The sequence below is a fragment of the Apteryx mantelli genome, chromosome 3, assembly GCF_036417845.1.
Source record: "Apteryx mantelli isolate bAptMan1 chromosome 3, bAptMan1.hap1, whole genome shotgun sequence".
NCBI classification, from domain to species: domain Eukaryota; kingdom Metazoa; phylum Chordata; class Aves; order Apterygiformes; family Apterygidae; genus Apteryx; species Apteryx mantelli.
In genome coordinates this window covers 30,275,325-30,347,413 of record NC_089980.1, presented here as the reverse complement: position 1 = coordinate 30,347,413, position 72,089 = coordinate 30,275,325, and the positions used below count along the sequence as shown (strand labels likewise).

At 43.1% G+C, this 72,089-nt stretch overlaps 1 protein-coding gene across 3 annotated transcripts; it reads right to left on the bottom strand.

Annotated features, from left to right (window-relative positions):
• Positions 1–35,799: 35,799 nt before the first annotated feature.
• Positions 35,800–65,143, bottom strand: DUSP10 (dual specificity phosphatase 10). Of its 3 annotated transcripts, none has more exons than XM_067293032.1 (4): positions 65,061–65,143; positions 62,574–63,419; positions 40,658–41,059; positions 35,800–37,073 (listed from the first exon to the last, which is right to left on the bottom strand). In XM_067293032.1, exons 2-4 carry the CDS (start codon positions 63,373–63,375, stop codon positions 36,808–36,810), a joined length of 1,470 nt encoding a protein of 489 aa, XP_067149133.1. In that variant the 5' UTR covers positions 63,376–63,419; positions 65,061–65,143; the 3' UTR covers positions 35,800–36,807. The 3 variants fall into 3 exon arrangements, with proteins under 3 accessions (XP_067149133.1, XP_067149135.1, XP_067149134.1); XM_067293034.1 differs by having other exon boundaries at positions 40,658–41,032; XM_067293033.1 differs by having other exon boundaries at positions 62,574–63,415; positions 65,061–65,124.
• Between the last annotated feature and the right edge of the window lie 6,946 nt (positions 65,144–72,089).

The window sequence follows — 72,089 nt, the reverse complement described above, 5'->3', positions numbered from 1 at the left end:
GGCTCAGCCCTGTTTCAGGTCCCGAGGAGGCTGTTCTCCAGTGCTCATGTCCTTCTGCACTACTCCCTGCCAGCCTCTTCCTCTACCAGCTCTCTTCACCCTCTTGCCGAGTCCTTGCCTATCCAGCCCCAGGGCTCAGATCTTTCTCCAGTCCCAGTTTTTCTCCAATGTGCTCAGTTCCCCCCCCCCAACCCCTCCATTTCCAAGGTGCCCACTCCCATGTCCTGGCTCAGGCAGTATCACCCCCCCATCTCCCTCCCATTACAGCCCAATCTCAGCAACTTCCTCCCAAGTTCCTTGCCCAAACTATCCCTTTTCTCAACCTTCACCATTCTTCCTGGAAGTCTTTGCCCTGTCCGAATTCACACTCAGGTTTGGCTTATATAAAGAGAAGTCAAAAGGTGTTGTTTGGGGGGTATTTTTTGAAGGACCCTTTCTCTGTTAATATGGCAGGCATGGACAGCTGCAGCTGTCCTTCAGCCAGCCCTGGATGAAACAGCCTTCCTTTTAACCTCCAAGTTTCACATGGGGGATATCCTGTAAACTGGCATCTCTTCAATTTACTACCAATAATAGGTGCAATATATTCTAGTTCCCAGAGCATTACACATGGCCAGGTCTGTTGGAGTCTACCATCAACAAATGAGAGGTGGATCGGAGTTCAGCTATTCCCCAAACCAGGGGGAGTTCTCATTTTAGCAACATTAGTGAGAGCTTCCACGGACTGTAACAGCTGCAGAATTAGCCTGCAGGAGCTGAACAGAGCTCTGACTGTTATAATTAGGATCATTTAGAGCATAATGCTCTGAACTGCATATCCCAACAATCACAAGGTGCGTGCTGGATGAATTCTTAGTATTTGGGGAATCAACCTCAACACAAGATTTGTTTTTTTTCTAATCTGTTTATATGGCATATTTCATCCAAGAACCGTATGAAATATTAGCCTTCCAACTCATCAGTTTAACCATCTCCATTGCTAGGAAGCAGCTGTGAAGGAGTATGGCTGAACTGTACAAGAACACACCTCAGGTGCTTGTTAAGCTCTGAATCCAGAGACACAATACAAAAGCAGCAGCTGAGGATTAAAAGGAACATTTCATTGCAGACATCAGAAAATTTGCCTCAGGTGGATGGATCACATGCTTTTCTTTCTCTGTTCACTCAGTCTCCTCAGTGCCAGTAGAAACAACAGATCTCATTTTCTTCAAGAAGCAGTTTCACCTGTTTAGATATTTTGCAGAAAATACAAGCAAAAACCTGTTGGGTCTCCAAAGTCCATAGGATACTCTCTGGGGGGCCACAACATCTTGAAGAAAACATTATTTGGAGAAACTCTTGTAAGCATCTGCAAAGCTACTTCATTATCTTCTATCCAAACCTCCCTCATGGCTCTGTCTTGCCTTGTTACCCACAGAAATCCTGACAGCTTGTAGATTGCCGATTGCTCTGTGCCCTCTGTTCATGACACTAACTGTCACTGTGTCATTATTTCTTTGTCTTCTCCAGCATATCTTGAACCACTTTGTTTTAAACTGTGGAGTTTCTTGGTGGAGGAGGTTCTCCTTGCCTGGCTCTGTACAGCACCAAGTACTGCTGTGTTCTGGTTCGGGAGCAGACAGACACATTACAGCCCCTCTCTGGGTTTGGCATGAGAAAATTGTAACAGAACATTGCAACTGTTCTTTTCTGAAAAAAAGTGACACCTCTCCATCAATATATTTCCTGTGTACAACTCCATCTGAGAGCTAATTGACATGGAGCGCATAACACAAACCACTGTTCTTTGAATATCAGATCATCCGGCAGAACCAGTAAGCTCACAGGAGGGAGGATTATGCAAGGCAGCTACAATCTTACCTGTGTTTTGTTATCAAAGCCCTCTGCTGACACTGCATCTGCCATTACATTTCTAGAAAGTGGCAGAGGAAACTTGATAATATACCCAGCCATTACATTACAACTCATGTGGCACGTAGCAAAGAACTGCATAAAGCCCCCAGTGACACATTGCTGAGTTATAAATAGGTGCAGGACCTACATAACTGGAGTGACTTGTAGCTGCAGAGCAGGCCTCCAAATTAATGACACTTATGAAATTTCTTGCTGCAACTGACTTTCAGGCTCCTGAATAACTGGCTCTGTGGACTGGGCAGCAGCAGCTTCCCTCCAAGATGCCAGGAGACATCCAGTCAAGGAAATTTAGTGGAGCCATGTGCAAGCAGAACAGAAGGCATACACATGCACGGTGTTTTTATGTAAAATTCTCCACTTACAATACGTTTTATGTACACAGCACAGCCTGCATGCAGTGCCAAATCTTGTATTATTTAACCACATAGAGTTAGGGAATGAAATATTGCCAAGAGTATGAGAACAAAAAATTGAGCAGTTTGATCTGTTTATCCAATCCAACTCTCATCTGCCTGCTTTCAGGATTTTGGCTTCATCCTCCTCCTAAGTGATCTAGTTATTAAAAAAAAACAAGTAATTTCTCTATGGTATTTTAACATTGTTTATACCAGAAATACCCACAACGGCTTCAGTCAGACCCCCTGTTCAGGGGGCACATTCCCTGAGTTGCTGATCTGGGCTGCAGCTTGCTACCTCCCTTTGAATATGCCCTGGCAAAGTGTGCCTGTCACTGCCTGCAGGTCAGCTGGACTTCTACAGGAAGCCCAATCCCACTGCTTGGCAGGTGCATTTGCTGGGAGACTAGATACTCTAATTGGTTCGTTTTTGCATAAAGAGTCATTAGAGATTGTGCAACAGTTGCATCCATTGGATTTTTTTTTTTTTTGACACCATAATAGACACAAAACATTGGTTTAGATTTCAGTATTGTCACATTTTAGAGTTGAAAATCTGCTAAAACAAGGATTATCCTCTGCCTGATGAGTTGCTTTCAGCAGCCCGCAGGCTACAATATACACATTGCAGCACGCCAACTGATTGGTGGCAACTTTCCTTGTGCACATTCTCACCTCAGTAAAAATACAGTAATTGAACTAGTTTAATCCTCAGTAAAAAAAAAAAAAAAAAAAAAAAAAAAAGAGAGAGAGAGAGAGCGCGAGCGAGAGAGAGCGTGCTAAACTAACTTGAATCAGTTTTCATTTGCTGTGAGAAAACAGCAAGCCAGCAGATGGCTATGACAGATTAACTGAGGAGAGGAAATTTACACACATCCAAACCGTATGTAATATGATTTTATATTTTGTTTAAGGGTTTAATACCTTCATAATCCTAAGAGCAAGAAACAGTGCTTTGCTTTCCTATCATGAGATGCTTTCCTTGGGAAGTTCTCCTGAAGCAGAGTCTCTGTCCACGGGCAGAACAAAGGCCCAGATACTACATGCCTTCACATGGAGCTGATGTACTTTATAGCACAGACGGCTCTGGCCAGTGCCCACAGTGAGGGGGTTATATCAGAAAGAAGCTCAGAGAAAAGATGTCACCCACAACACTTACAAATGAGGAAATAGGACTGTGGGACTTTCAATTTTAACAGTGGGTTGGATGTAGCATCCACTATTTCGGAACTGTGAGATGAGACTAACTCAGGAAAACATCTTTTTCCAGCAAAGATATTGAGTATGTGTTCATCAGCCAATGGAGGCTGAGGACAAAGGAGGACTTAAGCGTATACTTAAAGTTAATATGTGCATATATATTTTTTTGAACACGGATCAAAACGAGGAGACTTTGAAAGAAGTCCCTGCATTTATGGGCTTGTCAAACACTCTGCTTTGCTTTCAGATAGTTAAGCATCTCTGGAAGTTTGTTAGAGCTGACTGAAGATTTTCAAATGTTTTGGAACAACAGTAGAAAATTGGGAAAGGGAAATTTCCAGAAAATTTTGCTTACATTTTTACCAGCTTTGGAGATGACCAGGTGCCATCTCAAGAAAAATTCTCTCTCCTGTTCAAACAAACAAACAATCTTTGTCCAAAGCACACTGGGTTGATAGCAAAGATACAAAGATGATGACAGCCTCTTAAAAAGCTTATTAGAAAACCACGGCCAAGCAAAGGTCAAAAAAATCTCATCACAGAGAAGAGCCACTGAAAGCAAGATTGATGGGCCACATCTTTCTGGCAAAGACACTACAGGAAATTGTCAAAACCTAACGCCTCCAGAAGAATCCCACAAAGGGCTGCAGCTCATCACTGCAGCGAGTCCATCAAATGTCCAGATGACCACAGGCTCCTTTGCTCCCCAAGGTCAGAAGGGCAATCTGATCAGAGGAAACAGCAGGAATACATTATTGGAAGTGCAGGATATTAAAGCTTAGCCACTCTTATGTTTTTGGATAATTTCACAGAAAATATACAATCAACATTTCCAGGCTATAGGTGCTTTTCCAAAAAAATGTGTATAAGCAGAATATTTTGCAGTATTTACCAAAACAAGAGGAAACCAGACTCTTTTATTAGCAGCATTAGATACTTGTATTGAAATAGTTATCAAAAGCCTCAGACGGGATTTGGTCTCATTGTGCTGAGTCCATATATCTTCATATTCCTGGCAATAGTCCATATCTTTATATTCTTGCCCTGAAACACTGATTGTCTAAATAACATGCCAAATAATACTCTGGTTTCTGAGAAAACCTTTCTTAGGCATATTTCTCCGAGTGTTGTGTGGAGACTACAGCTAGCTGATCCATGCACAAAGATTGCCCATACTGGTGTGGATTTAGGCACTTCAAAATGAAAGTAAGGGTACTTAAGCATCTTTAAAATCAGGGGCCTTACTGACCAGGGAATGACCTATTGCAGAAACCTTTATGCTCCCGCATATTTGCATTGTATCTTGTATGACCATGGATACTATATCATACACATGCAACCAGATCCCCACCTCCTCCCCCCCCCCCTTTTTTTTTTTTTTAATTCCCCCAAACTCTTGGTTGCAAGTCCCTCCTTAGGAGGAAGTGCCCTGCAGTAGGTAGTGTCTAAAAATAAAAATAAAAATAAAACAAATTCTTAGTTTCACAAGCAGTCAGTTAGTGAGGAGGCTGCAGACCAACTCATTCTTACATCTCTGGGCTAGTGGAGAGACTGTGCTTCTTTTCCTTTAAGAAGTGTTTTCTCTTTTTCTTGCTTTTAGTCTCCTTTTTAATGGAAAATCACTTCCTACACCCTCCTAACCCTCAGTCATTTCCTTTATCATTCTCTGGATCCTCCCAGCACCACCCCATCCCATTTCTTTTTCTATTTCAGATTCAGATACCTGACCCTGTCTTTCTCTCTCCCCTTTTCCCTTCCCTTGTGGCTCCCCCAGAAGTGTTTTTCCTCTCTATAAGTGGTCCCACAGCTTTCAACTTTTACTAGCTGTCCTCGGAACCCACTGCCAGCCACAGTGAGCATTTTCTCCCGCTCACCTTCCCGAGTGCAGGGGCCACATAGGGACCCGGGGCCAGCCAGGCTGCCACTTCCCAGGAGCTCCAGCTGGGCCCCTTCTCTCCTGCCCTGGCACCACCAGCCCCCAGCCCTTGGCAGCACTGCCGGCTCTCTAGCAAAGGCCACAACATTTTTAATTGAGTATTTTGGGTTGTGCTCCATCTTTGGCTGTGTCCCACAGGTTACATTAAAGGAGAATCAGAGGCACTTGGCATTGCAATCAGTGAGGAGACATGGAGGAGTCACACCGCAGGGACATTTGGCCGACTGGCCCAGGAATGGGGCACATCAAGCCAAATACGTTACCGGGCTTCTGAAGCCAACGCGCAACCCATTTTCAGAAGAGCTTAAGAGGGATGTGAGGCTAAGCTTCCAGCGTTAATGGCAGGCCTAAAAATACGCCGCCAGGAATTTAGAGTGCATGGCATAATCATTAGGGCTTTTGATTTCCAGTAAAGTCGGAAGGCATTTTCATGAAAGCTTTCAAAGAAACCTTTAGGTGGTTCTGGCTGTTACTGAAGCAGTTTAGATAGAGTTTCATTCAGAAGACAAGAAGAGAAACACACAAAACAACCCCCACCCCTTTCCACGTGAAAAATCTGCAGTGTTTAGTCATAGATATTGTCCTTCAGCAGTTTTAACTCCTCATCAATGTAAGGCATCAAACAGCATTCCAGTTCTGCCAGGATTAGAAGCCTTGGTTCTGTCCCCAGTTCTGCCCATTGCCTGCCATATGAGGTTGGCCACTCTGTGGCTCAGCTTCCCCGTTGGTGACATTTCCCTCTTCTTGCCCAGTACTGGAGTACTTAAGAGAGAGGAGTATGCAGTGTGAGGTAGTGAGCTGCTAACTGGAACTATTTCCAGAAAAAAGTAGTAAATATTTCTTTCATTACTATTTGCCCAGATGCTTTTGAGACAATCTAATCTCATGCACTTTGACAGAGATGCAAAACAAACAAACAAACAAAAAAAGCTGAAGTAAAATCGTCTTATTCAACAGCTGAAATATTTAGCAGCTAAAAGCAGTTTCTTCAGCAGTGATTTTAGCTAACGTATCAGTGGAACCTTCCGTAGATAGATTCCAGTAAGTAGACCAGATCAAGTATAGAGATTTATCGTCATTTGGGCCTCAGGCAATGCAGGTTTGAAATTTGGTGGCAAGAGCTGACAGAAAATGTCATGCTGCTCCATGTAGGGAGGACAACTAAAAATAAAGTAATATCAAAGCTGAGATGACTGCATCATGCTCCTTGGACATATTTTGATGTCTTGGTGCACTGGAAGCAAGGCTTATAAATTTTAGATGTTATTGGGAGCTGCATGTAAACAGTACAAGACAGAAACAGATCATTAGAGAGAAAGAAAGAAAAAAGGAAAAAAAATGAAAGTGTGGGGAAAATAGTAAAATCTGTTCTTGGCTACCGCTGTGTGTAGAGAGAGATTTTAAATGGAAGAAGTAGGTTTTTTTATGTTAAATACAGTGCTATTTTGGCACTGACATCAAAGCAACAAATATAAATGTATGAGTCGATGTTTTAAAAAATATAGGACAGATTAATGAGTCAGTATCTCCTACAGACCTCCAAAACATACAAGTGAACAAGACGATGAGCTCCTCAAGCATCCATCTCTAATACAGCTTTGACCAAAATTTCAGTGTGAGGAACTTATTTTGGAGGTGTTCTCCTGCCAGAACTAAAACATGTCCAGATTTTTTAAGTTATAGATAACAATTTCAACAATTTCCTGACTAAAAGAGTGCTGAATCTTGACTTTATCTGCAGATAACAAGCAAACAGCCACAAAACCAAAACTGAATGGTTACTTACTCAGGCACAAGAGACCATGCTTTGGCTGTTCAGTTTGAACATCACAAATGCAAATCCCAAACCACTCATCTAACTACACTTTTTGCAGTTTCACAAAGCTAAAAATAATTGACAGTAAGATGAGAAAACAAAAATATGTATCATCATTATTTAAGAGCATTTTACTAGACAGCCCAGAAATGAAGATTCCACATTCCAAAAAAAGGTGTTCAATAATTTTAAAAGCACTGGGCTTTTAAAGAGGAAAAGTAAGAACTGTACATGTAAAACTCATCAAAAACCCAAGCTATAACACATAGCAAAGCAGGGAAGTTGTTAACTGATAATATAAACTAAAGTCTAAAATAATAGATGATTGAAATAAGCAACTGAATTAAGCACTATAAAGAAGGTTTGGAGGGGTGAGAACATTAAGAACAAAAATGAATACAGAAATAGCGGAGTTATCAGTTGTAATACAGAAAATGCAGAAGTAGCTAATCGATATTTCTGTGCTACATAAATAGGTAAAAGAGCATGTGCTCATATCATATGGTGGTGAAATACTCCAAGTTATAAAAATAACATGAGAATGTTTGACAGAATCTAATATGGATTCAAGTTTTGAAAGATGTGTCCAAAGAGCTATTTAGAACACTAATGCTGAATCTCTTTAAGTCTTGGAATGCTGGGGAAGTTCCAGAAGAGTAAGAGGTTGGATTTTGGTTGCAACAAAAGGATTGCTGATATGGGACATGGTAGCAGTTTTGATAAAGTATTTTTACCCTTCTGCAATAATCTAGTTTCCTGGATCGAAGGACTGCAACAATACAAACCTATGTGGTACATGCTAAGTGACTCGCAACCTGGTTAACTGACAGATCTTTGGCTGTAATTCTAAATAAGGGATCATTTTCAAACAAGTATGATTTTAGTGGGATTCTACAAGAATTAATCCCCAGCCTTTATTATTTACTACTTTTTTCAGTAACCTGGAAGCACCAATAGAAACACTCTTGATCAAGGATTACAAGTGACACAGAGATTTGAAGACTAGTAAATAACAAGGACAGTCATCGACACTTGGTTATCTGAATTGCTGATTAACTGAGAACAAGGAAATATCACACGCTCCAGGAGAACAAGCCATAAAGTTCTATATCACTGAATAAAGAAGTCAGGCCATGGTCACCTGGGAACCAGGAACTTTTAAAAAAGGCTTATGGTTATGGCAATCATCAACCCATTGTGAATATATTGGCCACAGCGTGTCAAAGTATATAAAAAGAGGACTATCAAGTAGCCAAACATCATCTTATTTGGCTGTGTTGCAAGTATTACTGTACTCCCTTTGGTACCACATATCTAGAAAGCAGATGAAAAATTGTAAAGGGATCAGAGAAAAATGAGAAAAAGTATAAAATGATGTACAAAATTCAGTCAATTTAATTTATGAAAAAGAGTATTACAGATGTTTTCATCACAGTTTATCAGCTTCACCAGTTTTATTAACTAATGGCTCTTACATTCAGCAACCAACAATATAACAGGAGTCAACTGATGGAAGGTGAAGCCAGACAAATTCATTCTAAAAATGAAAGACAAAGCAAGAGTGGAATAACTAATCATTGGGATTACAAAGCCCATAGCTTGTGATGGATTTGTCATCACCAGAAATCTTAAATCAAGAAAAAAAGCATCATCTGAAAGCTATGCTCCCGAACAACCGTGGTGTAGACTTGGAATAATAGTTACTTCTGGAGAATTGTTATAACCCTTGCAACACAAGGGCTGATCACATAAGATCCTATGAGTTCTCCAGATGATTCTGTTCATAAACCCGCAATTTAAAAATAGAACCTGATATAGTTTCTGAAAATGTATATATTTTGTTCATTTTGAGACTTCTGTGCTATCCCATGATCTCGCATTAACACTACATGGATATATCTTTGTGTCTGTTACACCAGCTGCTAAAAGAGTGTTTTCTTGGAACCAGATGACAGCATTAGAATTCAATATTTGGCTCAATTCCACCTCAACAACAACATCTGAAACAGCCAGGGAAAAGGAAAAAGATGAACTGACAAGTATAGAAAAATGGCCCTTTTACCAGACTTTTATATGTTTTGAGAACACATGGGAGATTTTTGAAAGCATGATGGGCTGCTTCCTCTGAACACGACAACTGCGTGCCTAAGCCTCCTCATAACAAGTGACACCGTGGTCCACAGCAGGCAATGGGAATATTGTGCCATCACCTCCACTTGGGTTAATCACAGTACTCTTTTAAATGCCATGTCCTGCCACGGCCAGGTGTGAGTCCTGGCAACATCCTGCCGTGAAACTCAGCATTTGTGACAGTATTTCTACTCCTTCACCCACGCTCTCAGATTTCACTGCCAAAACAGCCACTGTTTGTAGTCCCATTGCTCTCTAAAAAAGTTTAATAGAGCATCCATTTTGAATACCAAAATTCTCCCTCACTGCTCTGTGAGCATGGATGAACCACAGAGAGACGTCCCACTTCTTTGTTTCTGGACTTTCCCAGGAAAGCAATTTTTAAAGGACAAAGATCTTCCAGTGATTGGGGAGGGCGGAAATAGCAAGCTATGCCCCTGAACGAAGCCTTAATGCCAGGCTATATATTAATCTGTTTGTTGTAGCCTGATCACACTAAACTTACAACCCAGCAGAAGGGGTAACATTAGGGGAATTTTGGCAGCAAAATTTCCTTCCTTCTGTCCCACAACCATGCTATGGTTTGTGCTGGATCAACTCCTTTCCTCCAAAAGAAATCCAGTTGCCAGAGCCAAAACTGTCTTTATTGTGCCAGTCTTCCAAACTCAGATTCTGCTCCCTCAATAATACTCTAAAATGAGATGCTTTCTTTACTTGGGTAAGTGAAGGACAGACCTAAAACATATTTTAAAGCTAGACCAGGGTATTTCTGATAGTTAAAGGCAGGCCAAGGGTAGCCAGGATTGATGCCTCTGCCACTATTTCATCTGATCGGCCAGACATTTAACTCTCCTGCCAGCTCAGCTCACCTTGTTCCACAACACTCATTCTTTTATGAGGTGGACAGAATGGGAAATATCGGCTGCCTTTCAGTGGAAAATAGCACACCTGCAGTTAGGATAAAGGATCTGTGGGAGAACTCCCCAAATCTCTTCCCATTAATATCACTCACTCTTTGTGCCTCCCCAGACAAGCTGTTAACACTTTGTGTCTCACTTTAGCCCTCTCTGAAACATAAGTAAACAGTGCTCTGAGGTATAATGAGAACTGATTATCAAAATCCCCAAGGCTGTCTGATGCATGAGAGTCATGTAAGCATAAAATGTCCTTAGCTTGCCCCTAAATGTTTATAAAATGCTATGTACAACTCTTGGATTGTCACTGAGAAGTTATTGCAAAACTCTTCTACTGCTGACTTCCTCAATGACTGTAGAGTCAATATCGAAGAGTCATTCAAAGCTAAGCATGAAATGTTCAAATGGAAATATCTTTGAAACAATGGTCTCATTCAGCCTCTCTGGAGCCATTCCATCACAGTGTCTTTAAAACATCAAGAGCAAAGTAGGTCATGATAAAGACCACAGAAAGAGAAATTTTCTTAGGAAGGCTGTGCTATTTAAATGCCAGACTAGCAAAAGTCTTATGCGAGAGGCCAGGCAGAGAGAGAAAAAGAGAGACCATATTGTCAGAAGGACAAGCATAAAATGCAGAAAAAAAGCCCTGGGACAGCTCATAAGACCGCATTCTGACTTCTGAGGAGACTTAGGGTGGCAAATACATTTATTATTGTCTCTAATCTGTTATATTCCTCAGGGTGATGATGAAAAGAGTCATTTGATTTTGGAGCATGAGAAAATGCTGTGCATTGAAACATCAAACCTTACCCACAGTTGCTACTGTCATAACAGTGGTCATCCTAGGGAGACGGTGAATAAGCCACTATGCAGGCGGAAGAAAGCCCATCACTCATCCTTCACAGACGGACCATGGGGCTCAGCTCTGAAAAAGAGACCTTAAAGGGAGGTCACACCCAGCAATTCCAGCCAGGCAACACCTGGATTCTGGTTAGAGTCAGGAGCCTGAAAACACTTGGAAAGAAAATGACTGGGTGAATATTCACCCTTGCAAAGTGCTACAATGGCAGTGGCAAGATAATGCTGATATTCAAAAAGCCATACAAATATGAAGGAAAGATTCCACTAATTTATTCAAGCAGCTCCACTGTAATGGACTGAAGGGTTTCACCTCTTTGCCTATAGCTGTCCTTCTTCCCAGCCAATATGCAACTCTTCGGGCCCAACTCTCTGCTGAAATAACTCAGCCGAGCATTTTTCTTTGGGTTGCTGCTGAAAACAAGAGACTAAAGCTACTGTATAATTGTAACCAATCAAAACATTTGCTAGCATTGTTACTTGCTTCTAATCAGGTTGTTGGAGAACTTGAAACAATGGCTTGGTTGCTAGGAAAAGTAATTTAGGAAATAAGATTTCAACTGCTCTACCTTCTACTACATTGATGGGATAGCAGTGTCTTTAAAGATAGCCTCTTTATGAGGGGTAGATCCACTTATATGTACATGACTCACTGCTATTGGAGGAACTGTATGTATCGTCTAAACCCCAAAGATAGAAGTTTCATGTACACACATAGCCTATTAAATAAAAGGCTCCTAGCACAGTGCAAACAAATGGGAAGGGACAAAGTGTATAAGTGACTGCTGATCTCTTCTTGACCTATCAGTTCAAGATCACCCATCATGCCTTATTTTCCTTAGTAAAGCTGTTGACTGCTCTGTGCCTGTGTGTGCGTGTGTGCATGTGTGCGTGTGTGTGCATATACATGTATATTTTATATGCGTATCTATTTGTGTATTTTTTTTCCTCTTGGCAACTTTTTCTTTCTTTCTTCTTAGCATGTTGAATGCCTGCCACTCAATCACTGTGAGTGATTTGCCATGAAAGACCCAGCATATATTTCTGTAACCTGAAAAGGGAGAATCTTCAGTTCCTGAAGGATATATGTACCTTTCTTTTAATGTCACTCAAGATTTAACCCAAGACAACAGTCTAGTGCATGGCCATCACTGACTGACATGTCAGTAGGCTCTGACCTCCATGCTATAAGGCCACAGTGTCCACAGGAGGAGGCACATCACCAGCCAGATAACACTCATCAGAAGTTGGACACATTTCCTATTTAAAGTCAGGGGAAAGGAAGGAATCTCATAGCAAGACACTTGGGATTCCAGTCTTTTTATAGTAGTGCTTCTGTTGTGTTTTTAAAGAGAATGAAGAATTACATCCTCTTCTAATTGGCTTTGAGTTCCAATATTACAAAACATGACCAGGAGCAGAAAAGTTCCGAGTTCTCTTGGACTCTTCCTCCCTGTTCTTGCTGTTGCTTTGCAAAAGCAAAACAGAAGCTGTCATATTTTATATCCTCTGTATATCCTCTGATATTTTGAGTGAATTAAGTGCCATTTTGGCAAACAGCAAATATAGCAATCAGCAAAAAATGAGGTTTGCATCTTTATATAAAGCTTCATTTACTGTCCTTTGAAATCAGTGTAAAGCCTTGCATTGACGTCAGTGAGCTTTCAGTCGGACTTGTACCGCTGTAAATATAAATTCAAGCTTTCCAATAGTAGAACTCATGTAATAAGCCACATTTTTGATGTATTGAACAGTGCAAACAAATTTTCCTTTGATCATCCATAGCAGTCTTCTTCCATGGGTTTCAAAGTATATTACAAAGGGAGATAAGCATCATCAGCCTCAATTTACAAGTGAGAAAGAAGAGGTAGGAGGACATAAAATGATTAGTAAGGTTGTATAATACGTCAGTACAGAGATGAGAATATAACACACTTTCTGACACCAAACCAGGGTCTTAACCAGTATGTCACACTGATAGAGGATCTGGTTTACTACTCAGATATCAAAACAATCCTTTCTTTATCTTCCCAGACAAAGCTTTCAGAGGAACGAGCTCCAAAAGCTTCAGACAGAAATTCTGATCAATATGGAGGTAAAAGGGGGAGGGGAAAAAAAATAAAGGCATAAGAAAAAAGGAAATGGTATAAAGTCCCTGTACCATAATCATATGTGACCTCTGCATTACTTGAAAGCAAGCTCAGTTCCACAGTGAGATTTCACACATGGGCTTTACCTTTAAATGGGCAAATGTTCAGGGGCATTATAGCCTGGGTGTTTCAAGGCTCAGTTCTCCTCCCTGGAGTGGGCTCCCTAACTGGACTTCATCTTCTATTGCATACCACTATTTCCCTTCTTGCTGAAGGGATCACGTCAGTGTCTCATATTACATTCTCCCTAGAGGAGACAGCCTGAATTCCAGCCACTCGGCACCATAGGGCAGGCTAGACTGTAATTTCCACCCAGAGGTTACCTAGAAGTAGGAGCAGGCAGTTGATCTGTGCGCAGCCTTCTCCTTGCTCAAATCACATCCCACCTGTAAGGTTAGCCATCACAGCGTTCAGCTCCCTGGCGGTCAGTGGCTGCTCTGGGGAACTCACCTGCTGGATGGGCTACCCTTTGGGCACCTAAAATGTGCCAGCCAGTTTCTGCACTGTCCTGTGCTCCACCCCACCTCTGGAGCTCCCTGGAGTACTGGTGGGGCCCCTGCATGCCCTCAAAGTGGGAAAAATAATATAAAAGGTAAATTTAAATAAATAAATAAATAAATAAAAATCAAGCTTCATGGCTGAGATTCTTCATATTGCTATGGTCATGTATAACACCATACGCTGACCTTACAGCAGACAGCTAGGAAGAGGAGGAAAGTCTGATCAATTCATATTTCCTAGACTAGGTCAAGCAATCTTATAATTATTCAATAAAGAGTCATTCAAATTAACTCAAATAAAGTATCTAATTAATGTTTTATACATCATTTCCCCAGCTCAAAAACTGCGGCACTGCCTTGCACCAGCGTAAGTCATTTGCAAGCAGTTTAATTTTCCTAAATTTCAGTGGACAGCACAAAGATAGCAATATCAGATTGCTTGCCAGAAATCCTTATTATTTATGCTGAGAAAAGCCTGATTAAATAATTAGAGGGAATAAGAATTCAAGCACAGAAGTGGAAGGGAAAGCACAGATACAGAGCCGCTCCAAAAGGGACTCTGTAAGGAAATGTTATTTTTAATACAAAAGATTGGCTAACAGTGCAGCGTTCAGAGTCAGAGGGACTTAAAAACTGTTTTCTATTTCTGTTAGCCCTGCAGAGCAGTCACAGTTAGGAAAGTTGGAGCCCATTGCTTCCGGTGCACCAGCAACAAGCCTATTTATGTAAGCTTCCAAGTACTAATATATACAAAATTTCAGTACACTCAGTTTGTAAATGGGCAGACAATGTCAGATAACCAGTAGTACAAATGCACACACACTTCATCTCCTTTCTGGGAGAAATAAGAAATGTAGTGCCTTGAACCTACTGAACTTTGCATTCAAAAGTGCCCTCGCAAGTCAAATCTTAAGCTGCCAGAAAAATGTTCTTTAGGATGTGTTCGTGTACATTGGTGTGACATCCCGTGGCAGGTTTAGTTAGTCTCAAGTGCTTGCTCTTACCTATGTTTCTCCCACACAATACTACAAGTTTTCTCTTTCCACCCCCTCTTTCATTCCTAGGAGAAACGTGGACGCAGCTGGCTGCTTCTCCACAGCACGCTGTGCTTGAGGCCAGAATGAATGAGAGGGTTTTGTTTTAATCAACTCCTGAGTTACTACCTTTCCATCTTTTCTCGCTTGGTGGTCACCGTTACATCTCTTTTATCATCTCCTTTGCTGTGGGATGGAAGCAGTGTCCCTGAGCTCTCCCATTATTTTCTCCTGTTTGCTTGTGAGAACACAGGCTCTGCTGATGGATTTGGGGCACTGCTATGCTATTCACTGCACATCACATCTCCTTTTAATATTTCATGCACAGACCCGGAAAAAACAGTGCATTTTTCTATGTCACAAGACATATACCACATGGCCAACCTACCATTACAGTCCCTGTTCTCCAGGAAACTGTGTTTTCCTAGGGGTCTGTTATGTTTAATCTTAAAATCCCATTCTTAGATATTTCCCATTCATCTAGAGGACCACAAGTAACAGTTTTCCCCTGTGTCGGAAGAAGGGCTTGGCCTATATTCTCTCTCTCTCTACTCTTTTTTTAAAGAACAAAAAAACAAGGTTTCTCAGTGGGGGTAAAAAAACACTTCACATCCTTCTGTCATCTCTTCTTATATCCTGCTAACTCATGGCATTCTTGCTGCAGGTTTCTCCAGCCACTGCCAGGGCTCCTGGCATCTTCCTTCCCTGGCCCGACCCACAGCTGCACCCGCACCTGTATGGGGCACCCTCTCTAACTCCTCAGCTACTCCACCAGCAGGGAACAGGAGACAACACAAAACCTCTCCTACTGGCAGGATATTCCTATTTGCATGTTCATTTCCTGAATGCGGACATGAACATTTGTTTGCCCTCCATTCTAGATTTTTGAGACCTGCCTTGCCCCAGAGGAGGTGACAGTCAGTTTGGAGACCAGGCTGGCAACTTCACTGGCATGAAATACATTAAGACCCTTTAGGCATTTGGCATCTAGGATAACTAAGGCTGACAAGGTCTTTCCTAAGGAGATCAAAACCTTAAATTATTTGAGAGTCTATTAAGACATAGCTAGTTAACTAACAAAGTCTGGGGAGCAGGCCTGTGCCCTTTCCTTTCCAGGTGGTGGTGGTGATGCAGCCTGTTCACACTTCACATGTGAACAGCTTTTACATTTAAAAAAAATAAAAATAAAATAAAAAATACATTTATTTGCAGCAGTACTTTTATAAGAACTGCCTGAAGAAATATAAAGACTATGTCTCCATGGAATTTACTAATCATACATAAAATATATACGTTCTTCTTTTGAGATTTGTTAACAGGGTCGGGAACAGACAGGGGCTGAGACTACACTTCTTTATGGTTAGATGGGAAAGGGAACTTTGCCTACCAGAAAAGCTTGAAAATCACTGGCATGAGGAACCACGATTTAATGCTAGGAAAAACTGCATCCCTTTTAGTAAGTGTACTTGGACTAGATTTTATGTAAGTAAACACAGAAAAAACTTGCTCATACTTGTGTCACTGATCCATACACCTCATAATTTGTTTGGTGGTGGGGAGGAAAGGAAAGGAAAAAATCAACACACTGCTACTTCCCAGACCAAATGTAATACTGAGGTTTCTCGCTATTAAAATTTCATTTAATTTTATACAACAACAGAATATTCACTACTATACACAAAGCCACACACAGACCCCTCTCTTTACTCTTCAAGTAATCCTATATAGATGTCTAAACATAGACAAACTTAGAGGCAAAGCCCTTCTTGGCATGCTACATTTCAGTAGTAATGTTGTAAAGAAAGTATGTCAGTCACTGTTATTTGGATGCATCATCCGTCTTTTGCTGTATGATTGAAGCTCAAATATTTTACAGCTCAATGTGCAGTGTCTCAATGTATTTTGAAAGTAAAGCCTTTCTTTGCATCCTTGTACATTTTCTGCTCTCGGAAAGACAGTATTGTCATAAACTCCTATGTTTTCCCATCTTTCTCTCTATCCACAAACACTTTTCCATGTTTAGATGCGTCAGGTAATTCAGTTACTGCTTTCTCACAGCTGTCTCCTTACCCTGCCAGTTGCACTGTGAAAGTGTGCTTTTAAATAAGAACAAGTAATGAAAAAGAGTATTTGAGGAGGTGATTCTGAATGCATGAAGTTTAGGGTCTCTTGATCAATAAGAATACACACACAATCTCACATACCCATGCATGCTTCATCTGAGTCATATGCAGGGATTTGGTAAAATTCCATTTCATGAAGCAATGGATGTGTTTTAATCACCCATTGGCAGTACCCAAAAGAGTGTCTGCATAAGCAGAAAAAGAAAATTAATTAGTTGCTAAACCTTTCCCAGGAACCACATTAGCCTCAGACTTAATGATCTCATCTGCTGGTTACTGGCTTTGGGTTCTTAACTACTCTTGATTGTCTTAGTCCTCCTTCCCTGGGAATGTTCCTTTTTTTTTTTTTTTTTTTTTTAATAGAGGAACAATTCAAGGCCAAATGTTAACATCTACTAAGTTCAAAGTTATTGCCCCACAAACACACTATCTTGTTATGAAAGAACCCCAGCATGCACAAATCTGTCCCCTTTCTCCTGAATTATACCTTATAAGAATTGAGCTCTTTCTTGCTATCTGCAGTCCTAAACAACCATGCCTATTAAACTAGAACAGAAATATTTACCAACAGGTTTCCAGATGTTCTTGCCCTTGGAAATTTTTCCATCTAGTGTCTTGGATGGGGGGAGGCGACATACTGCCCTGAACTTACTGTTCCATCACTTTTTCTTTTTATTTGATAGGAGAGTCCCCCTGTTTATTCAAGGTCTCCTATCTGTGCCTCTTTTTGAGTCTGGGCATCCACCTTTCAGCATCAGCCCAGGCTGGATACAGTTCAGCTGCCCCAAAAAGCAGTCGGTCACCAAAAATCTCTCTCTAGCAATCTCCAGCACAAGGAGCTTCCTCCCACCAACGTCTGTCTCGCCCTACCCACGCTCCTGCCACAGCAACAACTGGGAATGGTTCACAGTGTCAGTACTCACAGGTTCTGTTCAGAGCAGCACTTTCTCACATGATATAGACACTGGTGTACTCATGCAGTCAAGCCAGAGGCAACCATGGCATTTAAGTTGGCAACAGCACTATACTGCTACCATGGACAAAGAAAAAGATCTCTTCCCTCTAAAGAAAGGGGAAGAGTAAGACGAGGGCTCCTCGTATTGCTGTGGCCATTGTATCTCTCTAGCAATGAGCAGCATAAGCTTAGTGAACCTTCAGTCTGAACATTTACCCATTTGGTCTCCACAAAGCTGAGAAAAACACGGATGCAGAACTAGAAGAACTTACAGAAACACAACCTATGCTCACAGCTCTGCCTATCCCAAGCCAAAAATACATGTTTTGGAAAAGAGATAGTTATTTTGTAGACCCTCCTGAGGGTGCCTGCTCAGTATTTTCTGAAAACAGGGCATTTTTTATTGGTGTAAAATCAAGGTATCCAAAAACCAGACACTTCTGAGTAATCAACACCTTTCTGTAAGTTAGAGCTAAGACATCTGTGTTCACCACAGCTGTTGCTTTAGCTACGTCTAGCATGCATGCATGAAAACTGACACCAGGTTTCATGAATTCTAGCCATGCTATAATTCACACACTGTTGTGATTATTTTCATTATATAATTTAATTGCAGTATTTTGATACAATTACATCTAATTAGATAAAACATGATTTTATGATGAAACTACTTTAAAACAGCACATCAGTCACTGGCTATTTACTTTTATGTGACATCCAGCATTTTATGAATTTTAATTCCCATTTATTTTCAGTTTTATTCCAAGTTCATGCCGCATTTATAATGAATGGCTGGATTCCAACATGTGCTTGGGACTCTCAGCACTATGAGCTAGGGAATCTGAGGTATTGCAGAGGAGTTCCCCTACAGTCATTTAACCAAACCCATGTCCTTCCCTGGCTAATTGCAATGGGGAAGAGGGGACTGTGGCTCCCATTACCTGTAACTGCCCTCTAGTGAAACTACGTGCGAGTAAGGTCTGGCAGCGGCACCACTCTAGGAGAGCATACAGTGTAGTCCTGAGCTGTATAGGACTGAACATGTGTAAAGATCCAATTGCTTATAAAACCATATTACTACTGTTCTTATCATGAGTGTGTTTCCACAGTCCACATTTCGGTGACGATGATGAGGCAAGGGAACGAGAATGGCTTGCGGTGTGGGCAGCACCACGCTGGTGTGCCTACCCAGCACTGTGTGGGGATCAGGCTAATGAACCCGGCATCCAAGAGGCACCTGGCTCTCCTGTGGGAGGGCTGGCAGCTTGGGTGTCCCTGCAGCACTCACTGTGGTATGGGGAACATGCACTCCTGGAGCGGTCCGTGTGTACTGGCCTCGGCAGAGGCAACGGCAGCAGCTTTGCCCACCCGCTTGGGGAATACAGCACTTGGAGCGAACAACACAAAAAACACGTTTCGTTGTCCTTGTAACACTACGTATCACATCAAGAGCGTCCACAAATTTGCCGCAGGGATAAGAGGCTGAGCATATAGTGATGCAGACTTTCGTAACTCTCAGCATTGGCACTTCCTATTCGTGTGAAACAATACCTCACAAGCACTGAACAGCTTCCTTTCCAAGGGAAAGTATCACGAATATTTGGATCTCTTGGGGAAAACTCCCTGTTACTTCAGGATGAACTAGAACAGTTCACACAGTATTTAGCAGAGGCATTTTCTCCATGCAGGCAAGGTGCAGACACTCCAGACTCGAGATCATTTCCAAGTCATATTTAAGCACTGCATAACAATTACATCATCACATCATTTTCTTTGATAGAAATTCTTATTCCCAACTGCCTATTCCCATGCTTTTCAATCAGTTAGAAAATGTTCTTGTGCAAGCCCAATTCTAACCTATGGCCTCTTAACCAAGTCCCCCCCCCCCCCCGATTAACCAGGGACAGATGTGGAGAGAATAGAGGATTGTTATTCCACTTACTATCCAAATAGGTACTACTACTTAAAATTTCTTAAATTTGCTTCATTGAAGATACTTACTTCAACACTTGGTCACCCCAAATTTTATGTCAGTGAAAAGCACTATTTGGCTCTGCTGAGGTGACAATTACTATGGTGTGAGTTTGCTTCAGGATTTATGAGAAGTATTCTATAGATTCCGGCAGCAGATTTGTTTCTAATTTTTATATAACATTGATCAACTATAAACTACCACTGAAGGTGAGAGTGTTACTGCCAAAGAATTTTCTCCAGGTTGGCAATAGCACTGTATTACTTTAAAATAAAAGGAGAGGTAGCTCAGTTTCCGTGCCCATGCAACATAGACTACCAACAGCAATGACTTTAAATGATAACTAACTGATCCTCCACTCATTTAACTTCTTACATTTTTTTTTAAAAAGGCAGTTTTTTCTTAACAGAGGACTGCAGGATCCAATCTTCAGTTGGGTTTTACCGATGTTGAAATCGATTTACCAGTAAGTGATGCATTTCACATATGCCACTGATATATATTGGCAGCCAACAGCTTTTGGAAACTATCTGTCTGGATGGAATTGGAGCAAGTGACCTGACAATACAGTTGGACTTGTTCATTACCCTTCTGCTGAGCCATCTGATCACCAGAAGTTACAGACTTAACATAAATGCAAATCTAAATCAGTTTCTCAAGTAGAAATTTAAAGATCATGTGGCCCATTGTGAAGTGAGGAGATCACAGGAACATCTTGCTTCAGGAATTCAACATGTCAGGTCAGAGTAGCTCAAAAGTCAGGAATGAAATTTACTTGTTTTTGATAATAGAAGTTAACTGAAGTTACTCATTGAAATTTCAAAACTCAAGTGTTGCTATCAGGAATTTAATGTAGTCGGGAATATAAATACCTAGAGACAACTAAGGAAATACATCATGTAAGCATATTAATGATTACATTAAATAATTATCCCCTTATTTTGATTTAAAAAAATATCCTTTAACGGATTACTGAATAAGCTTGAAATAAAATTAGTCAATCAGCCAGCTAGTATGTAGTAGGATAACAGAAAGCAGACCAACTAATTGGTTTGTGGAAGGTTAATGCTGTGGCATTCAACCTCAGGGTGAGTTAAGGAGAAGATGATGAAGGGATAAAGCTAAGCAAGAGTAAAATAAACAGCATGAACTATCAGTAGTGGGAAAAACATGCTGTAGATGTTTTGAGGTGTCCAATTGCAAGCATGGCCAATAATCACCACCATCCACGGAGTCAGGGACTAAGTAAGCAAGTGATAAAGAGCTGGTGCTAACCATGATAAAACTTAACAACCAGGTTTAAAAGTAGCAAGTTTTAAATAGGTGCAAAAATTTTGGATTTGGATTGCCAAAATAAGTAATTTTGAAAGCATGGGTGCAGAGAGGCAGACTTATTTTGTAATCGTTCCAACATTGTCAGTTTGATAACTGCACTGGAATTTGAACTTTCATTGATTTATGTTCTGGGTTAGAGTGGGGCTGACAGTGAAGAAGGAAAGGACCATCTTTTCTGAGAAATATTGGATTTTGCCTGGAATTGTGTGATTGAGCAATTGAGCATTTAAAACTTAACAGGAAAGGGGAAAAAAAATGGGGGGGGAAGGGGGAGAGAAATTTTTCTTTGCAAGTTATCTCTAAGTTTCCTTTCTCAGAACAAAACCAGAACCTGGGGACTGGAGCAGGAGGAACCACATGTGTGGAAAGAGTCTCAAAGGCTATTGCTCTAACTCTACAGCTAGGAACCCAGACACCCTGAGAGCTTCTGCTTCAGGCACAGTTCACAGGGCTTTCAAGATTAGTAGTTTGAGAGGTTTTTACTTTGTAAGAGCCTAGAAGCTTTGAGGAATTGAGTCCCAAGGCATTAAAAATAAAGGAAAGGAAAATAAGTTATTTAAAATAAAAAGAGGCTTGCAAATCAGCTCACAGAGTCAGCTGGACTTTGGTAAAGGACGTGGAGCTGCAAATACAAGAGCACCACTTTCTGTCTCTGTAAGTACGCTGCTCTCCACTGCTGTATCTTAAGTTCAGAGAGACACTGTGCAAAGGCCTCTTTGTTAGTGATACAATTTCTTTTTTCCAAGATGATTGGTCTTGGAGGCTTGCAGATGACAGTGCTCCCTTTACTGGGTCACCAGCCTGACAGGTGGCATATCTCAGCTATATCCTCTATTTTCCTTGTTTCTGTATTTTTGTTTGCTCAACTATGCAATATCTGGAAAAGTTATAAATGGGATCTTCCAGAAAACCGTATACACCTTTGAGACCAATGTTTAAAAACATGTAGAAAATACCATGTCACAAAGACTGTTTGTCTTTCACTTTCTTAAAAATGTATTCAAAATGATAAACACAGGCACTTTTGAGGAAACTAGACTACTACTACCATGACCACAGTTCTGTAAAAATTATGCTATAAACCTCTATAAAATAATTCAGAGGAGAAAACCCTAGTGAACTCTACTTTCATCCATGCAAATCCAAAACAGGACAAGTATACTTCCAGCAAACTTAAGTCAGCTTCTCAAATTCACATTTTAATACAGAAATGTTACTGGAAAGCTATTTTAAATTATACCTTTTATCTCATCAGTGAAATTATCTGTACCAAATGAATCCAATACTCCTGGTAGCAAACAACATGCAGATGCTTTTTAAAGAAGGAATTAGGTAAATTACCAACTGAAGAAGATATATCTGAATTATCAAGATATTAAAATCCATTTTGGCATACTCTGTTTGCTTCTAACTTGACCTCACATGGCAGCTTCTCCACAGGACTGGTTTCATCGAAGTTATGAATTGTTTTGTTCTTTGCAGCACATTTTCAACTAATTTTTATATATTGTGTTGCAGGTCTTCGTACCAGCTCTTACTGCCTGTTCTCTTTTATCACAGAGAAACCAACTTCAAGGTATTGTCTTCTTCATAATTTTCTCGCCTATGCCAAACATCAGGCCTCCTTTTATTTAGCTCTAATCATCTCTAGCGAATACCCAAACCCTTTTGCTGCATTTCTGAATTACGCAGGATAATTATGCACAAAGGCATGAGGGTCATATAGTAGAAAAGAAAACAGAAAGCATTTTTTTCCCCACAAGACAAATGAAATGCTCTCAATTATAAAAGCCATGTGTTACACCTTTATCACTAGCCTGATAACCAGGCATACCTTGATTTCTTACTAGTATCTTGCAATAGGAAAAACACTCTTTCATCCAAGTTCAGAAAGAGCAAGGCACTTGGGGCACAAGGTTCTCAGTATAACTGAGTGCTAAGGAAACCTAAGCTTAACAAGTCAATAGTGGGCAATATCGGGCTCTTGGCTTTCAAACGTACAAACTTTTATATTCCCTACCACTTAAATTGCTCTTTGGCAATCCAAAGCACTATATTGACTTTAGTTGCATAATATTTTTTCCACAAATTTATTAATGTACCTTTTCTTTCTAAGAAGCCTTCCTATTCCTTAAGCATACACAGCATTAAGAGCTCTTCAAGCACTTCCAGGGCAATTCCAGAGAACTGCACCAGCATTTGCTCTTTAGCCCATACTCCCTCTTTAAGGATCCCAACCTAACTTCTTCCATCCACACTTTCTAGTAGGAACCCTGAACCATGAAGACATAAGCAATTCCCTCCCCTCATTTTATAGGTGAGGACACTGAGTATGAGAATTAAGATCACACCCGAGCACATAAACGCCTGCCTGGAAAGGGGATATGGACCAAGGAAACCTCCTCTGACACATCTGTTGCATCACATACAAGACCAGGGACAGCAACCACTGCTGTAACACCTGCACTGGTCACCAGCCTTGAAGCAGGGACACACTCCAGGAGAAAGTCCAAAGTAGGTTGCATCCCTCAGAGGGGGAATGTGGCATTGCTACAGCCACAGCATTGCACTCAGAGGCACAGTTGGTTTGAGTTGACACTGAATGCCTAGGTCAAAGACATACCAAGAGTCAATAGCAAAGGCAGAAAGAAAGCAGGAGTCACACTTCCCAAAGTCACAAACTTAAAACTGCTATTAGGCTTTCTCCTACTTCTAGGGTATTACGTGAAGGTCTTTGCCACTAGGCCTACTTGAATACCTCTTCCAGCCTGAGTGCTCCAAACAGGATGAGGCAAATGAGGATTAGGAGAGAAAGAAGGATGAAAGGAAGGAAAGAAAAGAAGAGAAATAATAGCATAGAGCATTTTTGTTGAAACTGTAATCTAGAAGGATGGTTTTGGCTACACTTCCCTCTAAGTTCTGCAAGCTGAAGAGATTGAAGTAGTAGTCTGGGTAAGTTTGAAACTTTGGGGAGCTTATACAAGCCAACATTTTTGAAGATCTCTCAAATATAAGAATATATCACTATTTTCTATAAACAGAATCTCATCTTCATATTAAGACCCCATTCAGGGAGGCATGCCTTTATGCCCACACAGGTTTAATAGAACAAATATATAATTGACATCTATCCACTAGCCACACTGGCAGTTTTGCAAGTGCTATCAGTCATTGTGCATGTACGCTTCTCCCTTTTACAACAAGAGCACAAGCTTTTATTCCCTCTTAAAACCTGGTTTAGTAGTAGTATGACTAGGAGTACCTGCCTAGGAACCTCAGAACATATTGCACAAAGGTATGCTGTACAGACAGAAAACACAAGTCCATTTCTTTTCTTTCTCTCTCTCACTAGTGGGACTTGTACAAGGCCAGGCTGGGCTAGAACCTTTTCTTACCTAGCTCCAAATGTGAATGAACTCACCGATTCACTTGGGAGAGCAGCAGACATGTTCCAGTTCAGTGAGGGTACTTTTCATTTACTTGTTAGGGGTAATGAATTCTTGCCATAATTCTCAGCACTTTGTTAAATAATGTATCATTTCCCTCAAAACCACAACAGACTACTTCTCTTGAATATTTGATATGGCCAGCTCTTGCACTTCTGACGGGTTTAATGTGTCCCTTCTCAACCCTAAGGGCTCCCCATCAGGAACATTTTGTGACAGGTTTTGGTACCACCCAGTGAGATGTCAGCACAACACTTTCTGACATTAACAGATCAGGGTGGTGACCACTACCTATGCAGCTCAGGCAGCAGAGGTATACACTGCAAATGTGGTGCTTCCACAGATGACCCATATTCAGTCCAATATCAGAACACATGGAGGGACCTGCACAGTTTCAGTGTACTTTAAAAAAAGTCAGTAAAACAAGTGACATAATTAGACATGGCTCCTTTCTCCATTCATATTTACAGTTTGGAATGGTTAGTATTTGAGATTATCGTTCCCTGGGAAACATTGACATTCCATATTAGAAGAAACTCCATCATTTCAAAAAATTGCCTGCACCAAGATATTTCAAAGGTGGTTCATTTACAGATGACCGAAGAGTTTTGACGAAAGTTGAAGTGCTTATTTCCAACAGCAACTTTATTTCATTTTAGAGAAACATTCAGAAGATGAAGTCCTTTTTTGGAATGGAGAATTGAAGGGTTTCATTGTTAAAAAGGTCAAAGTGAAACATTTTGACCTTATCAAAAGGCTTTCTTTCCAATTATTTTCTAAACAAAATTTTATCAGAATTGTGCATTGTGTGCAATGCCTTGTTGTTAATGAAATGGCACTTCCTGGTGAAAAAAAACAAAATATTTCAAATTTTCTAATTAGTTCTAGTTAAAAAAGAATTATCTAAGAACACAATGAAAATAGAAGAAACCAGCTGCAGTTCAGAGCAAAGCCTAGACATCCACCCAGCATGGAAAATTTTAGCCCAAAATAGCTCAAGTTCAGCAAAGTTTAAGGAACTGAAACCTGAGCCTTCTCATGATAAGTGTAAGGAAACAGCAACGAGACTGACAGTCAGCAGGATAATGACAAAGTGCCCATAGTCTCCTCCTTGAGGCAACAGAATTTAACCTCCAAGGCAAAAGGTTTGCAGGGAAGCCAGTATGCCTTCCAGGTACAGAAAGCTGCTGAAGCAGCTAGAAGTTTAGCCTTGTCTCATAGTATTAGGATACATATTGGACTCGACTGTCTTTCAATCATTAGTGATGCAGCTACATTCTGGCCCTCACTGGGAAACTGAAGACTCCAGGAGGATCACAAACCCTTAGACAGGCACGAAATGGCTCCAGTGCCTTGTGCAGTTACCATATCTCAAACAGGACTTCGAAAAATTCATTTCTTTTCACAGCTCTACTGTGAGGCTGATGAGAGGCAGCCTGTGTTTCAGAGTGCCAAATTTTTCTAGCTGAACACCAGCACACCACCATATTTTGGTTTCTGAATTGCTCTTGGGAGTCATCACCTGCTCTCTCACTGCCCAGAGAGAGGGACTAAGGTGGAATTTTGGCCATGCAGAAACTCATGTCCTATCTGGATCACTGTTTCCCTCTCTCTAAAACAGGTTAATGATATCATAAAGAAATGTGTGAAGCAAGACTGCTGTTTTCCTCCAAACCAGCTTCCAAAACCCTTTTCTTTCCCTAGGCAGCAGCTCATCTCAAATCGTCCAGCTATCAGTTGCCAGAGGCAGAATTCCTGATTCCCCACCACTCAGCAGAGATTGTGCATTATCCCTCAAACCTATGTGAGCAGAGACTCTCACTTGTGCATCCAGCTTTTCTGCTGTGCCATCCCCTGCTTCTAAGAATCTCCCACAAGTAGTATTTTTCAGCAAGACAGTTACACCTTTTCCACCCTCCAATCATTAAAAGCCTTGAAGAAGTATGTATGTGTATGTGTGTGTATGTGTACATGCACAAATGCTTGGGGGCGGGCAGGGGGGAAATCTTATACTGCTTTACTCCACATATGCCTCCTTCTGACCCATATAGCGTCTGAAAAATGGCTCGGAAGCAATTAAGCAACTGATTTCTTCCACTAAGTGTAGCTAAACTCCACACAGCAGAATCATCAGCAGGTGAAGCAGGAAGCAAAGAGAAATATAAGCTCCAGCTGAAATGGAAAGAAGAATTTTTAAGCAGGCAGAACATCATTAATCTGTGGATGTAGGCTGTGTGCCTAGAATACTACTGAAAGCATCTGGCAGCTGTAGAAGTAGAATAGGAGAGGTTAAAAGAAGAAAAACACTATAGAATATTCTCTTGGGGACTTTATAACGATCCAGAAATCCTTTTGCCCACTTTCCCAGCACATGACCTTTGCTGTGATAGATTGCAGTAAGTCATGGTTCCTCTGCTTCCTCATGTACAATATGTGGTCATCAAAACAAAAGAAAGGCAAAAGTATCAGGAGTAAATAGCTTAATTCCCCAGTAATTTATCAAGCAGGCACTCTGGTTAGGAAGACTGTAGCCATATCCAGCCCAAGTCATCCCAGGAATTCAGCCGGGGGAGACATTAGATCCAGTGTAGCCTGGACAGTTCACAAGAAGCAGTGCTTTCCAAGGTGGTGAGTGAGAAAAGGCCCAGCTCTACAAAAGACCGTGTTGAACTGCATTGGTGCATACCAAATAGTTGCAGCAGGCTGTGAATATTTAGCTGACGCTTTTCCGTCGAGTAGGGGTGTCCTATAAGACGTGGATGTCTAGCCATTCAGTGTTGAAAGCCAATAGGATGTGTACATTTAAAATGAAGAAAATAGACTAGGAAAACATTCCTAGCCTTCAACAGCCATTAACCTGCTAAAAAAATGAAACCTTCTGCCTACACAATTCCTTGTGATTTGGATGCTATACCAGTGCCGATGTCTAAATTCCGATTTAGCTGAAAAAAAGCAGTACAATTGCACCTGAACTTGTCCTCTCAATAAGGTATTTATCTTTGCAGAAGAACAGAAAGCATAGAGGTGCTGTGGGCATGGGTCTCGAAAGGGGCTGCCAAAGAAAGGTGGTTGCTGCCAAGAGACCTGTCCTGCGAGCACTTTCTCATTGGGGCCAGAGACCAAGGCTCTTCATTCCAGCAGTGGCCAGAAAAAAAACTTGTGCCTTTAGGGGTAGAGTTAGGGTTGAGAGAAGGAGAAAGTGTAGAGGCACCGTGGGCATGGGTCTCAAAATGGGCTGCCAAAGCAAGATGTTTGCTGCCAAGACACCCGTTCTGCAAGCACTTTCTTGTCGGGGACAGAAATCAAGGCACTTAATCCCAGCAGTGACTCGAAAGAACCTTGTAATCTTAGGGTGAGGGTTAGGGTTGAGAGAAGGAGAAAGCATAGAGGCACCGTGGGCACGGGTTTTGAAAGGGGCTGCCAAAGGAAGGTGTTTGCTGCCAACACACCCGTCCTGCGAGCACTATCTCCTCATGGCCACAAATCAAGGCTCTTAATCCCAGAATTGGCCAGAAAAACACTTGTCCTCTTAGGAGGTGAAAAGGTGCAGAGGAACACACTGACACTTTCCCCAGGTTTCCTCTGTCATGTAACACCATGTATGCAGTTCCTTGATGTCTCCTCTGAGAGTTTAGAATAGCACAATACAAAGTACAGCTTCCACCCCAAGCAAGAGCATTTCTAGAAATTGCCTGACCCTCATCTCCATTTTCTCTTCTGTGTAATACTTGACTCCAAACCCCTATCACGAGCATTTCAAGATGATTTTAACAGTACTACTGAGTGTTATTAAGATGTGAGGTTCAGTTTTCAGGAATAGCTCAAACGGTCACTTAAGAGAAAATTTCTGCAGACACAGCTTAGACCAAGAATGTTAAGAAAACACAGATTTTGCTTGTTAACAGTGCCAGTTATAGCCTCTGGAAAAGCTTTGAGCAGGTGCCCAGGAAAATGAAAAGAAAAAAAAAAGAAAAGAAAAAGGAAAAAAAAAAAAAAAAGGAAAAGCACCATAGGATGGGCCCTGTACATAACAGTTTTCTCTGAATTATGTCCTCTTGCTTTAGAACTGAGGCTTTAGCCTGTGTAAAGCCATGCCAGCTGATCCTAGGGAGGGAGGTTCCCATCAGAGAGGTGTTCACACTGCCACAGCTGACAGTCTCTGGCAGAGAGGCAGCCCAGCCAACCTCTGACCACATAGAGATACTGGCTTGACCATACACCCGTAACCAGCAGGGAACACATGAGCTTGACTACACTCCGCTTGCCTACACTAGGTCCTGCTGCGCGACTTGCCAAAGAAACACTCTTGCTCAGTCATGCTGCCTCAAGTTGGGAGTTGTGCAGATTGCTGCATGCAGGCCACCTCCTGAAATGATGCAAAGCCTGATAAGCTCTGAGTCATCTCCACCATATAAAGTCAGCTCGGCCAAGTGGAAGTCCCTTCAGGCCGGTGCTGGAAGCCTGTCTTTTCCAAATACGTCGAAAAGAGAACCCCAAGGCTGAATGCAGGTTTGCTGAGATCAGGGCTATTCTCGTGCAGACAAGCTATGTGCTGCTGATAGGGAGGATTAATGAGCCAGGCTGCTCATCCGTTGCAATTAGAAACAACAGTACGACTATTTTGGTGCCATTTCTCTGCAGAGAACTTGAACTGCTTATCAGCCCCTTCTCCTTGTAGATCTCCATGTAATCATGGCCACGTTAAATATAGGATCATAAACTGGCAGCAACATTATATGCACTGCTCTTCATTTAGAACTAAGATGCAAAGGACTATTTGCTAATGTTCATACAGCAGTAAAAAAGTGGTTTAGTGAAAGGTATTAATAAGACTTTAGCGTCACTTAGTTGAAGTTAAAATTGCTTTAGCATTTTCAGTGCATATATGACAGCCAGATACAATCAGGACCTAATCTGCCTTGCCTTCAGGGCCTCCTTACGAAATTTTAGCCAACCATTACACTTATCAGCCACTAACTGCAGTTTTAAAAAATAGTTTTGTGACATTAATAAGGCAAAAGCAATTCTAGTTCCTGGCATCTGTTCTTCACCCTGTGCTGTGACCTTAGACATCTCACTCATCTACCTCAGCTGTAAAATGAGAGGAACAACATCTGCCTAAAGGATGAAGTCTTGCTTCTTAAGTGTTATTTACTTATATGAGTGATAGTTAAGGGCAGATTATGACTCCCAAAGGAACCTAAGTCCATCCTATACCAATGATGTTATGTTTTATACAGGACCTACAGAGCTGTAAACATTTATCTGCCTCAAATCCCTGACAAAAGTTATATATCCATGAGTGTGCACCAAATCCATCCTCAATAGGCACCAAAATTTCAGAGTAGCAATTGAACTTGGTCACTTCAAGCTTTCAGAAATTTTTACTGGTGTTACAGGAGCAGGAGTTCAGCTGAGTCAGCTGACAGCAACAACCTGTCTAGTACACTTGAGTTTCCATTTCAGCCAGTGTCAAGGACTCAAGCCCAGAGTGGTTTCTCTGTAAAGGTGGCGCTCTAAGGGGATCAGCACCCGAACTGCAGCTGGACTCCATACCATGCTCTGACCCTCCATACTGCAACCCTCATTACTGAAGGAGCATAGCTGAAAACCAAGGAGGGTCTGGGGAACAAGGCACAAACTGGGGAAGGTATCAGCGTGTTCCTCTGCACCTTTTCACCTCCAAATGGAAGCAAATTGCTAAAAGTGACTATCAGTAACAGAAAAAAATTGGCCTCGAGAGTTGGAGTATTACAAGACAGAGCAAAGTCAAGCCATTTGAGATAGATGCATTATTGCTGCACCCTAAACTGATGCATTTTAAAGAGTTTTCAAATGGTTGCCACCAGGGGCAAAACTTTATTTAGGACTGTTGGACAAACCCTTGAAAACATCAAACAAACAGCTCCAGGTAAGTTTCTCAACTCAGCTGTCAATATATCATGATTCTTCATTCCAACATTGTTTTCCAACACCCCAATGGACTTTAACAAATGACCAGAATATTTTCCCTCAGAAAAGCTACTGTCTATGTCTCTGGCTAGAATATTTTATACCTGCATGTGTCTTGGACCAAAGAGAGATCTTACAAATACAATAGATCTCTGTTCAGAGTCTTTGCAGCATAGGCAAACTGCTATCCATCCTTATAGCAATTTATTACTATGCTCTACAATGTGATACTTATTTAAATGCTCCACTTGTGTGTTCCAAGAGTGCAACATGATACGAAACTCCCAAGTGCCAGATTCCTCCTTCATCTCTCCGTTACAAATAAATCTTCATGATAAATCCATCCTCTATGTCACATCTTATATATAGACAATCAAAGAAGCTAAGGTACAGCAAGTAGAGGTGTGAAATCAAGGCATACGAGTCAAATTATATTTGACCTCTTGTATAGTGCTTTCCTTGAGCAGGAATAGCTCATACGAAAGCTGTAAGGCACTTTCATTTACATGCATTAACTTTATTCCCCGATTCATGTTAGTTTTCTTAAGTATTTCTATACTGGGAGGAAGGGGAGGAACCCTTCCCATCAAATATACTGAAACTCATATCCCCAGGAATAAAAATTTAGCTTATTTTTCTTGATGCTGAAATGAAATCAGCCCTGAAGCAGAAGCTTATCTGTGTGCTCACTCTAACAAATTCACCTCAGAGCCTAGGAACACGACAAACACAAGGGCATCTCATGATGAAGAACTTAAACCAGATTGTAAACAACCAAACTGGGCAGCAGCTCAGTTAATATTTGAGGCAAGAGACAGTATCTCTATGTACTCTAGAATATTGACTCCATAAAGACTCAAAGAGAAAATCACCCAGTGAATCACCAGCAGGATTTCTGACTACACACGAGATAAGTCCTGCTACATCTCATTTCAGACCTGACAAGCCTCTCCAATCTAGACAGCATGGACCAGAGAGACAGGCATGCTATTCAGCAGATGATTGCAATATGTAATTCTTCATCCCAACAATGTCCTTCGCTTCTAGTAACAAGGCAGTTCCAAGCTTGCAAGCAGAAGCTGCTGCAGAAGGTGGTCTTTGGCACTGCCTTCTCTGAGAGTGGTGCTCCCTGAAGAACACTCAAGTCAAACCAGGAGCCCTTCAGTGTGGCTGAAAACATTCAGGACTCGTCAAGAATCCCTCTGAAGTACACCCCCAAAATGACTGGCTTTAAATCTTTTTCCTCTAGTCTGAGAAACAACAGGATGGAATAAGAGGCAGGAGACAGCAGAATCAAGACAGGGAAGGAGCCTTGTTTTTCCAGCTTGTGCTCCACTGGGACAAGAGCCTAACAGAGGCAGAAGAGACAAAGAAAGCAAGCAACTCCTCAGGAAAAGGAGCAGCCTATTGAGCAGACAGATTAAAATTGCACCCAGCAGTGACAGGATGCCAGGGCTGGCAGAACCTGGGATCCCTCCTGTGAACACAGCACAGTTTGAACCATCTCTCACCGCAGCCAACAGCATGCTCTTGGGTACACTCAGGGAAAAAAACAAGGGCTCTAATTATCACCTACTGATGTCAGGCTGCGCTCAAACCATTTGAAACCTGCTCATCAGTAACTTCCTCTGTGATACCTACAAGAGCAGCAGGCAAACATACCACAGGAAAGCAGATACCTGCTAATGAGACAGCCATCAACTATGTCTTATCCCTCCCTTTGATTACCTCCTTAACTCAGTCAAGACATACCATGCTTTATTTTTGTCTTCCCTACTGAATCAGCATCTTGAGCTCCTGGGAGAATTTCCTGCTGCTTGTAGGATACATGCTGAAAGTCAATTCTACAATAGCTGATCAAGACTTAAGGCCAAAATGCTTTTCCAGTCTGTTTGACACTTTCCCATACCCCTTGTAGCTGGTGTCTTGGTCTCATCAGCTCCTGCATGACAGTCCAAGATTAAATATGGGATAGCTAGCAAGATAAATGAGTTGAGCAGTTTCAACTTTAATGAAGGTTTACACCAGCTCTTAAAACTCACACACTGATAGTTTACAATTCAGTAGAGTTCCCAGGTTTCTATATAGAAAATGTATTCACATTTAGAAGTGATATTTTCTCCTAAAATCCTTCCTTTCTTTGCAAGCTAGATCTAGGGACCCACTTCCATGACCTGGGTCTTGAGGGCAGTGCTCTCAGATGCAAGCACTTAAGAGTCTACCCCAAGCTCCCTGAAAGGGGAAAATCAAAATAAGTTATTAGGTAATCAATTTGCAAGAAAGTAACTAATTTAGCATATCTTGTATACAAGTATGAAGTGCTGAAACTGAGCAGGGAAAAGAAGGTTCTGTTCTGCCTGATTCCCACACACACCAAAGGCTATCGAATGATTTTCCCAATTGGTGTTTTTGTTTTAACCAAGCTCAACCCAGCGGAGGCTGGGAGTGTTACAGTCAGCTGCAAGAGCCAGAGGATCAGTGATCAAGTCTCATTTTTGCCAGGAACATGCCAGAACTTTAAAGTCAGAAATAAGCATTCTGGAAGTCTCTGTACCAGAGTTATGCCAATGTCTGCTTAAATTCCTTGGCAAGTACGGCCTCTACCCCTTCAGCATTGCTTCCTTTTGGAATTGAGAATAAATCCATTTTTTTTTCTCTGGGTAAGGGTGTATGTGATGCTCAGACAGGGACTTTCTACTGATACATAGATATCAGCAGTGTATCATATCACGTACCAGAAATAGAGGCATCTACCTCCAGCACAAACAGGCAAGGCTCCCAGACGGTCCAACACACATACAAATCCTGAAATTAATTTCTCCTGCCCTCGGTCATAAAGATGTCAAATGATCATTCACTGGCTTCAGTAAATTCTGCCAGAATAATCAGCATTTCTTGCCTACTAGTCCCTTGCTAAAGTGATTCCTAGGCTGCCATTTCCAACCATTGCCATTAGTAGGACATATCTTCCTGAACTCCCATCCTTCAGCCCAGCTCCAGGCCCCACAAAAGGACTCCCAAACAGCAGAGGAATGGGCCCACACAAAGCAAGGGCTGGATACAGCCTGTCCCTGCAACCAACATGCCTGCACCAAACTCTGTGCATGTATAACCTCACATTATTTTGTGCCATCATCTCCAAATTCATCATGTCAGACAGCAAAACCAGGCAAGTTTTATCCTTATGTTCACTACTGATCACTTACAGTACTGCAAGCATGAAGGCTGAAGCATTTCTACATTTAGCAGCAGGCACTCCAGTGCAAGGCAGCCCAACCTCCACATTACTGCACACAGTAGCAGCACTGCTGAGCCTCACCTAGGCAAACGCACCTGATTCCCTACTGCCAGTTATTTATCCTGGGCTGCAAAGGCTATTATTTGACTCAAATAAAAGTAAAACACAAGAACTTACATGGCTGAAAACTTGATTCTGATCCAAAGCAGCACATGCTGGTTGAGGTTTAACCACAGAGGATGCCATGAGTCACATCAGTGTGGCAGGCCCTTCCTCCTCTTGGAGACGTTTGCATCAAGCCATTTAGCACAGGAACAAGAAACAAGTAACAAAAGGAAAGACTGATTTTGAATTTAGTCTTTTTCCCCTCATGCTTCAGCAGCCATATTCCATGTAACCAGCTTGCAGGCTCACATGCTCCTCTTGTTGAGCAACTGATTTTCCTCATTAGACATTATTACACTGATCTTACAGTCACTAACATGTAACAGAGGCTGATAGGACCAAATCTTGAGCCAGCCATCAACCTTACTGCTACTTTTGCAAAAGGCCTCAACTTCTCTGATTCAAAGAGGTGCCACTAACAAACAGCTTTTCTAACTTCCTGCTCTGCTATCAAATGACAAGCACTCAGGTGCAGTTGTTTACACCTGGAGCTCATGGAAAACAGCTGAAAAAGGAGGGCCCAAATGCAATGAAAGGTGGGAGGGAGACCATATATGCTAAGGGACTTCCCTCCCTCTCCCCCACCCCGGAGCACAAAGACCTCCTCCCACTAACGAGCAAATCATGCTTTCTCTGTTAAGCTGCTCTTTCCTTAACCCCAGGAGCAGTTAGAATTCAAGTGTTTTTTCTGCCTGGGCAACGTTCACTGTCAAGGGTGTCACAGTAAAAAGACCAATACTGATCATAGAAAAGAAAAAAAAAAAACAATTCCAGTAGAAAAATAATTTAATAAAGGGATAAGTTTCAAGAAAATATCTTTATAGTAACAACATTTTAAGTAAAATGTCCACAAAAATATACATGTCTAATGTGATTATACATAAGTTTTCTGACAGGTCCTGTTTTAAACTTGAATCAGTCCACGCAGGTTTTGATTTAGGAGAAACCTTCACTGCTATCAGGCTTCCTGGGATATATCAGTTTGCACAACAGAACCATAGAGAAATGTTTTCTAACTCATTTTAGGCTCACACAAATAAATTTTGAGTTGATAACAGTTCAGAGGAGATCAGGTTTTACCATATCATTAAAAAAAAAATTAAACGCAAACAAGCAAAACAAAAGAGGTCAGCCACCTAAGGGACACTATCAGCCAGAAACATCAACCCTATGCTACACACCACACTTAACACTGACGCAACCAGAAAAAGAGAGCAATGAAGGAAAGATGCGCAAAAGAGAAGGAAAGAAACCAGCACAGGCAGGAATTGTGAAACTTGCTACAGCAGCGGGCTATAGGGAAGCTAGGTAAAGCACACAAGAGACCAATGTATTCCTAGAAACCAGACAGCTTTGAAACAGGAGATAAGCTAATTGCATGGAGATGGAAAGGAATCAGTAGAAAAAAGTTTATTTCTTATTTTTCCAAATGGCTATTGAGCTGCAGAAATACCAGGTCTATCCCAAAAAGTCCTCACCAAGAGTACGAATTCAGCTGAACAGCTCCAAGTTTGATGCACTTCCAGAAGGAGAGAAAATTATGGTTACAGAAATTAAAGGATGTAAGAGTACAGTAGAAAATAAGGAAAACACATTCCACCAGCAGAGGACAGAAAGGAAACACTGAAGAGGAGGAGATGTCAAACAAGGGGTATCAGTTTTGTCAAAGGGAAATGCACACTGAAAAAAAAAAAAAAAGAAAAAAAACCTAAAACCCATCCCATAGAAAGCAAATGGAAAACTGCTAAAGAAATAAAGGACACACATTTTCCAAAAGGTTTTTTGTTTTTATAATCAAAATTTTTTTTACATAGACAACTGAAACACACCAATATTTTGTGTGAAAAATATTCTTAAATAAACTTTGCTCGTTCTGGATTTTTGTACATTCTGATATACATATGTAACAAGGTTTATGGCACTGTAACCAGGATCAAAATCATAAAAAGGAACAAAATAATTGCTTTCATTTATCCTTTCTGAACCAAGCTGGCTGCCATTGCACTATTAAACTTTAAAAATTATTATCTTATTATTAGTGGGCAGCCAACCTAATCGGTCTGAACACTCAAAACAAATCCCAAATTATTATTGCACAAGAAGCCAGTGAAGGCATATGGCATAGAATGATCAAAGTCCCTTACTGTTAAAACCTTACACCCCAAAATAGAAAAATAGAACTGGAACATGAAACACACCAAATAAACTTTTTTTTTCTTCTTTAGTTTGACTCAGGAGTATGAAAAGTGCCTTGCAGACTTTTTAAGCTGCTCTGATCTCCTTTGCATCAGTGAGCATTTTGCTAAGTTATCTCTAGCAAAGCCTTTGCAGAATGAAGGCCCTTATGTTTCGGGGAGTTTTCTCTGCTTTGTTTTGGCTGTTTGTGTTTTGTCTTCAACTTAGATTTCTTCAGTCTATGAACCTGCACAGACTACTTAGCCATAAACTCTACAAGTAGCTGGAGAGGAGAAAAAAAGCCCAATATTTCTTCTTCTTGTTTTGATTTTTAAAAGTACTGCTTTTGTTTCCAAAGCCTCCCTCCTTTGTCAGTTCCTGGGAAGGAAATCACAACAGCATTCCAAACACTGCAAAGTGCTTGGATCTCTTTTAAAAACCTTTCCTTACAAAAAAAAGGTTTTTATTCACAAAAGTTTTGCCACAACTCCCCCCCCCCAAAACCTAAAAAGAAAAACCCACAACCCACCCATCACTGCCCTAAATCAGGTGAAGAATATGTTAATCCCTTCATTAACCACCTCCTTGTAGCTTCACGGTCACACTACAGTTTCTACGCCAATCAACTTTGGTGTGAGAATTCGTGGTGTAACGCCATTATTTAGATCTTCTTCGAACTCCAGTAACTGCCCCATAAAGTTAAGATTAGGAGAAATGATTGGTCGTTTGCCTTTTACAAATTTATAGGCATCCGTCATGGTCATGCGTGTGTGCTTCATTAAGTATGCTATAACTATGGTGGCAGATCGGGATACACCAGCCTGGCAGTGAATTAGAAGACCTTTTCCACACTGGTGAGCTTCCTCTGGAAACGAGAAAGAAAGAAGAAAGTAACATTTTTGCCAGTCTGCAAATCAGAAAATCTCAATGCAATTAAGAGTAAAGAAAAAAATTTAAGACGGTGAAAAATCCCTTTTATCTGTTTTTTTTTTTCTTTTTTTTTAAATAAGCACAGTAGCCTCTCCTCCCCTTCCACTCCAGCTGATCTTCCCTAAGGATTTCAGAGTTGTTCAACGTGAAACACACAGGACAGTCTAACACTGAAGATCTTCATATTTGCTTATGTCTCTTTATTAGATCAACTATACATTCAGAGACACTGCTGCACTGCTTGTGTGCACTGCCAGGAAGTATTTATTTAGGAGGTCAAAGCCTATGACAAAGAAGTAGGCAGCCTGGACTCTATTTCCACATCTGTCACAACCTGGCTGTGTTACCTTGGCATCTTAACTTCCCCATCTTTCAAAGAGAGCCATCCCCTTTCCAAAAACAGGTATTTTCAGATTCAATTCATAACAAAAATATATTTATTTCAAAACCTTATTATTTGAGCTTTTTACTAAGTTACTCTTGAAATGAGCTTCCACCGGGCACTCTTCTATAGCATCTCTGCAAAAGTAGCAGTTTTATCTTTTTATAACTTAGCAAGACTCCAGCAGTGCTGGCAGGAGACTTCAAATAACTCCTCACTTCTTACTGCGTATCAAGTTCTGTGCGTTTCTACTTATTCTCAGCCCCTCAGCCCAATTTTTTTTCAACTTCAGCAGTGTGAAAAGGGTATTTGCCATCACTGTTCCTAACTGATTTGCACAGAGCAACAAACACAGCTGAACGCTGCCTCTCCAGAAGTTCTCAGGGACTGGTGAGGAAGGGGCAGGGGAGGCACAACACAGCCATGGACACATACATGCACACACATGCGTGCGTGCGCACACACACACTCTCCCCCTACAAAAAGATGCATCACCTACACAGAGGGATATAACACGGGCTAAATGTAGGGAGGACACAGCTCCTGGAATAGCATGGTGGTAGGACACGAGAAATAAAACACAGTCACTACCATGCTACCTTCATCTCCCACATCTTGTTTTTAAAATGGGAGATAAAACTTTTAAGATGCAAAACTCTGATAGATTTCTTTTGTTCTACTCTGCAGGAGAAGCATGAATTTAGTTTGCAAGATTTTGTGTGAAATCCAGCCAGACCGAAAGTAAGGTGCATCTTTTCCAGGTGCAGTGATGTTTCAATCAGCTGAGGGTACCAAAAAGAATGGACAAAGAAGTTTAGCTTGTATTATGAAAGCATAAATAAAGCCAACTTTCCTCCAGATATTTTTGCCAGTTAGATTTAAGAAAGCTGAAGCTCTGTAAGTATATTTTTTCCTTGACACACCTTCTCAGAGAGTTTTTGATGATTTTACTTCCTATGGCTTTAGTCTGATCTAAACCTGGGTTTGGTTTTGTTATTTTATTTTTAATTTTAATAAATATATTTAAATAGATGTAGGCTGATGATCGGCTGTTTAAACATTTCTACACCTCCTCAAATGCAATTTGAAGCTTATACTAAGGAAGAGAAGGCTTTGACTAATTACTTTCCTAGCTGGCTAAATGTGCTGTGGTAAAAAAAACCCATGGAGAAATATTTATTAAAAACAAAGACAGACCCTCAAGCTGCAATTATTAAAAGGAAAGTAAAATGGTTTTGAGACGCTTTCTAAACCCTTTCAGAGCAAGGCTATTTCCTCTGCCCTTGGCTAGGTATAAGCCTCATACTATCTTTGCATGGTTTCAAGAGCTCTAACCTTGTAGATCTCATGGATGCGGAACTTTCCCTCCTCTCCCACCCCAAAAGATGTTAATGGAGTTTTGCAATTTCTTTATGTAGGCTTTGCCTGCTGCATCTCCCTGTTTTACTGAATTAGAAATCTAAGGTTTTACTGGATTTCCTGACCCAGCTTTTCTTCCCAAGAGATCGATGCAAGACTCCCTTTCCCCTGTCTTCAGAGGGCTCTATCCCTTCACTTTCCCTATGGAGAAGGCCTTTGCCTTCCCATGCATACAGTAATAATTTGGAGGGACTCACTGGGTAAGCAAGGGGGAGGGGAGGGGGGTGACAAGGGCAGATCTGCTTTCATATGATGATTTCCTGAACACTACAAAGCAGATAAATGAACACCAGGACAGCTTTCTCTCAGCAACCTCGCAACACTACTGGTAGAGTTGAGGTTGGGTTAGGAACCATAGGAAAAGTTTGGTCCTGGGTAGAGATCCTTCAGTACCCTGCACTGTAGAGGCAGGATGACAGTCCCAAGGGCTCCTCCTAGAAGACCTCTTAACAGTAAGAGTCAAGTTTTAATGTTGCACCCTTTCAGCTGAACTCCACTGTAAGGAGTACTCTGCTTGTTCATCCTCACTAAAATGCAGTAACTACAGCTTGTTATGTCAGTGAATTGACCCTCCATCTCCCACCTCGCCAGTCAAGATACAGCAGGACCTGTCTGCCTTGGAGCAGAGGCTCCCACAGTGTCCAGCAGAAGGCAACACCAGATGGGCTCAGCACACCCTGCACCTGGATTTCCCAAGACCAGAGCGCAGTGCTTGCTGACCCTGACAGTGCTTCCAACATGAGCAGGTCTGAATGTACCCACACTCCAAAGCAAGTGCCATAAACTGTGGATATTTGCAAGCAGGGAAAGGAACAGCTCCCTCCCCACAGCCCCAGCATGTTTTAGAAAACTAAGGCCATGCATGCTGATTCAGGGCACTGCAAGAGGCTGAGCTCCACCCATGCACTGCAGGAAGCTGTGCTCATGAAGGTACAGCCAGGCACAAGGGAAGGCCCTCAGAAGTTTTCAGTGTTATTAACTGATGCCCTCATTGAAGGAGCAGCAGGTTACCAGACCCGCTGAAAGAGGTAGCCTGGCTTTAGAACAGATGAGCACACCACAAAACTTGGGTGAGGAGCTGTTGTGTGGATCATACCAAGGTTAGGAGCAACATGTGGGTAACACTGACGGATTAGTTCTTCAGCAATATCCCCAACTTCAGATGGAGCTGCATTTCTGTGGTGAACTCCCTCATGAGGCATACAGTGTTTTGTAGACTATTAACACAATAGTTTCCATCACTGCCCACTCACCCACACATACACACCAAAGTTACCACCTCCATTTATTTTACCATAAAACTTCTGAAAGTTTATCAGTTTTCTCTTGAAATTAAGTTAGGAGAGACTCAGTCTTCATTAAAGATAGCAACTAAGAAAAATCGACTAGAAGTCACTGTCAGATTAGAAGTTAAGTCAGGCCTAAGAAACATAAAGCAATTAGGAAGAGGAGATAAAAATCTCAGTTTTGTCGGGGTTCCTGAATCTGGAGCTGAAGTTAGGCATCACTATCAATGGATAAAATCATACCCCTAAGCTACTTAAATAGGAGATGCCGAAAAGTGAAAGTCAGCAGAAACTAGGTACTCAGCATTTCTGACAATACAAGCAAAAGTAAGTATGGCCTTACACAGCCTTTGGAGTAGTTAGTGAAGCACAAAATTCATTCAAGATTATTATAACAGGTAAAAACAAGCATTTCCAATCAAGGATAATTACCAATGAATTCAAAAGCCTCTTCAAAATACTGCCTGAGATTTTGCTTGTTGCTGTCAGTGGCCGGGAGCCGCTTGTAGTTGAATATGCCTTTCTCGTAATGATACAAGGGCAGGTGGGTGGTCACATTGATTACATAGCCTATGTTCAACCTCTGCATTTTCTCCAAGTCCTGAGCATCGTGCTCGTTTCCGAGGAAGAGGAAGGGCAGGATGGGGGTGAGCTCGGCATTCTCGATGTCCGGCGTGGTGGGGATGGACTGAGGTAGCGTGGGGGGCACCGCAGACGCGCCGCCGCCTCCCCCTTCAGGGCACTCTTGCAGCTGGAGGGAGTTGTCGCAGAGGTTTTCGTGGTTCTGCTTGAAACTGCTGAGGCCGCCTGGGAAAAGAGACCAAGCAGATAGTGCTATTAGATACCTCGAGGTAGGCATGGCTCTCAGCTCGCCGCTCTGGACCTGCCTTCCCTCAGCCGTACACAGAACAGGTATCGTCAGGACAGGACCCAGCCTCTGTTGTCCCCCCCACCATTGTCACGGTGGCTAATGCTGACAACAGAAGTGAATCAGCAGCAGGCATTGCCCTGGCGCCGCCGAGGCTGACGGTGCCAGAGAAACACGCTCGCAGACAAACACATCTCTGTGCAACATCGGTACGCTGGGGCTGCCTCACCTACAGGTCTGTGGGAGGAGGTGAAAGGAAAAAAGGCACTTATCCAAGACAGAAAACATTCTCGAGCCACAAGCAAAACAGCTAGAAGTACCAAAGCAGAACAGCAAGTCAGCTGGAATAGGTCTTTTAACTTCACCTGTTCACAGCCACTGTCTATTTATTTGCCAGAGGGCAGTCCTGCAGGGCACCTACAGAGCATAATACTTCTGAGAAGCGAAGGTCAGAACACGGAGGGTGTAGCTCATTCAGACTTCACTCTGGAGAACAGTACGTGTTTGTGCAGTTGAACAAAAGAGCACCACTCCTCATAACATAATAGTGACTGAGGTGCTTGCTTAACATGTGGCAAACAGCTCTCCTTTTTCTGCCCCGGCTGCCTGAAAATATCTGGCAAGAGTTATTTTTAGGGCATTAATATGGATTGGGAAATGGATCGGAGGGGGAAAGGAAAAAGAAATTTTTGGCTCAGCTTTTCCCTGGCTCTATTATAAGTTATGTTGTTGGATTTTCTTTTTTAAAGCAGCATTTTTCCTTTTTTCAGGAGGGTGGCTCCACAGAACTAGAAAGAAAAGGAGACGTTCTTTCTACACCTCATTCAGCGATTACATCAGCCCCAGGCTCCCCACCTGCCTGGTTTCCATAGTGATTATACAAAGCATACAATGACATCAGCTGGCATGACATCAGCTCTTTGAGTGCAAACAATACAAGAAGAACTACTTTGTTTAAGGCCTTTGGTACAACTGCGTTCCTGGGAGCCAATGATGTAATGCTAACAGGTGGCTTGGGTTTGCCTTTGCCTCCTTCAAAAGAAAAAGGCAGAAAGAAGAAATGCAATGATGTCCTCCTGCCTGCGTGTAAAAGTATGTTTGTGTTTTACCAGGATACTCGGAGTAATGCACCACATTGAGGCAGTCCAAGTGTTCAGATTCAATCGCACTTAGTTAAATGTAAGCCAAAAATGCAGGAGGAGTGGAAGGGGAGGGGGGAAAAGAACTACACTGAAGTTACTAGAAGGAGCTACGCTAGACAAAATAAGTGCTGAATGTCACCATCCTGCTTTTTTAAAAAGGTTATTTATTTTTCATGGGTTTTTTTTCCACAATGATCTACCAAAGGAAGATTTTAAAACAGAGATCAAAACATGTTGTCACATGGGCTTTGGACCAGATACAACAAAGGACTTCAATGCCTAAGTCTCAAGTATCACAAGACCAAGTGTCTAAGTGCCTGTCCTGCAGCATGGAACCCACCCAGGCCATCTCAGCACCCTACACAGTACATGCTGGGCATGAGACACCCCTCACCAGGTCACAACCACTCAGGGCTTTGAGAAGGTAGATGCTTAACTAAAGCCTGCAAACACACAGACTGTCTATATACCCAGAATCAGCCAATAGGGAGGAAACGAGGCAGGTTTGGATCCCACACTGATGACAGAGGCAACCCCAGCCCTTCATCCTGGCTCCAGGCACTCATAGTTCACAGTCCCGGATCCTTCTTCTAAGGGCAGGTTTTCACACCTTTCCTTTCAAGGCTCAACTTACAAGCAAAGGAGGATTACTGCTTCCTTTTCTGTATTTTCAGCTCCTTGAGCACTCACCCTGGCTCAATTCCCTCCCCCCCACTGAGGGTATTCAAGTCCTCATCTCCCAGACAGCATTAAAACCACCAGCCACTGCTGTGGGGTGGAAGTGCATGCCAGGAGAACGGACACAGGAGCAGCAGCTAAACACATCTCACTCAGCCTTGTCAAGAACAGAGCACTTCCAGATGTACACAAGGATGCATATATTATAGAGCTACAAAATCTTCACAAACAGTGGTGGCACCTATGGAGCTCTAATACTTTAAGGAAAAGTTAAACCGGGTCTGCCATTTTAGCCCTAAGCACCTGAAGTCCTGACCTCCTCTTCTAATACTTGTGCCTGCCCTGCCCTCCCCACCTTTAAGTCTAGACTTCTGTCCTTCATATGCTATTAACTCACTTTTTCAAAAATCCAAGAATTATTCAATTCACAACATGCAGAATATTTCCCCTGCCTCAAAACCATGCTTATCTTCAGCTGGTTCTGCAGTTTACAGGACAAGGAGCAAACATCTACCTTAAAGATCTCTACTCACAAAGTTAATATAACAGGAGAGCAAGAGGAGAGGAAGAGGAAGGACAAAAAGTCTTGAGTTCATCTGACAACTATATCATCTGGCCTTGACAGGATCTTCTCAGGAAGCTCAAGAAAACAAGTGTGACCATGGCCCCCAAACTGAAAATGTCTGAAGTCTCATCCAAACCAATAGCCCCAGCCTTGAGTTTGGGCTAGAGGCTAAACCCTAAACCACATTCTAGTATTCTCAGGCCTGATCCAACATTTATCCTGCTTTTACACAGGCAAGCAATCCATTCCCCTTAAATATTTCTGTTTAAACAATAACCAGAGCGTGTTAGGATTCCCAAGAACACCCCTGAAGAATAAGCAGCTTGGCCATAGTCACTACAGCCTCAGTGCTTGTTCTTCACCACTTCCCCAGTCCTCTGGCCATAGGCAGAGAGGATCCTATTGCTTCATCCCTCAGGTACCGATACACTTGTTGTGTGGCAGACACCATCCTGCTTCTCCAGCAGCCTTGTAAGATAAGGCAGAGCTGGAAGGTCTGGAGAAAGCTCTTTCCTCATCATCTATGCATCTTTCTTCTGGAGCCTCCACCTGCCCTGTCAACTAGAAGACGCTGTTGCTCCTATTGCCAATTCTTCCTCAGTGCTGTGTGAGAGCTTGGATCCAGCAGGTGAAAACAGGGAGGAGAGGACAAGAGATCATTATATCGTGCAGAATTCCTCTATCACCACACCCAGAGGAGAGCAAGAGGAGGTGCCACACAACCCTTACCACTCCAGCAGGGTTGCCAGGCCGAAGGATGGGAAGGGGATCCGAAATACAGCACGTGGAAGATGCCCAAATACCATTACTGTGCAGCAGCTAAAAAAAACATACAATAGCCTCATCAATTTCTTTCCTGACATCCCTCAGTAAAGAGGTCACCCTTTCCTAATGTCAGTCCAAGAGATTCTCAGAGCACTCATTCCAGAAACTATGCAGTACTGGGTAGAGGATTAAGCTGAACTAGCTCAGACACATGAACAAGGAAGCAGTGGGCAGGAACACAGGTGCCTGGGAAGGATGCAGCCAGATGTGGTCACAGAGGGAAGATTAATTCTGAAACCAACAGCTAAGAGCTTAGCGTGGTTCTGTAATGTAATAGTGGTCTTACATGCCTCAAAACAAGATCTAGCCAGCCCACAAGCACTGTTTCCTTACTCCACTCACCCTGCAGTTAGCACACAGGATCCTAGTTGATTTATGTGGCACTAATGTAAATTAAATGGAGCTCATGTATGCATAGTGCTCAGGTTTGTCACACGTTTAAAAGAATACTTTCCAAAAAAGGCCCAAATGAAGTCCTTTATGACCAGTGAGAAAAGGGCACAGAGTCAAGAAGGGATGAATATTCCACCAGCATGTTATATAAATATAACGCACAGAGTAATTCAGGGGTGTCTGCATTTCTTTGACAGGTGGCTGCTATTTCATTGTTCAAAGTCTTCACCTTTAAACAGTGGGGGAAAGGAGGTGGGAAAGAAGAGGCAATACCCAGAGAAAAGGCTGGTATTTAGCTATAGCAAGTCCGATCTAAGAGTTCATTCATGAAACTCAGTGAGGACAAGAACCTGTCTATATCCCCGCTACTCACAGAAACTTCAGAGCACAAGGAAGCTGGAGGTATGGATTTAAAAACACATCAGTTGTGGCCATAACAGAATCTGTTGTGTGACCAAAGCTGTTCAAGCCTCCCAAAACCTGGGACAAAAAGGAGGCGTTACAGTCAGCAGTAACAGGGAGAGAGCATGGGTGAAAAGCAGAATCTGAAAGAAGTCTCTCACTAATAAAAAAAAGTAAGCTGCAATTTAGAAGCAGCTTTTCAGCTACTATTTGCAATACACACAAAGACCCATCATATACAGGTAGCCTAAGCAGGCAGGCAATATATCTATCAGAAAAGACCATTAGCATGAATGGCAGTGCAGTTTGAGCTACAGCTGTGAAGCCTAAACTCAGATGGGTAGTTACCTTTAATGAGACCACTCAGATTTCAAGGTGCAACACGTCAACAGAAAACAATATGCCAGCAGCTAGATTACTTACTAAGTGTTCACTTTTACAGAATGTAGTGTTTGTAACCAGTATCTTCTAGCTTTAAACATACCCTTTAGCTTTAATTACCTATGCATAGTAAAACAACTTCACCCAGTTTGATGCATCCCATGCACTGATGCTGAGAACACGCTAACTGCTTTTGTGCATGCTCTGCTCCAAAATGGATGCTAGGCAGGTTTTCAAAGGGGCTGAATCTCCCCAGATCCCAGCAAAGTCAAGGAGAGGCAAGGATACCCACTATGCCTGGAAATCCAAGGTATTTTTCCATAGGAACGTGGAATCAAGGAAGCAGGATGCTTCAAGACAGACAGCCTGGCCTGCTATCTAGTGAAACACATCAGAAGCCAGAGCACTCCTGTTAGTCACTGATGTGAAGAGCCAGAGATTTTTACAATTATCACTACAGAAGCTGCATGACATATTCCACCGTGCTATCCTGCCAGAACAGTTAGTAAGTGACAACAGACTTCCGATTGCCTGAGATGTCAAAACTTTTAGCAAGTTTCAAGTCAGCACCATATAGTCCAGCTATTCAGACTTGTTTGTTCAAGCTCTTTGCAACCATCTGCCCATAAACATCTTGCTTAATGCTTCTCAAAACCCCCCACCGAGCAGCGCCGAGGCAGCAGCTGCACACAGATTTCTGACCTCCAAAGTCACCCAGGAACTCCGGCCTTGCACTACTACTAGGAGGCCAGGTGAGCAGCTGCACAGGAGCCAGAGCAGCTCTGGTGTTTGCATAAAAGTTATGCCAAACATGGTGTCTGTCATTTACCATCAGAAAAAGGTTAACATGATGCAAGACAGACACAAAAGACATGGCAGGAAAAAGACAATCAGCTTTTACACGGGACCATGACCACACAACTGGAACAAGCATCTTTAAAGAAAAGAAAAAACACATCTTTTTTTATTTTTAAGAGAAGGCAAAAAATAAAAAGGCAGAGTACGGTGACATCTGCCCTCCTTTGCCATGCCTTCTGTGATACGTCTTTCAATCATCACTGCTGCTCTACAGCAGGGTGACCATACGCCATAAATTCCTATTCTAGCTTATGTTTTGGTAGATTTGCAATGTTTCCTACCTGAAAACAGGTACTTACCCCACTATAAAGGGAGTAGGTTACCTAGGCTGGTTTTTTTTTTTGTTTGGTCTCTGTGCTTTTTTTCTTACAGAAAAAAAAAAAAGGTTCCCTCCCTCCCCCCCCACAATAGGAAGAGAGTTTATGCAGAGGCAGTTACCAAAATACCCTTACCATCAAGCAATATCTATCCTACCTTTGCATTACCTCATTCATGTGGCCATATACACTTTGTTCTGAGAGTGGCAGGTACTGGGTGTTCCTGTAACAACTACAAACAGGAACATTTTTATACATGACAGACTGCAGATGTGGAATCCACATTTAGACAGAACATGTGATCCCTAGAGACAAACAAACCTTTTATATAGCTTTCAGAGCTATTCAGATGGACTTCTGGATCCACTCATCCTTGATTATAATACTACAAAGCCATTTCAAAAAATAAAGGCAACAGAAAAGTAGAAATCCCACAATGCTGTGAAGTAGCAGCAGAAGACATATTCTGTCTGCAACTTTCACCAGGGAGCCCCAGAGACTTCAGCGACACATGGGTTGTGTTAATAAAGCTGTTAACGTTTAAGAAACAAACTCAAGTTCTTGAACACCCACTCAGCACGCTTCCTCTCAGTACCTGCACAACAAATCCAGCTCCTATAGCTAAGTTTGACTATGCTTAAAGTTGAAGTGTTATAGCTTAAGCTTTTCAGGCATAAGAGGAACAGGAAAGAGAAGATATTTGAACAATCGGTGCGTATCTGTTTAAGATGACGCTTTGCATTTGTGCAAGTACAGCCTGTTCCTTTAAACGTGTGACCTCATTTATTTACATTACTGCAGAAAAGCACTGCCAGAAGCAACAGCTGATGACAGTCTCATGTATTTTTCCACTAAGACAACAATTAAACTGCTTCTGTGTTATTAATGAACAGATGACTTTGTGTCAAGTTGATTCGAAGTGCAGGATGCCTCAAGGTTAAGCAAGCGCAACTTCAACGTGTAAAAATAGCAGCACGCTGCAGGCCAGGTACTGCCCTGCTCTGTGCCAACTGCCCACTGAGGCCGCCCCTTCCTACCACGCAGCAGGGCCTGGACCCACAGGGCCCCAGCACTGTGCCGGCCAGGACAGGCTTGTTCCGTGGGGAGGATGCACCCCACTTTTAGCGGCGACCCAAGGTCTCGCTGCAGGGTGGCACCTCGATGCTGAGCCACCACAGCAAGACCGCAGGTGCGGGGGAATGTTCTTACTACCCCGGGGAGGGCACGCTGCAGACCGCAGTGCCAGCTAGGGTATATGAACCAATCTGGGTCATGCTGTTACGTATCTTACTCAAGCACTGACAGAAGACATGCTTATCTTCATGAGGGCTTCCTTATCTTTACCCCTTTGGCTCAGACTACAGCCCCACACCACACACCCACCGACTTCATCAGGCAGCACTACCTTCCCTGTGCTGACCTTCATTGAGCTGGCTTACACATGGCCAAGGCTGGCTGAGCTGATCTGGACATAATTGTTTGTGTCACCCAGGTCACAGGTATGCTGGGAGCACTTCCCCAAGCAAGGGGGAACCAGAGCACTCTGGTGCCGCGGCGCTCTGAGGGATGCGGTTCCTGCACCAACACGGGAACACTTTTAGCAGCAAATCCATCACAGCTTCCTTGCTTCCCCCAGAGGAAATGAGCTTTACAGGGCAAAGCAGAATTTTACCAGTGTAGGCCAAATCCACCCTCAGGATGTTGTCTGATCCCACAACAACCACCCAGATCATGCGTCTTCATACCTCTAACCAACAAAGCCATGCCTGCAGAAGTTTATAGCACAGATACAGCCTTAACTCTACTTGAGAGTATCTATGGAAAGTCCTGTCTTCCTTCTGCAGAGGGATCAGTTATGGTTTTTGGTCTCATATAGTCATCTCTCAGGCTTTTCCTCTGCTGAGCAATTCCCAGCTCCTCTCCCTATCTCTTTGTTAAGATGACAGGCACTGAAATCAGTAACTTTGCCATTGAAGGCATTAAGTCTTACAGTTGAATCACCCTCCAGAAAATGGCTACTAGATAAATTCTTGCTCTTCTAACTCACTATTTACAAAGATATGAGCAATGCTCATGGAAGATCCATTCTTGAAAGAAGCACAATCCTCAGAGCCCCATGGGTTGGGCATTCAGAGAAAGTTTTTCTAAATGAGTGCTGATGCATTCTGTGGCTTGCAAGACAGACTCCGCTCCAGCTTGCCAGGTAGAGCCCCCCCAGAGCCCAAGCATTTGATACACAAACCCAGAGAAAGCAGCAAAACCAAGCTGTTAAGCGAAGCCACAGATCCCTTTTCCAGCACACTAACAACCAATGGTGGAGTCTGCAACCTTTAAGGGAGGGGAAAAGAAAAAAAAAAAAATCACCCAGAAGAGGGGATTTAAAGAGAACAGGAGCCAGACACAGGGCAAAACTATTCGCACTCAGTTGATACAAGATCTTTTAATGCATGGCCATAACCAAACCAGAGGTCCATCCATCCTACCATCTTGTCTCCAACAACACCAGTAAGCAGAAGTCAAGGAAAGTAAAAGCAGATGGGAAGCACCTTTCACTCTGCATTTCTCCTCCAGCCCTCCCTTAGCCTCCCATTACTTCCAGCTCGAGCAGGGGTAGTTCTACAAGATATCAAAAGCACTATTAGGGCCTGGAGGCACTGGTGGGGTGCCTGGAGGGTGAGAGCAAAAATAATCTTGTAGCTGAAGATCTAGCCACCATGCTTCATCACAGCTGACGCCATTTCAGCCATAGCAAAGAGCATTCACAGTACATATTGGGGATCATTCTCTGCTCATTCTGAAGCACTGAAGAGACACTGAAATTCCCTACGCACCATGGACAGACACTTTCCTTGCTGTATACCAATACCTTCCTTGCCCAAGCAGTACTCCCTCTCTCTGCAGCAGGCTGGAAAGGACCTTGCTTCCGTAACTCTTCCAAAGCAACGGAGCTAATTCAAGTACATCAGTTCAGAAGTGTTTATAGTCTCAAAGACAAATTTTTTTCTCCTTACCACAGCTGTTCCCAAGTGGTCAGTGTCCAGACTGTTCATGACTTGCCCTCACTGCTGCAGAAAGCTTGAGTGCTGCCCCATGGTTGAAAATAGTGTACTTGGCCCACATAGCAGGAAGCAAGAGATGAGAAGGGCAACTCCCCTCTGCCAAAGGAAGTGGGGACCATTCAGACCACGCTCGCCCAGACAGAATTACAAGCAACTCCTTTGATTTCAGGGGAATTGTACTTTTTTTTTTTTTTTTTTTTTAAACATAGGAGGGAGACTGAAATGAGGTCAGGCTCACAACAGGGGGAAACCCATCCTTCTGCAGTACAAGGAGAACACAGTGATACTGAGAGTGTTTTTATACGTTACAATTTCTGCTGTAACAGAAGGGAAAATTCATAACTGCAGCTTCATTCAGTTCCTCGGAGCAGAAACTTTTACCTCATTCACCATCCTTTCACAATGTAAGTATCTTTTCCTGGATTACACTTGCCTCAAGAACCTACACAGATTTTGGAATGGGGCAGCGGGAAGGGCACAAGTGACTGAAGACTTTACTTCTGTTGCTACTAACAAGTGAAACAGGTCTTGCTTTCTGATCTTGCAAGCATATTTCTCACCTGCCAAAGTTTGCCTGCAGCAGGTTCAAACAACCCATTGCAGGGTTTCTTTCCGCTATCACCCACACAGCATTCAGTATCAGCCTTGCCACAAAAGATTAAGCTTTAAACAAACAAAAAAAGTAGAAGTAAACATAGTTCACAAAGAACAGCTTCCACCTTGATACACTCAATCTAATCTAGTCTCCCCCTCTAATCAAGCTGTCAACAGCACTTCAAAAAAAGCAAAACTGTGCATTCCACAGAACTTGCAAGGTCAGTTTTTTTCCGTGTGGGAACTATCCAGAGAGGTTGGTTTATAGGCAAATTCTGGCCTAAAGGAGTTACAAGAACACCCTTGACATTATTGCTTTGAGATCCCTTGAAAAGTCAAGAGAGTGACACAGGATAAAAAGGATAAGTTTCCCTCCACATCAACACACACACATTTGCATGTTATTTCTAAATTCATCTCAATGCTGCTCACACCTCTTGCCACAGCATATCCTCTCCTACCGGCCTCTTGCAATCTCTGATCTTATCTACTTTTATTTTGCACTTTGACACCAGTAACAGTGCAGCCTTCTTTCCTGAAGGACATCACTGGCAGAACTAGGCCCTCTTCCCCCCTACTCTGAGGCAGGAGAGAGGTCACCAAAAGCACCTGCGCCAAGTGACACTGGCTCTGCCCAGCTCCCCTCCCTGCTCTCATTTCCTCCACAGACACTTCTCTGTGCTGCCCCTTCTCCTACCATTTTTCCTACCACCCTCTTAATCACATTTTCACCCATTGTGCCTCCCACTTCTAAACGCATGACTTGGTGCATTACAGCGCTATCTCACATTGCTTTGGTTTTCACCTTCCAAGGACCACAATACCACACAAATTAGTTCTGATTAGGAACAAGCAGAATAGTAGGCTTTTACCTGTCACTGGGGGAATATTTTGGGGTGGTTTTCTTTTTTTTCTTTTGGTCTTAAACTTGGTTTTGCCTCCGACCCTAAGTTTTGTGCCCAGACTGCCTATGCAAGTCTGTTCACATTCCAATACACACCTCCCTCCCCTGCCTTATTCACCAGCTTTTCCAAAAGATGCTCTTAATGCTTCTGGACTACTCACCAGCTCTTCCAGGAGATGCTGGTGATATTTCTGAACTACATTTCTCAAACCAAATTTGAGAACAATGATTGCAGTTTTGTAACTGGAAATCCCCCATAAGCTGGGTGAGCACAGTCTGCCCCTTTGAGAGAAAAAGAGCATTCACAGGAACAAACTACATGACAGCATCCTTCAAAGCACCGAGTTATTCTTAGGGAACAGTCAGGAAGGTGAAAGAAGAGAAGGAATGTTCTTACTTTTGGTTAAAGGATTAAGTTGTATATAATATGTAATTGGGAACAAGAAAAGAAATCCCATGTCCCAAACACACTACTGTGTGATTTTACAGCAACAGATGACGATTGCACTTACACTCTCTGGAGAGCAAGCATTTAAAGCAGAAACTGAAAATTACACATTACAACTTTTCATAGCAGAAGTATGCTTTCCTATGGGGATTTAAGCTAACATGAAGTCCAATTAAATAATCACTGGAAATGTCAGTGTAAACCCTGAAGGAACACATACTTCTACTGTGAAATGCTCCCACTGGAAATCATATTAACAAAAAGGTCATCAAGAAATGTTAAAGCTATGTATAAAGGAGGCAGGTGAAGTGAGGGGGGAGGGGGAGGGAAGAGAAACTATTTTAATGCAATAAAGATACCACAAAAGGTTTTACATTGACAAAGAGCTACAAGTCTGCTTTCACAGACAGAGGGGTAGGGCAGACCAGACCAGATTTGCCTGAAATGCCAGGGTTTTTTTGTTTTTTTGTTTTTTAAACCTATTATCAATTCTTTCCTCTGATCACCCATCACTGCACGCATCCATAAAGCAACTTGCGCATTTGCCCTTCAATGCAGCTTCACCTGGAGACAACCAGCAACTGGTGTGATCATGCACTGGCATGCGAGAGCATGAAGGCAGTGCAGAGGGCACTGGCTCAGCACATTTGAAGAGGGATCCAGGGACCATTTCAGAGGGATCCAGGGACCATTTCAGAAGTCTGCAGTCCTGGATGTGTAAGAGTGGACATTTTGTTTAATTTGCAAGTTTTAGAGAACATTGACATTTTCATGGTTCAGCCTTTTTTTTTTTATTATTATTCAATTTACCCTTCCAAGGACAACTTCAAGACAGTTTCATTCTCGTGATAGAGCAATCCAACTTGTTTCTTCTGAGAATGAAGGCTCTTTTCCAGTTCAAACAGTTGCTGCTCTGCATCAGAAACACCATCAACATATAGCATTGACATGAAAAGGAAACAGGGTGCTGCTATACCACACCAGCATTAGTGTGAATTCCATTCATGCCTACTGGATCTAAATCCTTGCTTAAAATGAAGAGTTTCTATCCTTTTGGCTAGAAGGTAATAATACCTGGCTCTCATTTATCACTTTCCAGCAAAATATCTCAAAGCACGTGGGGAAAAAAAAATCCAAAAATAAAGGACACTTTCTTGGTATAATCTAATATCACTTTTTGTGGCCAAAAATAAAAGCAGCAAACTACTGGTACTAGCCAAGCACAAGCCATCCCCCACCCTGCCATGTAAAAATCAGGGCCAGCCATTCACTGCCACTTGAATCACATATACTTCAGAGTTGTTGACAGATGCAGGCTGAGGACCACCACAGTGCTGAGCATCTCATGCATCTTTCCCACCTCACAGCAATGCTTCAGCAGCTGAGCACCCAGCAAATCACTCCTTCGTCCCAGCCCTCAGAGGAAATACTGTGCTCTCTTCGTAGGGCATGCAAACAGGAGAACTCAATGGAGGAAACCCAAGTCAAAGAAGGGATATGTATTTACCGTAGAGGAGGCAGCTCAGGAGGTGCTGATTTCTCTTTTGTGGGAACGAGCTCCTGACTCCCATTTCAGCCTCGCCTCACCCAGAAGCGTCCCCTGTGCAGGCAGGGCAACCGAGCAGGGAAGCAGGACTGAGCTGCTGGAGGGAGTTTTCAGGCAGGGGCACAGCCTGCATGCAAGGACCCTCTCCCGGAGGGCTTCAACATCTATTAAAGGGAGTAGCCTGTTTTCAAGCTGGCTGACTGCAGTTCGTCTGTGCAGGAGGAGTACTCCCTGCCACTGTGGCAGGCCCCCCTGCCCGGAGAAGAGGCAGCCCGCAGCTTCCTACCCACAGGCCCCTGCTGCCACCCGGGTCAGGTCACAGCATCGCGCTGGCCAGCAGCAGCCCTGCCACGTGACTCCACAGCGGTGTCACTCCACCAGGGCCACCATTCGCCTTTACCGCCTGCCCCAAAGCCAGCCCAGAATGAGACCACAGGTGAGATGCTTGAAGCCACAGCACAGCAGCATACCCAGGGCTGCAAGTTTCCCACCTCGGACTTTTTCCAGGCATTCCTAGATAGAATAAGTAGCAAGCCCTGAGCCAAGCAGTTGAGCTGCCTGAATCACACACACGCCTGCAGCTGGCACAACAGCAACAGCTGCACACACAAAGGTGCATTTGGCCACATTTGTCACCAGGAAGCTCAGAGAGACCATGGCTGCAAACCAGCTTCTTCTGACATCTCCTTTGTGCATCCTCACCTCCTGTGCTGCACCTCCTCTTCATAGCAGAAGTATGAAAAAGAAAGGAAGATGATCCTAATGGCCAAACAGGCAAGGAAAGACCCTAAAAAATCCAAGGCACAAGAAAAAAAATTGACCCAGTTTACATCTCATACTCCAGAATCAAGAAAAACTGCATGCAATGCATGTTATCCCTTGATAGAGATAATACTGCCTAATATTCGCCTACAAAGGACTAACTTGCAGCTCATTTTATCAATGTGCAAAATTCATATATGCTCATATATATAAGATTAACCTCAGGTTAAAAGAGCACATTAAGTGTTTTTATACTTAAAATATGCTAGCAAATTCCAAAAAGCAGCAAAAGGCTTATCCTTAGTTTCAATTGAGTGGATGGCTAGAACTCCCATCATCTTAGAAGAGACCACAGACAAGAGGAATTAAAGAGTCCATCATCAACACAATACACGTCAACTGCTTTAACAATAGCTTTTGTTTTACAACATGATTGGCCAGTTGCCTTTACAAGGTTTAATATCATGCTTTGGCACAATAAACAGACAGTTGAATCAACTAATGTGACAGAAGCTTGCAAGTTATCTTCTATTTCCAAATCTTTCAAAGTTATTGTAAAATATATATGTTAACTCACATGCATGTCCAGATGAGAGGTGACATTTTTTCTTATTACCTTTAATTAGAAACAGTTCTTCACTGTTGCAGTGAATCAATCAGGAATTAATTTGGACATCCTGGAGATTTTTTTTTAAAGCCAGAGCATAGTAAAAAGTCAGAACCAACATGTTCACATCACTTTTTTTTCCTTAATTTCCTCCTTCAGGGCCATTATCTTGGAAACAGAATGAGGCATTAGTGCAAAGCAGTATCTAATGCTTGTGGGAACAGTGGCTGCTGCCCCACAGCTACTGAAGAGCATTTGTGTCCCCTTGGCAGCAGATGCTGACAGATTTAGAGTCCCCCCAACAGCACCAACCTTGGACTCCTCCAGTGGGGACAGCCCAGGGCAAAGACATGAGCTGGCCAGACACAAGCCAGCAGAGCTCTGGATGTAGTCTAGCTGGACTAGCCTTGCATTGCCCCAAGCAGCAGGAATCAAAGGCTTATTACTTTCGGACAAATGGGACTAGGTGGCACCTAGATCCCCAGCTAGTAGAGCTACAAGGTCCCAATTACTCCCTGGAGCTTACTGGCTCGGGTCTCTCTGCACACACATCCATGGGAGTTGTGACATTTTCCTTGGGGCACCATTAAAAAACAAGTGGCAAGAGATCATAAAGTTGTGCCCTGTCCAGATTTGGCCTTTCTACTATGAGTGCAGCTTTCCTTTAGAAAGAATATAACTGGCTCTCCAAAGCAGAGGGAAAGACATGAAAACTATTTCAAAGAACACAAAAATCCTAAACACAAACCAGAACCTACAGTTATTACTTTAACAAAGATGCACTGTTAGGGAAGGACGGGAAGAGGATACCTGCAAGTCGCTCTCCCACTTCTGGCAACAGGCAGATGTGTTGTTCCAGGGCACTACCATGACTGTGAATGACTCTGGGTCAATTACATTTAATACTGACCATAATAAGAGACATTAGCTCAGTGTTACAAAAGGTGTGGGGGAATGGGGTGAGAGAAAAAGAAAACCCAGAGAGATTAAAATGACTTGTCCAAGGCCTCACAGCAAGTCTACTGTGCACACTTAGTCACAGAAGTTGCCATTGCCAGGTCTTGGCCAGAGCACCCCATTATCTGCACGCAGTGTAGATAGCCAAATCTCTAGCCAGATCACCAAATCTAGCCTATGCGGTGCAGGAGAGGGACTTGCTTCTCCCATCCGCCCCTCTCCTTCAAGCCCCAAAATGATGCTCTCCAGGTCCAGAATGTCTAAAGGGACACGTGCTGCCTGGGAACCAACAGCCTTCAGAGCAGGAGGAGGATGCACCAAAACCATCTCTAGTGGGCTAAGAGGATTCCAAGCACAAGTGTGGCTTAATCGTAACTATTATTTTAAGCAAAACATTTCCTGTACTAAAAAGTCACAAGGCATTAAAAATCCCCACAGCTTTCCTACTGAAGCTACTGGGGCAAGAAGTGTCAATCCAGCCACAAAGCACCAAGCAGAGTGCAAGCACCCCAGGACCTTCCAGCCACAGAAATAACCCTCCTGCAACATTTTAAAAATAGGAGCACTGCCCCTTCATGTGTACTTTCTGTGGCAGCTTCCTGTTCTGCCTCCACACAGGATGCACCGAGAGGCACAGCCAGTACTATTAGCCAATTTTCTAGCCTGGCCTAATCCTGCAGCACTGGCAGACAAGAGCTTTACCACTACAACTATTATAAACATGTTCATTGGATCAAAACCACAGCTTGGAGGTAGAAAGACAACTATCTGAAACACCTGCCAGACAAAGTTGACGCAAACAAATGCGATGCTCCAAAAGGAATCTTTATCCAGCGTTCTCTCAATAGGATCTTTGCCAGCTCTTATAGTTTTTAGGGGATGAATGGAAGAGTGAAAGCCATGATATCTGGCATTTTTCTTTAAGCCCTGGCTTACCAAGCACCTTTGTGCTAATGAGAACCCCTGACTGCCTTAAAAAAAAAAAAAAAAAAAGTTTAACTTTTACAGTACAGAGACATTTAAAAACCCTCAAGACAGATGCAGTAAGTACCTTGTGAAAAAGCTCCATGCAAACAAGGGCTCATGATAATCAGGTCAACCTTGTGGTTTCTCGAGCCAGTGTTCCTCAGGCCCACCAGAGAATTCCCCGCAAGACCAATGTGCCAAACAATCTTTTGCACATAGGGACAAAGCATTAGATCATCTTTATGGTTTAATCATGATCTATTCAACAAAGCATGATGTCTTCTGTAGCCCTGCAGGCCCTGTTGAATATTTGAGAAATATTTCTCTCATGGTTGGTTGGTAAACACACAAGATAAGGCAGAATTAAGACTGTGTGCATGCTGCTATTTATGGCATTTATTCAGTTTCTTGCATAAATAAAACTAATTGTTACATGGCTTTTCACAGAGTGGAGAAGGAGTCACAGCCTATAGACAAGTGGTTGATCCCCCATTTCAAGTGTCCCAAAGTCACAGCAATCTTATCAAGAACTGTGTTCCTAAGCATAATAAAAACCATCCAGTCGCTGCTTTAAATGGTGGGGGCGGGGGGAAGCATGTGTGCGCCCTAAAAACAAGTCTGTCTATATTGTTAACATCCAGACATCATTCAAACCTCAAATACAGCTACGTTTTTATTATTTTTGAGGTGAGTGTAACCTGTTTGAGAGGTACAGGTAAAAAAAAAAACAAAAAAAAAAAAAATAGAAAAAACATCAGCAAGCAGGGATTTCGCTAGTAAATAGACTGTCACATCTTCAACAAGGTAAGAGGAAGGACAGCACATTAGGCATTCAGCTATTCATAACCCAACTTCTGTCTGCCAGGAACACTGCAGGGGATACCCCCAGAATTTAACAGAGCTGAAGTCAGATTTTTTCTTCACTAACATTAAGATATTGGCCTAATGAAACTATTTGCTTCTTAATTCTTAGTTTGATTTCCAAGGGTATGAGACGCTGGACAGCTAAAGGAGGAAAACAAACAAAACAAAGAAAACACACACATATCTTTTTTTCCTTCCTCTTCCCCTCTTTCCAAGGCAGTGTCTTTGCTTTTTTCCCCCTCAAGGACAGTAAAACATGACGGGTACTGGTGCATGCCAGCACATCAAATTCTAAGATGCCATCATCTGAGAGGAAATGCTACACTTCCCATTACTGTTGAGCAGGCATAGTTTAGAGGTACACAGAAACAAATCGGTGCAGAAGCATCGATTTGAACTACAGAAATGTTATGGTTTCGACAACATTATTGTCCAAGTTTTATCTATGCATATACATATGAGTATACATACACAGCTAGTTTTCAAATGTTAAGGTCAATAAGACTGTCTATTCCAGTGGAGAAAGATACGATTTTAAGCTCCAGCAATCAGACTAAAAACCAAAGGTGAAATTTCAGCCCTAACAGAGCCAGCAGAAGTTTTTCCTGAGTGACTGATGGGGCCAGGTTTCTCCTGTAGCATAGGCAGAACACACTTCAGTTTCAACACGCTGGATTTTAAACATGCATTACTTAACACTTAAAAATACACATTTCCCTATTAGTATCATGACCTAATAATTATTCAGTGTCCTTTGAGATCTCTGGTGGAAATAAATGCCAGACACGTTTTGTTGATCAGCTGGTTTCATCGACCATTGCGTCGAGTTCTGCTCTCAGTTACACCTATGCAGTGTAATTCAATTAGGGTTTAAAGCAACGCTGTCATTGTGGAATTATACAAGTATTTGCAACAGAATATGACCAGGTCAGGTACTCCACAGGCAGTCAATCATAATACTTTGTATTAACATGGGACAATGTAACATGGGTACTTATTTCTTTTACAAGTCCCTTGGTCCCTTTGCAGTTGTTTTAACTTTGCTGATATGCTACTTCAGTGAGGTAAGAGATCTGAAGTTATTCTTAGACCATGGCAGCAAGCATAAAGTGGTTTGCTGGCAAGTTTTATACTCCTTGCTATAATGAGAGCTAGTCACTTCATTTGTTTTCCCGTTAGATGAGCAATGCAAAAACACAAAGCCAGAGCATAAATGAGCTCCTTAAACCAAGAAGAAGAAAAGAAAAAAAAAAAAAAAAAAAAAGAGGACCAACTAGTTTTGATTGCCACTGGTCGGTTCCTCCCCTGCCCCCCCTTTTGCCCCACTCCAGTGATTGGTTTACCTTGGGCACGATGTAACAGAATTTTTAGCAGACTTGAGTTGTGCATCTTTGCTTTTGAACTCAATTTTTCTCTGCAGTCATCAAATAGAGAAGCTTTTTAAGGCTTCTGCTGCTGGGGCTCAAAGGCAGAGCAGGAAGGGTAAGAATAAAACAATGCTACTAGACACTGCTTAGGAAGACAAAGGCAACTCTTCTTGTTTTAAAAGCTGCTGAAATGTTTTGGCACAGATGTTTCAATTTTTCATTTTCGGTTAAATTTAATTTAACTTAAATTTAACTTGAAAAAGATGCTTAACTCCAAACCTAAACATTTCATTCTCAGTAAAATAATACTTTTCATTTGAATGCAAATGAATTTCCCACTTCCTATTTTTAGGTCCCAGTAGCAAACTAAAGCACAAAAAAACCCCACGACTCTAAGCCACTTTCACTATGAGCTATACAGTAAGGGAAGGCAAATTCTTCCAGTAAGGCAGAAGCACACTAGTGCTCATGTGACAATTTCCCCATGCCCTGCCATTGGGTTTGACGGGGTTGGGCCAGCTTTCCCTCTCCCGAGGAGGCGCAGGGCTGCGAGCCCAGCGGGAGCCGCGTTACGAAGCTCTCCCACCACCGAACTCAGCAACAGCTTTGCCATCAGCCTCAAGCAGAGCGGGCGCCGGGCTCTCGCCACTGGTTTTGCTTCCTGCCCTTCACAAAGCTAGGCAAAGAAACGTATCCACGAAAAGGGAGGCCTTTAGGTGTCAGCAGGTACGCAATACTAGTGTCTGTTGTGAAGGTGCCCGGGTGCGGGGGGAAGGGAGGAGAAAACATGACTTTTCATCTCTCTCATACGAGCAGGCTGAACAGCAGCTTCAGCCACGACAGCTTCTAAGGCCAACGTAAGAGTAAAGCACTTTATTTTTTTTTGGTAAAAATAGGACTTCAGGCTGTTTAAGTGTTGTTGCGCTTTCTGGACAAAGAAATGAGGAAAACCTTTGCTTCTAACGGGCTTATATCAAAATGCAAATCTTGCATTTATGACTCAAACTGTCCATATTAAAGGAAGTAGCAAAGAGGCAGAGATACGAAGAAAGGAACAGAGTTGTTTAAATCCCTCTATAAAGTGACATAGACGTAAAGCCCCCAATACTCTCTTGTCAGAGCGTTAGTTCGTACAGGCCTGCTATTCACATTAAAAATAAATCAGGGCCCTTCTTTGTAACTTGAGCCTGATAAGGTGCCCTATACATATATTTATCTATAGCTCAGTCCAGCCTTCCAAAACAGCACAGAATTTTTATGCTGCTTAAAGATTCGGGCACCTAAACCTAAATACACACTGGACCACGTCGCTACCCTGAAGAACTGTAAGTTAAAGCCGTAACTCAATCCCATCGGCTGCAGGCCCTCAGGTTTGCTGATCAGATTCCCCCCCACAACGTGACACCGCACCACGAAAACAGCAACAGGGCCGCCGGGCTGACAGGCGGCACCAAACATGGAGAACGTGGCACCAGAGCGGGGGACATAAACTTGGCCGGCAAGGCTAGCAACCAGTGTTTACAGACATGAAACAGAGGATCAGATGGGCCAGCAATAAATTAGGACTGGACTGCAGCGAGCAAGAGAAATGGCTCAAAATAAAAAAAGCAAAGGGGGCTCATAAGCTATCCCCAGTCTCATGGCAATCCCTGAACCCACAGACACGTACACACACACACACACACGCTCTAGCGCTATTGAAGCATGATGGAAAAAATTCTGTGTGACAAGTGAAACTAAATAACAAGCACTTCTAGCACCACTCCCCAGGCTCGGAAACTTAAGTAGAGCCTTTCTGAGCGCTGCTTTACCATATGCTCGACTCCCTTCGACCCCAATTCGAGCGCCACTTCAAAGACGGGAGAGAAGTTAAGGTGAAAACGGGAACACTCATCTCTTCTCCCCTCACTACTCGCTTTCTCAGGCGAGCTCTGCTCTGGCCCAGCCAATTACTACATCCAAAAAGCAAAGGATTTGGGCTCCCTTTCTCTTCTAGCGCAGTTTCAACGCTGTTGGCAGAAGTGGTTCAGGGAGAGGAATTCTACCCAGCAGGTCTTTGAGACTGATGCTAACATTTCTCCATCGTCTAAAACAAAAAATTGCCCGAGTAATACCGCAAGCGCTCAGTTAAACCCAGCAGAGTGCCCAGTGAACTGCAGCTGGCACTGGGAGGTGGGAGAAGACGCTGCCTACAGAGCGCACATGGGGGCTGCCCGCCACCGCTCCCAGGCCCAGCAGCTCGGTGCCGCCCGGTTACAGCTGCATGGTTCTGTCTCAGCTACTGCCTTTAACTTCAAACACTAAAAACTGTCACAGTTTTGAGTCAGAGGAGTTTCAGTAGGTGTTTTCAGAGAAACACAAACAAGAAAAATACCTTCAGCATTCCACTTTTAGAAGAGTAGAAATACTTGCAGACTACAGCTTATGAACCACATATCCAGTTGCAAGGGCTTAAACAGAATGCCTTTATCACCAGAAACATTGCACTTCAGCAGTAACTTTACTCCACAAAGAGAATCTTCTCCCTTTTGTACAGCTTAAGGGCACCATCATGACCTGAAAGATCCAATACAAGAACACTGGGAACCAGTAGCAAGTATCAAAGCAAACCCACCATAACTATTTACTTGCTATGCTTTACATGCACAAGAAAGCCCAGTGCAGTTTTAAGCTTCCACAAGAGTCAGATATACTCAGAGAGGAAGGATCTCACAGGACCTATAATTTAGCCCATTTTCTCTGTTTCATTCACAGACTCTTCTAGGAGTTATCAGAGCAGTGAAGTCTGCTGACATATTTTGTAGACTGAAAGTAACTTCTACAGGAAAAAAAAAAAATATGTGAATTAAATATACACAATGAGCTATACAACAGATCCTTCTGTGTTTCTCAGTACCATAGCCAATCTCTATCAACTATGTGTCTGAATGGCATAAACCCCCAGGGAGAAGAGATTTAATCTAGAGGGCAGCACTGTTATAAATAGGAGCTACAGAATAAAATGAAAGAGGGAAATGTCCTTGGATGCTACTTTTGAAAAGGATTCCCTAAGTGGTAGGGCTCATTTTCCCTTAGAACATTAAGGGATAGATCAAAGAACACATTAAATCAGTAGCTTTTAAAGGAAAAGTATATATAAACAAATATGCATCCATATGCACACATACACACAACCCTTTCAGATCACTTTTTAGCAAAAATATCTCCCTCCAACCATTATTCTGAACCTGCTCCACCAGAATAAGGCTTGACTGCTCCAGTTTCACTGACTGGTCCTCACAACTCATGCAGGACTAGTCCATGATGCAATGCCATAGACCAGATGGCTTCTCTTGTCTTTCCTCCTCCCTTTTACTGTCCTATTGCCTATCTCCAACACCTATGAGTTCAGTTTTACACGGACAAAAATAATCAAGCCCTAGGCTGCTAAGTAAAGGTCAGTCTGATGATCTAAAATGGCTTGGAGAGAGAAGTACACCCTCCTGGACCTCTGCCCCTTGGGCTATAAATACTTAGAGCAAACACTTGGGGAAATTCTTTGTCTAAACAGACAGACACTAGGAAGCGCATTTCCTCCCTCTTCCAGTTCCCACCCCCCTTCACCACTCAAGAGCAACAGTCAGAGACAAAGCAAATATCCCTCATTACCAAGCTACCAGCTCCATGATTTGTTGGTGGAATATATTTGCTTTGCCACCCGTGACCCCAGGCACACAGGACATCCTAGAAATAAACAGCCACATTGAAAGTTCTGCCACAAGCCTTGCTTAAGGGTGAATAGATGTAAAGAAAAATAGATAGCAAAGCAAACCATGAGATTACATGGGGGCAAGGTGCAGGATTACCTTTGAGGACTAGGGGTTCCTTGCCTTCTCGCTTGAGTGACTCCAGCACTATGTGGAGCGGCTGGGAAGGCATTACTCTGCTTGGCTCATTGGTATTCTCATCATAAACTATGATTTCTTTGGAAAAGATCCTCTTGAATGAGTCCTTGCCTTCCCGACAGGAGATCAAGTCCAAGACAGTGATCTTGCCCTGCTGGAGCCTTCTCCGACTGATCTTGTCGGAACAGTTAATGTGAACAGCCCCTTGAATGTGGCTCTTATTATACTCCATGAAAGGCCTGCAGTCAATGATGACAGGCCCTTGGTTCTGTTGGTGGCTCTTGCTGCATTTGGTCATCTTCTTTGCCAGATCACTGGGGTAAATGATTTTTATGCTAGCTAGTTGCTTGGTTGTGCCCGAGACCGGGCTCCCCACTCCACCCAGTGGGCTCAAGCTGCCGGCGTTCTCATTGCTGTTGACCATCTGGTTGGCAGGGCAGGCGGTAGAGGCTCCGGCGTGGGTGCTGCTGGTGCTCACTTGAGTTTGGGCCTGAGTGTCCTTGTCGTATGTCGCCACAGTGCAGCAACTGGCACTGCTGCATCCACAACTCAGGGAGCGTGCAGAGCCGTTAGATGAGGGCATATACGTGAGATTAGCAGTCTTGAGGGACACGACAGCAGTGCCAAGCAGACCGGAGTGGCTCTCACTGGCAGAAGAGACAGATTCAAGACAGCTAGAGTCTAAACAAAGGTTGAGATCCTGAGGTCTCACTGGCCTTGAAAGTGCCACTACTACCCTATCGTCTAAAGGAGACGGAGGCATGAGGAGGCTGAGCACTAGCAAATCAAGAAGAACTCAAGATCTACCTGCAAGGAAAAAAAAAGGGGGGGGGGAAGGGGAGGGAAGAGAAGATAAGAGAAAGGAATGAAAAGAGATCATGGGATCATGCAAGTCTACAGATATCACAAATCAATTTCCCAATACTTGTAACCCATTGCAATAATTATTAGCTCACTGCTAATAAAAAACCTTTCTCAATCTTGCAGAGAATGCTTCAGCTATTTGCATGAATGCAAATGGCATGCAGAATATACAACTAGCTTAGACTGTGCAACTACACCCAGGAGGAGGCATTTGTCTACATGCAGATAGTGTTGAGCTATTCTGAAACACCACTGCAAGGCATGCAACTGATAAAGAGGCATGTTCTCTTGTTTCCCTCGCAGTAAGCAAAGGAAACAACTACTGGACTGACTCTACAGCTGGGAGGAATGCACAGCAGCTGAATGTGTCAGTGGTGATACACAACTTTTCCAGCAAGCTGGAATAAAATTAGCTTTTGAATAAATTCTCAAAGACAGTTGCAAACTTAACTACATACAGCTAAACAAAACAAAAGAAAAAAAAAAGGAAAAAGAAAACAGGAAAATTAGGTTTTGAAAATCTCAATAGAATGCAAGTGCATGCCTTGAACTTGCATCTTCCCATTACAGATGTTAATCCAGTTTCAGTTAACCCCCCCCTCAGCTAAAGGCTGGGGAAGGCTAGCGTTCTCCAGCAACTGTGGAAGCAAGAGTTCCCCCCTCCCTGAGATGTTTCAGAGCTTCTTGAAATAGGGGTCTGCTCTACCCCCAAGATCGCAGTCTTTGCAAACTTCAGCTTGTCATTTGCTAAGACACAACACATAAGCCTTCCCTTCCACTTAAAAACAAAGAGACCAAAACAACCCAGAAGACCCAGACAATGCCTCCCCTTCGCCAGCAATTTTCAGAGCAGCTGATGCTCTCCTCTAAAAATACATCCTAACAACAATTCAGCTAAGAATTTCATCAAGAAATTCATCATTTCATCAAAAAATGTCCAGGAGCTTGGAATATTGGTTCACCTCCCCCTTCAGCTCTGGCCCTGTTTTAAAAGATGTCCCTCTTCTTGAATAAGGAGACCTTCTCTCAGGGCAGCACGGAGAACACAGCCCTCTTCCGTAAGCCTTTAGCCACAACCTCGTTACAGAGCGAGTCTGAAAACACCTTTGGAGCAAGGAAGACAGCGCTGTTTGCGAGCCCGGGTGACAGCAGACGGGGTCCCCAGGTTCAGGCAGAGCAACCTTCGCAGAGCGGCTCACCTGAGGGCTCTCCTAGCGTATCCTTGCTTCCCTGCCTCCTCCCTCCCTTCTGCTTGTTAAAAAATAAAAATAAATAAATAAAACAAGCAAACGCTAAGCGTTTTCAACTAACACAGTTGTGTGGGGTTTTTTTAAATAAGCCAAATCACCCACTTCGCCTTGCTAGAGAGCGGGAGAAAAAATAAATAAATTTAAAAAAGCGAAAAAAGGGGACAACTCAAGTTTTTTTCCCAAACACGCAGGCGCTGCCGTAGCAGCCCGCCCGCAGCATCCGCCGCGGGCAGAGACGCCCGCTGCCGCCCGGGACTCCCGGAGAGCCGCACACCACCGCCGCTCGCCCGCCCGCCCGCTGCCGCGGCCCCGGAGCCACCCGCCGCGCACTCACCGCCGGGACGGGTCGCGTCGCGCCGCAGCCCGGCCCCCCGCAGCTGCCTCTGCTGCTGCCTCTGCTGCTGCCTCTGCTGCTGCTGCTGCTGCTGCTGCCGCCGCCGCCGCCGCCGCTCGCCCGCGCGCGCCACCCGCCACCCGCCCCGCGCCCCGGCCGCGCCGCGCGCCGCCCGCACCATCCTCGTTACTTTCTCTTTTGCTACGAGCGTAAATGTACGGCTCCCCGCGGGGCGGGGCGGGCGGCCCCGCCGCCCAATGGGGGCGAAGCGGGGCGTGGCCGGGGGCGGCCCGGCCCGCGGGGCCACGGGCGGGGGGGGTGGTGATGTCATTGCCAGCCAATGGGGAGGGCGCGGCGCCGGCCCGCGCCCGCGGGGAGCAGCTGCTCCCCACGGACGGGCGGCGGCAGCCGGCGGCGCTGGCCCCGCCCCCGCGGCCCCGCGGCCCCGCGGCGAGGCCCGTCGGGGGGGAGGGGGCGGCGCGGCCCGGCGCGGCCTGCTCGGGGGCTCCCCCGCAGCGAGGCCCGCCGGCCGGGCAGCGGGCAGCGGCTGTAGGTGGCCCAGATACGCCCCGTCCCCGGGGAGCTCTTTTTCCCTTTCCCTACGGAAAGGGGCCCAAGAGGCCACCGGCCGCCCTCGAAGTGGCCTAGGAATGGCGCGTCCCACCGCTCCCAGGGCCAACAGGCGCTGGGAGGACGTGCCGCACTTCTTTAAGGGACGAGGCATCCGTGCCGGCCGGGGAGCCGGCGCTGGGTGATCCCTCCTTCCCAGCCTCCGCAGTAAGCAGCTTCGTGATGTGCCGTGGCGTTGAATCCAGGAGGCTTCTTTTTAGGTGTATTTCCAAATAGCCCTGTCTAATAAAAATAAGCCTGCGCAAGATGCTTCAAGTAGAAAAGCAATGAATTCCCTGAGTGGGAGCTATAAATCACTGGGAGTGCAAAGAAGGGTCCTTTGCATGCAGTTCAGAGCATGCGAGGCCTGTGAGTCTCCACGTGCCTGACCTCTATATTAAAGATGAATGTAGTTGCTCCGTGTTATGCAAATTCAGATCATCCAGCTTCTGGCATACTGCCGGTATGGTCCTTATCAGGCAAAGGTCATGTACGTTTGGATTAGACTAAACTTTCCTAGGGTAAAAAGGAAAGTGATATAGGCTTGAGGACAAGCTTTTAGAAACCAGTTACTAAGATGAACTTAAGTTCCTTTCGTCCTTTCCATCAGACCTTTGACATGGGAGAAATAATGAGCTCTCACCCTTGTTATGGGTACACTACCAGGCAAAAGGTGAAAATTGATTTTCAAGCTGTATGGATCTACTAATCAAACACTAGAGCACTCTCTGGCAGCAGCATGAGATTTTTGCATTCTTTCCTTCCCCACTGTGCAAAATCCATTTTAGTATTTCCTGGTTCAGCAACAATATCTCATCATGTATCTATCCATCACATCAGAGAAAATGAAAGTCTCATTGCCACCCAGGCAATCCAGCGGGCTGACAGAATGATGCATCCCACCACGTCCTCTCTGACTGCGAGAGCGCCAGGAGCATCTTGCTTACAACCAGGAACACAAATCCTTCAGTCTGGAGCGGGGGAGAAAGGTGGAGTTAAAGCAGATAAGATTTTGTTAATACGATAACATTGAACCCAAATTAGTGCCCAAGGATTTTGGTTCTGGGGTGAATCTGCAAAATTCATTTTGCAACTTGGGATTTTCAAACTGTGACTACCAATCCTACTTATAGTTGGATTACAGATAATCCAGAAATAGTGTAAAATGCAGTAAAACCAGCTTTTAGCAATTTGGAGTAAAAAAAAAAAATCATTAAAACAGGTAGCAAGATTTCAGAAGTACTGAGTATTTGATTTTTTTGATGAATAGCTAGAAGTTAAAAAACAGGTCCAGTTGTTCTCTTCGCAGCTGTTCTTTAAACAATCAGTTTCTTTCCCCTTAATGTTCCTCGTAAGACAGTGATTCATTCAGCACAAACTCATTTCCAGTTTTGCTTTACCACAGTAGGGCAACAGTTCTACTGCACACTGGAGAGAAAAGGAGAACTGTAAGATGTTCAAACATGCAACAGTTTGACCTCTAGAAATCTTTGCTCCTTGCATCTGCTGAAGGTAAACATGTGCATCTGAGCAAAGATTTTGAGCAGGTGAATCATGGAATAGCTTCATTCTCACACCAGCAAAGACAGTAGTCCTGTCTGGAGGTATTACTTTCTGAAGGCTTATAAAATACAACTCATTGTGATACCCAGTAGAAAGGAAAGTTGTACTTTTAATACCTGTGTGCAGTTACTTCATTAACAGCTCCTTTCCCCAACAACACAGTAAAACAGATTAATCAGGTAATGCAACAGTTTCCGATTCTATCCACAAACTTGGTTCAGTTCCCCTGAGGTGCCAACATGAAACACCACTGCAGTTTTCTCATACTCTCTGTTCCTCTTTGTCGGTGACTTGCTGAGGTTAACATCAGTCTCACCACAGAGGCGAAGGTTAGCTGACGCTTCCCTTAAAACTGTCCTTTCAGGCTGCCCTCAGGCTTAGGGAAGGAGCTCCCCACAGGTTTGTGCTCAATTCACAGTCTGAAAATGGTCTTCCTCCCAACCATGGAAGCTGGAAACTATGTTTCTGTGTTTGGGCATCCTCCCAAAATTAGACATGTCCTAAAGCAAATATTTGCTCAAAAACACTTAGGATCTTTGACTTAATATGGTAGCTATCTTTCAGTTCCTTATCAATTTTCTGAGTACTAACAACATGCACTGAGCAAATGTTTCATGAATTGTTTATTTGAGGAGCTCACCTAGCAGAACAGCTGTACAGAACTTACCAGAAGCAAGTAGTACTCAGTTCTGAAGATCAACTTTTGCCAAGTCTTCTTGCAATGCAAAGAGAGGCCAAATGTAATTTTGTCTTATATTTGACTTAGATTTATATTTTTATAAGAATGTTGACTATAAGGGATATAGTTACTATCCATCTCCTGCTTCAGAGAACTTCCTACAGAACTTTTACTGACTTCATCTTTAATACATTTTGTTAGCCTTTGACATAAGGCTGGCCTTTTTCCTGTTCACAGAAACCACAATCCACTGTGATTTTTTTTCTGAGAATATTCAATGAACAGCTTTCTAAAGACTTTTACTTTCTAGACTTCAACACACAGAAGAGACACAACTTATCTATCCCATAACAACTAAACTTCTATTTTCCGGAAAACATACAAGAATTCTTGCTATGACAGCTGACAGATCTTAGTCAAATTTCCACTTCCAGAAGTAGCAGCACATGGGATTTTGACATTCATTTTCTTCAAATGCTTTGGCCATCAATGTGCACTCGCTCTTTGTAGAAATCGCAAGCAAAGTGAAATCATTTCAGAATTCAAAAGAATCCTCACAAACTGTGTCACACTGTACTAACCGCATAAAACCCAATCAAACCCGTTCAAGCTAACAAAAAGGGTAAAGATTGCTAAAAACACACTGGAAATTTAACAGATGTGAAAAAGAAGACATCAAAATTCTCACCAATGACACTGAAATCATTTAAGTGCTCTCAAACTGAAGAGTCCCTTATTATTGAAGGATTTGCTCCATTTGAACCATTCTTTTATCTTCCGCTCTACAATCAGGGACCTTTTCTCTTGTTTGGAATCAAACAGAAATTTCACCTCAGCCAACACAGCCATGTACAGCACCTGTCCTGTGTATAAACAGAGATGAAGGCCCACAGTCCTGTCTGCTTTTAACATTCAAATCTCCTCCTCAGTGATGTGTAAAGAAAGGATTTGACATGATTTACCGGACAGTGCTTCCCATCGTGATGACTGCTCCATGCTCTCTACTCAGGATGGATTGCAGAATCAGGCACTTCTATTTCAATTGCTATAAAGAGCATTTGGCTACATTGCCCTCTCAGTCATAGGGTGATTTATTTCAGAGAAGCAGAGTAACAACCAAAGTTAGGTGCTCACTGTAACAGGCTGTGTGAGGACATAATAAAAGACAGTCTCCCTTCCCATCTGAGACGAGGATCTGAACAGAGCAAAGAAAGTTCACGATTTTACAGGAAAATGATGGATAGCATGGAGAATTCAACCTTGAGTGAGAGTGTACTTTAAGAGGGCCAGAAAATGAACACCTATCCCCTATGTCCGTAACCACACTCCTCTCTCTTCAGGGCAGAGGACTTAGTCCAGTGATGGAGGAGGGTGTCATCTTCGCACACATGTCCAAAATACACATGTGATCATCTCCAGATGTACACAGAGATGGTAATGGCTTGCATTTCTGTAGCAGTACTCTCAGAAGGTACTCAACGTGCCTTGCAAATTAAAGTTATTTCAATTTTAGAAACAGGAAGCAAGAGGTTGAATGAGTTTCCCAAAGTTACATAAGAAGTTGCATGGTGAAATGGAAAATAAGGAAACTTGGGGAAAGCAAAGGTGCTAACCAACACAGTATTTAAACATCAAACCCAATATCTTGTACTTTAGCAGCGATTCTGTGAACTAGACAAAAGCAGATCTCCCAGGGGCCAAACTGTACTTCTGTGTGTTCACTCCTTAAGTCTGCACGTTTGTTTTTTTAAGCACTGTTTGATTCCTGATAGTTTTCAATGTACTGCTTTGCAGCCTGCCCAACTGTCATTTGTCCTCATTATGAATATTAGTTCATTACATGAAGCAAAGCTGATAAACCTCTTGATTTAGTTTCCATTTGCCTTTCGCAAGAAAAGAATACCCCCCTTTTTTTTGGAAGTCTGTTTCAATGCACCTTCTTCAGTAAACCACAGACTTCCCCCTTAGATGACCCTCTAGTATGAGAGAAAACATAACCCCATTTGAGACAAACAATTCTTCTTCTAAGGAAGTGGGTGGGTTTAAAACTGTGCACAAAATGAGTTTATAATGAAAATTAGATCCAGCAATAGCCTTAAAGAAGTATCCCTGTACTCCTGTTTGCTTTTTGTCACTTATCTGCAGTGGGGAAACTGCTATGAGATGACCTAGGGTGTGAAATTAAAATGCAACAGCTATTGCACTGAAACACCATATGGATGCTTTTGCTGCACAGTAAACAGTCTATATAGGTTAACTCAGCCACCTGCATTGGTGAGCTGGCACAGCAATGGAAGGTGGACGTGAAGCAGAAGATGGACCTATTCTAGGTAGCTTCAGCCTAGCCAGGGTGGGTATGATTCAAGGGATTTATGAGACCGCAGGCTGGTCCTGTGAGAAAATAGGGTGCCTGACTGGCACTGTACAGCAGCAATAGCAGCTACAGCATGGTCACATCATACCTCCTAGTCCCAGCACAGGCACAGCTTGGCATGGGGTAAAAGCCTTTGCATGGGAGCCTGCCTGAAGACATTACCCTGCAGTAACAGTCTGTGCTGCTGCCCTATGGCAATCCAGACGCTTGTCAGCAGCCAGGCAAGGGAGGGATCAGCCCTCCAGCTGGCTTTCTGCAGGCTCAAAGCCCAGCACAGAAGCTCTCCACCTCAAGAGCAAGCACCCCAGCACCAGCCTGTCCTGTTGTGCTGGGTTTCCCTTTCCCAGGGTGAGCCATGGGACTATTCAGGCCAGAAACAGCACTAGCACCCAGTTGTAATGCTGAACAGCGCTGCTTAAACTAGACAACACGTGGTTAGACAGGTGAAGTCAACAAATATCTGTTGACCTTCATAAATGCTCCAGTTTAACTCTCAGTTGCTGCTGTTGGACTGTGGTCAGACATTCACCTCGCAGCCCTTTCTGCTGCGAGCAGACATCCTTGCCTCCCTGGTGCTCAGTAGCACAGCTCTGCTCAAGACAAATACGTGAGTGCTCTGAACTGCTGCAGGCAAGCTGCTGGCACCAGTGGCTCCATGAACACCCCTGCAACCCCTTCTGCCTGTGGAGAGTGGGGATGGATGAGGACTGGGAGGAGCGAGTAGTGATTCAACATCTTTAACCAGCAGAACTAGAGTGAGAAGATGATCTGTGCTCACAGCCTTATCTATAGGATTTAATTAAGCAAATGCAGTTATAGATTGACATTGTAATTCCTCTACAGGACGTTTCCCCACAGGTTCAAAACAAATATATTTCCACTTACCTGGCAGTATATGCCACCTCTAAAACAACAGATGAATGACTAAATAGGAGTTTGCTTCAGTAAAGTAAGGTAGTTTTTCAAACCTACTTGGGTCAGACTTGCTCTTCTGTATTTAATCTAGGCCAACTATGGCTGGCTGCAGCCTGGCCAGGAACATCAACAAGATGGATACAGATTTTTTTTTGCAGTCCTTTCATCATTATGGTTTCCCTGTTCAAGCAATTGCTCACAGTTATTAACCTCTTCAGTGTAACATGTACTATAGGGAGCAAAATAGACTCCTGTCACAAGGAGTCTTCAAGTGTACTTCTGGAACCCACGTACAGCCAGCATAAAGCAATGCAAGGAGCTCGTCAACAACAAAGGACAGATGGCACATCTGTGCCTCGAAGGAGTGTAAATCAGAGACAGGGAGGGAAGGAGTAAGAAAGGAGGAAAAGAAAAAGGGACCGGCTTCCTGAAGATTTTTATTTCTAAACCATGTTCCATTCAAACACGTGGTCTTAGTTCCTTTTCTTAGGCTAAGATCCCTCACTCTGTCTCTCCTTAGGATAGCTAAAGGGGAAAACACCAGTGATGGGAAGCAGAGCTAGAAAGCGAGAAGAATGGAGAAACTCCAGCTAAAGTCACTTCTACAGTCTGTTCAGCAGTGTGGGGTCATAAAGGCTAGGGAGGGTGAATTATTAAAATCAGCTCTGTAGGGAAATAAGTACATGAGTAATTGCTGCCCTGACAATAACTGTGAACTGAGAAAGCAACACAGCTATTGACAGCCAGCTGGGCCAAATTCCACTCTCAGTTGCACCCAAACAACCCTATCAATTCAGTAAGAGCGAAATCTGCCTTTCTGTGTGCTTGCACAAGGTCTCCTTCCCAGAGGCAAATATCCAATTGTCCTGTCCTGCCCTGGCAGCCTGGG

Excerpts from the sequence above, each read along its gene's own strand:
- DUSP10 (XM_067293032.1), bottom strand. The coding sequence starts at position 63,375 with ATGCCTCCGTCTCCTTTAGACGATAGGGTAGTAGTGGCACTTTCAAGG. Across the intron at positions 41,060-62,573 it reads GGAACCCCTAGTCCTCAAAG|CACTATCTGCTTGGTCTCTT; the intron begins GTAATCCTGCAC and ends GGTATCTAATAG. Across the intron at positions 37,074-40,657 it reads AGAGGCTTTTGAATTCATTG|AGGAAGCTCACCAGTGTGGA; the intron begins GTAATTATCCTT and ends TCTCGTTTCCAG.